At 39.1% G+C, this 66,228-nt stretch overlaps 2 protein-coding genes across 2 annotated transcripts; both read left to right on the forward strand.

Annotated features, from left to right (window-relative positions):
• Window positions 1-22,132: 22,132 nt before the first annotated feature.
• Window positions 22,133-43,787, forward strand: septin4b (septin 4b; the record flags this gene model as incomplete). The annotated part of the gene is given in 14 exon segments (XM_079824059.1): window positions 22,133-22,177; window positions 22,179-22,196; window positions 23,668-23,790; window positions 26,461-26,766; window positions 27,473-27,569; window positions 28,019-28,105; window positions 28,176-28,299; window positions 28,767-28,901; window positions 29,613-29,730; window positions 29,823-29,924; window positions 30,657-30,753; window positions 30,877-31,039; window positions 38,767-38,863; window positions 42,609-43,787. Coding segments are annotated over 14 exon segments (1,581 nt in total). The 3' UTR covers window positions 42,678-43,787.
• Window positions 43,788-58,113: 14,326 nt separating this feature from the next.
• apoa1b (apolipoprotein A-Ib) lies at window positions 58,114-60,572 on the forward strand. The gene is made up of 4 exons (XM_079824045.1): window positions 58,114-58,142; window positions 58,795-58,841; window positions 59,114-59,258; window positions 59,517-60,572. Exons 2-4 carry the CDS (start codon window positions 58,799-58,801, stop codon window positions 60,091-60,093), a joined length of 765 nt encoding a protein of 254 aa, XP_079680171.1. The 5' UTR covers window positions 58,114-58,142; window positions 58,795-58,798; the 3' UTR covers window positions 60,094-60,572.
• The last annotated feature ends 5,656 nt before the right edge of the window (window positions 60,573-66,228 follow it).

A 66,228-nucleotide genomic window follows, 5' to 3' on the forward strand; every position in this document is an offset into this window, starting at 1 on the left:
CTGATCCAGAAATAATCCAGTATGTTCCTCTAAGATCAGCTGTTATACTGGTCAGAGACACTGCAAGGTCTATGAACTGCAGTAGGCTCATTTAATCTAATGGCTTTAACTTGGCACATACAAAAAGTTGAATAAACTTGAGGGATTTATGGAAATTGATCGGTTGACTGTGATTGGTTTAGAGCACAGAGTTGTCAGATTTAATTAAAGGGACACTTGAGACTCTGTTGTCTATATTCTCTAATGTTGAGTCTCTGTTTGAGTATTTACTCTGTAAAAGGTCTTGAGAAAGCAGTACATGTCTGCTAGTAGTGGACAGAGATCAGCGGTTCGTCCAGGGGCTCTTTGGCCTAAAACACTGTGGCCAAAGAGGATGATGGACAGCTGATGCATTAGAGAAGATGAATGTACATTATCTCTTATGTTGACGGACTGATTTGTGAGACAAATCCACCTTTAAAGGTGACTTTTGCCTCAATAAACTCCTCATTTAATTCTTATTAATATCTAGTAAGGTAGTTGTGTAACGTGTAAGTTTAAATATTAAAGCATGCATAGACAAGAAAGTGCCCAAGCCTCTCGCGCGGTGCAGCAACACCAACTTAAGCGCACACACATGCGTCTCACTGCACGAAAATTCATACAAAATTATGTCAAAATGCCTGTCTTGTCGAGTATCATCATAAACATAGTCAGTTATGTCTTTTAAATGAACGTAAACATGAAATATGCCAGTCACCACCAGCGTTTTTGCAGGTTTCATGGCCCACAGAATACCTTCTATGAAATGATCTGAACATGCAATTTATCAAAAGAAAGAACAAAGCCTCTGATTTATTCTAGCTTCATTCATTACTTTTTATCAACACCTGAATTTGGGGAAGTTTCATGAGAAAAGCAACATTTTGAGAACAAATCGCATTTTTGATCAAAGACAACATGATCCAGATCAAATTCAGAATGATGATCAAACACAGATGGAGTCCATCAACACCCCCAAAGCCTCACAGTCCTGTAGCTCATCCTGAGTCGACATTTCAGTCAGTAACATTAGGCAGTTTTGATTTAGATGCTGTTTATTGCTGATGATCGCATCATTTTTCATATGCGTCTTCTTATATGAGATCGCTCGTCTCGGTTTCTTCTTCGCCTGTGTTTTGATCTGGAGATTTTTTCTCTTGACTGATTAACTTTAATTAGGGTTAATCTATATTAATACAGTGAAGGCTACGCAGTGATATTTTATATTTGATTACTATTTCTGTACCTGAAAATCTCGTTTAGACCTACATGAAAAACCAGAAAATAACTGTTTTTCATTTTTATGTTTGTTCTGTTGTATTTATTTGTGCTGTTGCTTGTAATTCTATTATTTGTTTATTTCATTACAGACTGTCTTTATATTTAAAATGTATATGAGTTGGGCTTTTTGGAGTCAACCTTATTTATCAAGGTTACATAGGAATCAAAAACAATAACTGGGCCTATATTATTTTATGTATTACTTTTTTGTGGTGGGGCAAGTACAATTTGAACCAATGGGCCGACTAGGCCAGTAGAAAAAGCTCTAGCATTAGTTCACTTCAAAATGAACCCCCATGTCATCCAAGATCATATCTTTCTTTCTACAGTCTAAAAGAATTTCAGGATTTTTCTCCATGGATTTCAATGGCAACCAAATTGTTGAAGGTCCAAATCAATGCAGTTTCGAAGGGCTTCAGAAGGTCTGCACGATCCTAGACGAGGAATAGGGTCTTATCTCGCCCCCAAAAAATAGATAAATAAATTGTATATACTTTTTAACCACAATTGTTCGTCTTGTGCTGGTCTGTGATGTGCCAGGCATTACGTAATCACGTTGGAAAGGTCACGCTAGACGTAGGCGGAAGTACCGCCCCATAGTCTTTGCACCATAGATGTGTATATATATCTATGCTTTGCACGTTCGCTTTGTAAACAATGTCCAGCGTGACCTTTCCAACGTGATTACGGAAAGCCTGGCGCGCCGCAGACTTTTTATACTTAAAAAGTATATATATATGTATATGTTTTATTTTTTTTAAATAAAATGACCAATCGTTGAAGTGAACTAATCCTTTAATAGCAAGAATTGAACCCTAAAATTAATTGTTACCAAATAAAACATGAATTACAAAAAATTCAGCATATTTTGCAAAAGCCCTTTTCGCACAGCGCGGCTCCCTCAACTCAAATATCACAAATACAGCTCTTACTGGTGCTTGTGAAGACATTTCTCAACAGTTAAAAGCAGTGTTAATTTCGTTGACGAATAATTTTCGTCATCATTTTCGTCAACAACCTTTTTTCACTGACGAAAACGAGACGATAACTAAATAAAAACTAGTGTTGGATGACAAAAACTATGACGAAAATCAACTGTCATTTTCGTCAACAAATAAAAATGAGACAAATGTTAGGGAGGGTCGATTAAGGAAGAGATCCAGTCAGAACTGATGTCCTGTGTAACAGATGCACACATTTGATTTGAGCTGATCTAACCGCTGGAAAACACGGCGCTGTTGCGCTTCTACAGGCTCATCCCCAATCCAGCGCTCCAGAGCGGCTCAATCAATCAATAACACACATTTATGCCATACCAGTGTTTATGAACTAATGCTGATGAATAATGACAATGTTTACTTTACGATGTTTATATAGTAATATGTTTTAGACGGTTGTAACAATGCATATTTTATCTCCCTCATCTGAACTTGGAGCATCCTACAACTGCAATAGTAAGGCGCATTTCAAAATAAGAGTCCAGGTGTATTTCGAGCTGTTTTATAATTAAAAGTCACGCATTATATATTTGTTTTTGGTTACACAATAAACTGTGTTTAATTGAATTCCCATTTAATTCATATTCAGGAGGAAAGACCAGTATTTTACACATATTCAGTAAAGTATCAGGGCTATAATAAAACCATTTAAAAAAATCTTCATTACTTGAAATTAAATAAATGTTAACTGAAATTAAAAAAATAAATAAACAAACTAATTTGAAGCTTTAGCTTAACCTGATATGGCCTACTGACTAAAACAGAAATAGAAAGTTACAAAAACTATATAGATGTTTTTAAAAAATAAACAAAAAAGTGAATTGAGCTTTTGTTTATTTTTAATGTGAAAAACAAAATGATGTCAAAATGTCAGTTCAAGTGACAGTCGGTTATGTGATGCTTAAATGCTTGATGTATTACAATTGAACTAAACTCATTAGATTTTAGTCGACTAAATCTACAGTAGATTTAGTCGACTAAAACTAGACTAAAACTAAAAACAATTCAGGTGACTAAAATATGACTAAAACTTTTTAGTCAAAAGACGATGACTAAAACTAAAATGTGTCAAAATTAACACTGGTTAAAAGTAGACTCCTTTCAATAAAAGGCCCAACATATCAGAAATACTTTTAGCTGTGTTGCTATGTATCACGAGTAAGTAAATGCGTAGCCAACACAATGTCTAGAGTGAACGTGAGCGTTTCGCTTATCCGATGTTCTGCACCAGGCGCAACTAGCCTACTTAAAGGGTTAGTTCACCCAAAAATGAAAATTCTGTCATTAATTACTTACCCTCATGTCGTTGGACACCCGTCAGACCTCCGTTCATCTTCAGACACAAATGAAGATATTTTAGTGTAAATCTGATGCTGAGAAAGGCCTCCATTGGCTCAATGCACGGTTCACTCTCAAGACCCTTAAAAGGTACTAAAGACGTCGATACAAAGTCCATCTCACTACAGTGGTTCTAAAATAACTTTATGAATCGGCGAGAATAGTTTTTGTGCGCAAAAAAACCCTAAATAACGACTTATATAGTGATGACGATTTCAAAACACGGCCTCATGAAGCTTCGAATCGTTATGAATCAGTGAGTCGATTCAGCGGTTTGAATCGGCAAATTTCAGCAGTTTGGCGGTTTGGCACGCGATCCGAATCATGATTCGACTCACTGATTCATAACGCTTCGAAGCTTCATGAGGCCGTGTTTTGAAATCGTCATCACTATATAAGTCGTTATTTAGGGGTTTTTTGCGCACAAAAACTATTCTCGTCACTCCATAAAGTTATTGTAGAACCACTGTAGTGAGATGGACTTTGTAACGTAATAACTTTGTTTTGTAATCTTTAGTGTCTTTTAAGGGTCTTAAGAGTGTAAAGTGCATTGAGCCAATGGAGGCCTTTCAGAGCCATCAGATTTCAACTAAAATATCTTCATTTGTGTCTGAAGATGAACGGAGGTCTGACGGGTGTCGAACGACATGAGGGTAAGTAATTAATGACAGAATTTTCATTTTTGGGTGAACTAACCCTTTAAGGTGGTCTACACTGGACACGTCAAAGTGAACATTACAAACTGGTACACTTGTCTTTCTGAAAGGGTGCATGATGATGCTGTATTGAAGCGCCCATTGTAGTGCGTTGTTTGCTTTGACATGTTCATGACCTGTTTAATCATTAAAGGTCTTGAAGGTTTGAACTTCTCTAACCGAAACTAAATGTCGTTCCCATGTAACGCTGCAGTCATGGTCCCACACTGGCTAAACTCAACTCTGGCTCCGCCTGCTACAGTAGCCACGCCCCAAACTCTGGCTATTGTTTGAGAGATTGACGAATCTGAGCTGAAGCGCTCAATGTTTAGATAGTGCCTGAGTGGATCAATGTTTACTCATCTGAGGGGGATAAACCCATGAATGGCATACTAATTGTAGTCAATGAACAATAAACTGAATTAATAGAATGTATTTTGACATAAAACATCATATACTCTTCCTTTAAAGCCCGTACATGAGCTAAAGCCACGGCCTGTCCGTGCCCAGGTCTCACGTGATATAATATGATGCTGAGATACGGAATAAGCACAATGTTTGGATTTGATCTCGGCATGTCATAATAGAGATTGTGCATGGCACATTTCCCAGAATTACATTTTTATGGATGTTATGTTTACAGTAAAGCAAAGTCAGTCCAAAACCTACATACTTTTGTCTGTTCAGAAGAACGTTGTGTGCTTATATAGTGGGTGGTTGAACATTTTGACTCCTAATAAAACATGAAAACCACATACAAAAATGCATATTTTAAAAGTGAACATACAACTGCTGTTTCCAGTCATTAGTCGTTTCGAATCTAGCTTTTTCATGTCTGATAACGATACGAGAATCATCAGCATCATCCCATTCTTCTATCATTTCAATTCATAATTAATCAGACTGATACTGACATAATTTCTTACTGTCCTTAATGAACAACTGTCAGTACAAACAAATGACTAGTTGCTGGATATTTTTCTTCTTTCTCTGGTCTGGACACGGTGTTACATGAGATAATAACCCTTTCAAAGTTAAAATCATAATAATAATAAATAGCCAAGCACACTTTGATGCCAATAAAAACTGCAGAACGTTTGAAGTTAAAAACACATATGTATTCATTTTTAGAGTTGCATTGCATATAAACAATTTAATGTATTTTCAAATGTCTTGGTATTATTCAAGTAATAACATAATATGTCCTAGACAGTCAGAAATCCCAGTACAGTCTATTAGTGCTCTGCTTGATGAATAATAAAAACATACATTGTAAGACATTTAATTATAGTCATATAAGGCAATGCATCCACCAAAGTTAGTGACACGAGTATTTCAACACTTAAGTCACACTTAAAAATTTTATGTTTTGTAATATGACAAGTGTCATCTGTTTTAAAGAGAGCTCGCACAAACATACTTTTTAAACAAACCATTACCCGAATGAAGTGAACAATACCGTTTTTGAGCACATACATATCCCCAAAATAGCTACTTTATTCTTCAGTGGCGTAGTCAGTAAAGCATGCGGCTTAAGGCTCTAGGTTTTGACGCTATCGACCCGGGTTCGAATCCGCCTTTTGCAGAGCTCACTCTTCTCTCTTTTCCCATCACATATCACATTGGAAAGGCATTTACTTTCAATAAAAGTGAAGAAAATGTTCTACAAATGGAAATAAAGTGCCTAAAGAAATGTTTAATAATAATAAAAACATTTATTGGGTAGGGTTAGGGGTAGGTGTAGGTGTAGGGGGGCTTTTATTGTCCCATTATTTTAATAAATATAAGCATTTACACTCTGTTATTATTGCATCCTGTTAATGTACAACAATACTGAGGTGCAAATAGTATGTATCTGTCAAAATAAAGTATAAATTACATGTAATTATTTACACATATTGCAAATAACTACTTTTAAATGGTGTAAATAGAATATATCAATATTTTCACTTCGTAAAAAGCATCTACAGCTATTTGCCCTTAGTGTGAATATCATCTATCGCTAAGAAAATATGCTATATTCACTGAGTGTAAATAGCCGCTGCCTATAATCAGATCCCTCCAGAGAAACAGATCTCAACATGTGCTATCAGTTTGATCTGAACGCTCAGAGCTCCAGCCGCACCCAGAAGCTGTTACCATATTGCTCATGTCTTCCCTCATGTTGAGCTGCTTTTTTAAATTATGTTGTATTTACATTCATACATTTGCACCATTTATATTATGTGATCAGATGTTGAGTTGTTAAATGAATAGTTAACAACACAAAAATAACAATTCTCCCACATAATTTACTGGCCTTGATGTTGTGTCACTCCTGTTGCACTTTCTTTCTTCCGTGGAACACAGAAGGAGATGTTTAGCAGAATGCCATTGCTGCTCTTTTCCATGCAATGAAAGCGTGCAGTGACCAGGGGCTGTTCAAAAGCACCATAAACCCATAACACATAAAATGATGATTTCATTTCTGCATAATCAAACCTAATCAGTAATCATGTGTTGATGTAAAACCTGATTCAACCATTCATATGACAGATGAGATTAGAGAGCTTCAGTAACATTTGAAAGTGAAGTTTAGATGTTTAAAAAAAGTCTGTTCTTCACACAAGAAGATGTGGAATGCAATGCACGCTTCATACAGTTCTCTCTTTTTGTTCTTTTGACAGCCAGTGCAACTTTTGTCTCCAAAAAGAAAATTGTCTCCAATGGAACAAGGAACATTTTTACTGACATGAGGGTGAATACATTTTCTCTCTTAGGCAAACTATTCTTTTAAGAACGGTGGTTTCTGTGATTGGATATGTCACATCAGAAGAGGACAGGCGGTTGTCTTGGTCTCTCTGTCTCTGCTTGTTAAATCACATCCTCAGGGACAGTCTAATGCTCTTATTAAAGCAGCCCATGTCTTCCTGCAACAGGAAATTACCATCATATCTTCTGTTGGCGGGCGTGGCCATCATGCTCATGTATATATATTTGTATACATACGTGTGTGTGTGTGTGTGTGTGTGTGTGTGTGTGTGTGTGTGTGTGTGTGTGTGTGTGTGTGTGTGTGTGTGTGTGTGTGTGTGTGTGTGTGTGTGTGTGTGTGTGTGTGTGTGTGTGTGTGTGTGTGTGTGTGTGTGTGTGTGTGTGCGCGTGTGTGCGTGTGTGTGTGTGTGTGTGTGTGTACCAACTTAACCATATTTTGGGAACAAATCTGTACCCAGAAGTGAGCAAAACCTAACAAAATCTCCAAAAGCCTCCCTTTGGGGACATCCTCACTTGTAAAACTTGTAATTACATTTTTTGTTTATTTATTATGTAAAAATGCAGAAAGTTTTCTATGATGGGTAGGTTTAGGGTTAGGTTATACAATATACCATTATCTGTATATAAAAACAATAGAAATCTATGCAATGTTCCCATTTAGATACAGTAGCTGAGTAAACTTGGGGACCAAATGTCCCCACAAAGATAGTAAAACCTGAAATCACATTATGGGGATCACACGAGGCACATATATATATATATTTTTAAATTAATAAAAAATTGCAGAAAGCTTTCTGTGATGAGTAGGGTAAGTGTAAGGGGAGAGAATATACAGTTTGTACAGTATAAAAACCATTACGTCTATGGAGAGTCCCCACACAAAGATAGCGTGTAGCGAGTATTTTTATAGAAAGAAGCATGTGAAGTATTATCTGGTAGATTCTGTTGTAATACCACTGTTTCCCCATCTGTTCTCCCAGTAGTCTTGTCCTGGTTTCATAGTAAAAATGGAAATAAGACGGAGAATGTTGGCATACTTTCACAGCAGCACATGCAGCACAACTGCCAGTGAAGAAAGAATCTCAAGTAACTGTTGTGTCTGGAGTTCACAGTCATCATGGCCTTCGTCTTCATTTCTACAGCCAATGCTAGAGGACACATCAGTCCGGTGAACAGGATTTCACCAAGTGCAACATGTTTATTGATCCTGGAACAACATTCCAATCAACCAATCAGATTTGAGGGACAAGTTTATGTCAAGTTTAGGCTTACAAGCCAGGGTTAGGTGCTTCTACATCAGTGTTATTCACCTATCATTTCCATCTGATTTTAGCGATAACTAATGGGTAGGGTTAGATTTAGGGGTAGGGAATATTGTTCCAGGATCAACAAAATATATTGAACCAGGAACATGTCTTACTTGGCAAAATCACGGTGACCGGCACCATCCCACTAAAGTAATCTGGGGTCTTGCTCAATGGCCACAACATACCGTCCAGTTATCAATGCTGAGCTTACAGATGATCTTCACTCTGTTTGAGCCGAGTGTGTGACGTGTCAACTGACTCAACCACTGGTGTGAGTTTGAGCTGGACTGTCTGTTTGTTGTGGTGGGAATGTTTGAGGAAAAAAAATATTAATTTTGCAATTCCATTTGGCACAACTAATGGTGCAACGATTGTACATCAGCCACTAAAACACGGGGCCCTATTTTAATGATCTGAACACATGGTCTGAAGCTCATGGCGCAGGTGCATTTAGGGCGTGTCAGAATCGACTTTTGCAAGTTTAACGACAGGAAAAACGGTCGGTGTGCCAGGCTTATGGTCCAAAAGGGTTGTACCTCATCTCTTAATGAGCCATGGGTGTGTTTTGGGCGTAACGGGCAATAAACCAATCAGAGTCTCATCTCCCATTCCCTTTAAAAGCCAGTTGTGCTCGCACCATGGAGGATTCGCTCTTTACATGGAGGAATTTGCGAGGGGAAAGACTGAATGCTTCTCCAGAGAGAAATTCTTTTATTTTTAATATTTAAAAATGTGTGTATGCTGCATGTGTGTGTAATAATCAGAGTGGATGTGCGTTGTACACCCGCTTATAGGCTCATATTACTTACACGCCCTATAAATAACACAAAAAAAACCTGCCTATTGATTTTAGAGCAGGTTTGTGTTGGTCAATGGCGCAGTCGTTTTCAGTTCCTCACAATAGCAACACACCAACAATGCTCCTAAACACACCTGGTTTTCAGACCAGCACACCCATGGGTGAACAGATGCGCCAGTGCATTTAACAACAGGGAGCTGATAACATGATGAACTGCATCAGGCTGAAACTAGCAAAAAACACTTGCGTCGTGCCTGGCGTCACATTGCACCGGGTGTATGATAGTGCCCGATATCGATATATAACTAATGGTAGTAATTCTTGAACAGTACACTCTCAAAAAATATCAGATTTTTTAAAGATACTTGTGTGAAGTCTCTTGAGATGCAAACCAATCCTGATTCAACAAACCTATCTGAAGTTTTGAGTCATCCTGAAAAGCGTGATCTCCTTCTTCAGGTATGTTTATTTGGGTTGAAGCTGAACACTGCTGGAAGGCAGTCCTCCAGGAGCGGGACTGGAGACCCCTGATTTTGCGTAGGTCATTTATGCTCCCGCTTGAGACGAGCTTAACTCCTGGCCTTTCTAGAGACACTGGTCTGTCACACACTGAGATGTTTTATGGGGAATATTTGACTTGCAAACTCAGTGACCTTGTTGGCTGACGCACAGTTTGTGTTGCCCAGTCTGCATGTCATTTGGCAGAGGGTTGCCAGCAGTCAGCGCGCTCTAATGGCATAATGGGATAATTGTTCAGAGGATACGCTGTAGGGAGGGGTGTTGCAATAGAGGGCACAATGTCAACTACTGGAAAAAAAAACAAAAGGCCCAGACTTCCTCTGGACATTCCAGTGCAACATATCCCCCCCCCCCCAAGATGATTTACCTGCTAAAGTGATATGCACATTGTAAGTGTTTTCTTTAGATATTTTTGTTAGGGAAGTGTATGTGATACATAATCCAGTGACTATGGCTATCCCAGGCCCTGTTTACACTTTCTCAGCGTGATTGGACCACGAGCGGACAGTTGAGGCATGTGCTCTAGAGGTCTGCTACATGAGCCAAGTCCAATGGGACCCCAGGCAAGTTTCAGGTGGGTTCGAATGCAAGTCTAGACAGAGATGCATCAGAGTTTACACTGCAACTAACTGTATCACAACTTCAATCTACCAAACCACTAAGAAGGTCTTTCTCAGAATAGACTCCAAAGGATGTAATAAACAAGACCGACATCAGATTTCCATTGTTTTGATCCATCATGGTTTGTCAATCCCTTCTGTTGCTAATAAACCTCATGCCCTGGAATTAGGCCACCTTGATAGCGACTAAAGCTCTTTCACAATGCATTAAGCAAATCCAAGACCGGGGCACGACCTTCCACATTCCTCTGTTGTTATGTCTACGTCTATTGTTTGCATCTCAGGTGAAGTCGCTCTCCACCCCTAGCCGTTTTGGCACAGAGAACTTTACATAAGAACCATTCAAGACTATGACTCTTTATTCTTTATGGGAGAAGTAATTGTGCCATTCACCATTTCTTTCACTCGAGGTCCACTGAAAATCTATAGACAGTGTAATCCTGCCTTTCCTCTGGAGAGTCATGGCTGTTGACAGTGAGAATGCAGCTGTATACACTGTGTATCGGTCTGAATATGGCTCATTAGCATGTCCAAAAATGCTTGATCGCTCACCGTACGAGTGATTTTGGTGCAGTATGTCTGAAGGTACACTGCTGGTTTATTGTGGTGGACCTTCCCAGCTGACTGTTCTTTTGCCAATTGTTGAAAGTTTTGTTAAATGGCTGGTTTCATAGCTTCAGCAGGCATAATTGTACAACTACCTGAAGTTTCTTTTGAGGAAATTAAAGCGGCAGAAGTCAGCGCTGCCTTTCTGAGCCATAAATCAGCAGCACTCCAGCGTGTGCTAGCACCTATAATTTTCCCGTCTTTTAGCCACTAGCAGAGGACCCGCCTGCACATGAATGGGAATGGTGGGGTCAAAGCTGCAGGTGCTTGAGACTCTGTGAGCGCGGCCCATGATAACAGCATCTCTCCGCACGTCTAATGGCCTCCGGCCGCCCTCGTCTGGCCCTTCTCCTGCTGTGGGAAGTGCTTCATCAGCAGAATACGATTGCTCGCACGACTCTGACCGAAGGGAGGGGATATCGCTCGAGACGCATCGAGTTTGAACAGGAACTTAGAAGACTTGTAGATAAAGACTCTAATTGAATGCGACAGGAAGTCTGGGAAAGGTACTTTGCCAGCGCCAGTCAGTCCTTGAGAGGCCGTAGTCTACAGTAAAGAACTAACCAGGTATGTGGGAAACAGCGAGACAATGATTTTCAGACCTAGAACCCATAACATCTACTCTCTCTGGGAACTATTGAACATGCTTTGATACGTTTGCTTTGCAAGAAAACAGATGATATAATATATTGCTGCTTATTCAGCTCTTGAGGAGATTCTGCTGTGTAAGACATTTGCTAAGTCAAGCAGTATTACTGGTGTGTTACCCATCCTTCACCATTTAAGTTTCAGGAATGACTCATTGAGGAGAGCTGAGCTCTTCTCTTACTTTAATTGAATCTGGGTTACAGTTTTCACTTAATGGACACTAAAAGGACACTAAAATGGTAAAATACCACAGAGTGGAGGATCCTTCCTATACAGAGACCAGGATATCCAAGAGAAATGGGCTGCTAGGCTACATCCACTAAGAGCTGTCTCTGCCGCTCTCAAAACATGTCACAATTATAGTGTAATTGTATGTTTGACCGGCACTTTGCAACAACACAACCTAGTTTCTGCAGTGACTTTCAACATGTTTCATGTTTACTTTTTACGTGGTGTGAGAAAGTGACATAAACCCAGCAAAGTGGGAGTGTGAAACTGGTTTCCGGAAATGTGATTTGAATAGGATTTCAAACCACTTATGAAAGAAGCTCAAATTGGAATTTTTTTTTTTTTCAGATTCAGATTTGCTAAATATGATTGGATTCCAATCAGATATGCACAATAATCACATTTGGACTGACATAATTAGACTTTATATACCATGTTAAAACAAATATCCATTTAATTTTATAGTTTCATTATGTTCTTTGTATTACGAGTCAAAATAATAACTGTAATTAATACTCTTTATAATAGGATGTACATATTTCCATCTAAGTCCAGCCTAGGTGAGCCACAAACTGCCTCAGCTGAAATATAAATAAATAAATATGTATTAGTTTGGTACTAAAAATGTCTAAAAATGCTAAATGTTTCGGTGAGGGTTAGGTTTAGGGGTAGAGGTAATGTATAGGAAATACAATACCTTGTTGTAAAAAAAGTGATAGATTAAAAGTGATAATTTTCCAGAGCCCTTAAAGTCGATGATATGACCAAATTTAGATGGTGTGTTTGAGATGGTAATCGGCAGCAGAGGGCGCTGCTCCGTCCGGCCATCAGCACTGCAGTGACGTCTTCAGCCAGTGAGGAAAACACTCTCATGTGAACAGAGCAAAGCCTGACACAAACAGTATATGATACTTCAAAGTTCATGTTTTTGACAGCAGCTGTCTAGACAGTTATAGTGTGTGTGTGTGTGTGTGTGTGTGTGTGTGTGTGTGTTATCTGAGACAGCTCTTAGGACCGCTTACGGATCACTTCACTATATAAACACTAATAAGAGCAGCTTTTGATATTTGGGGATATGATCCAGGAACACTGGATGAGGGGAAGCTTTCCTTCAGAATATTCAAGTTAAATGAATATTTAGTCTTTTTTTTCTACAAATAAGGTTACACTTTATTTTAAGGTGTCCATGTTACAGTGTAATTATACATTTAAGTACAACTATGTGTACTTACTATAGGGTTATGTTTAGGTTTGTTGTAGGGGTAGTTACATGTAATTATGCATAATTTATAGCTATTACTACAGAAACTATATGTAACATATAACAAGGACACTGTAAGATAAAGTGTTACCTACAGTAGATGGTAATGTCATTATACTTTGATACTTGCCATGGTACTAAATAGCTTTTCACACTGCGCTTAATCCCAGGCTATCTTTGTTCGAAACCCTGCTTTTAACCCTGGGTATAGAAATGTTTCACAGTTGTAATTTAGAAGCAGGTTTAGCACCGTCTCAAATCCACCAGAGCAGGATTAGAGACGCTTTTGCACCGTTAATCCCGCATTGCAGTGCCAAATGTATACAGTGTGAATTGATGCGGTGCTAGGATGTTATGACTAAATGCTTGACAACCGACAGCCTTTTATTCACAAGCTTTGGACAGTCATGGAAACACAGCGTGTGAAACAGTAGTTTCAGCGTTTAAGGGGAAAAATGTCAAATGTTGAAAGAAAACACAATGTTAGTGAAGAAGAGACCATTTTGGTCAGTTCAGTATAAACTTGATGGCACAGTTGGCGTTATAAAATATGAGAATGCGCAGTGCACTGCGAATAAGATAAAGTCCCAAAAAGTCGGCGTGTTCCTTTTAAAGGTGCTGGATGTAAGAATGACAGCTAATGGTTGAAATGGGTACTGCAGTCCAAACAATATGTGTGGTGTTTGTCCAATCAGTGACACTGCAAACATGCAAATAAGGATGTTAACCCGGGGTTTGGCAATGTACTGTGTGAAAAGTCATTTTATGAATACCTAGGATTAAATGTTAACCCCGGGTAAATTATGAGCTGTGTGAAATGTGACGCAAGATAACCCAGGATTCTGTTTTCAAGTAAGAACAGAAAACGCTTTATGCGTTTTGGACGTTAATTTGCACAACAAAAGGGGTCCTGAAAACGCAAGCTTTGCAAGATTTTGAAAACTATAGTATTATCATCTCACTGAAAACAGTGATGTCATTACGTGTTGAGTCAAAGTGACATTGCCAACTACTGGCCTGACAGCAGAATACAGTGTTTTTAGTCGTTTTCGTGGATCCGTGTGATCAGGGATTGTTGTTATCTGTACGCAAAAAAACATTTTCATTTTTAGGAACATGCTGACATTTTTGGGACTTCAGCTTATTCACCATATCCCCCAGAGTTAGATAAGTCCATACATACCATTCTCATCTCCTTGCGTGCAATAACACTGTCTGACTCACCCATAGCTAGCCTAGCTTAGCACAAAGACTGGAGGTAAATGGCTCCAGCTAGCCTACTGCTCAATAAGTGACAAAATAACGCCAACATGTACAAGACTCTGATTCCTGCATAATAATCAAGGAACTTTGCTGCCGTCCCATGGGTGCAGTGGCGCAATGATATTACACAGCGCCTGAAAATAGTCCCCAGCATGCTCTCTGTGTAAGCAGGTTGTCACGTTGGTAATGTTAACGGAAGTTAGCCTATTTTCAGGCGCTGTGTAATATCATTGCACCGCTGCACCCATGGGACGGCAGCAAAGTTCCTTGATTATTATGCAGGAATCAGAGTCTTGTACATGTTGGCGTTATTTTGTCACTTATTGAGCAGTAGGCTAGCTGGAGCCATTTACCTCCAGTCTTTGTGCTAAGCTAGGCTAGCGGTGGGTGCGTCAGACAGAGTTATGGCTCGCACGGAGATGAGAATGGTGTGTATGGACTTATCTAACTCTGGGGGATACGGCGAATAAGATAAAGTCCCAAAAAGTCGGCGTGTTCCTTTTAAAGGTGCTGTATGTAAGAATGACAGCTAGTGGTTGAAATGGGTACTGCAGTCCAAATTCAAAATATTGTTTGCTCCGCCCCCTCCTCCTCAGACTCGGCGCTCAAGCGGGTTGCCAGTTTAAAGACGCAACAGGAACGAGCGCAATTGACAATGGAAGGCGAGGAGACTTTGATGAGTTGATGTATCCGTTCTTTTTAGATTTTTAAATGGATGCCGAGGCTTTTTAGGTCGGCTAGAATCTGTTTTGGGTAAACTGGCGGCATGCGTTATCGCACAGACCAAAACAAACACAAGACAGAGAACTCACATTTCAAAGTAGAATAACTGGCTGTAGCACTGCTTTTCAGAGAAACAAGTATGTGAACATGTTTCCTAAATATCTGCTAACATATTATGGTATTTTTATGCTTCAGTACAGTCAAAAACACACAGCACCTTTAGCTAGTTCAGGTGTAAAAATCCTAATAACTCATACAAATATGTAAAATAAAGACTCTCCCTGTCCTCTATACCTCACTGACATACTTAAGACAAAAATAGAGGATAAACAATGCATCTTGTTCCCATAATGACAACACTAATCCTTTGAGATGATCATGTTGAGATTATCAGTGCTTTGCTGTGTCCTCCTCAGTTTCCAGCATCTGGTCCTGTCATCAGCATTAATAAAGGCATCTCTGCGATGTGAGAGGACGTGTTTGAGGGGTTTGAGGGGTTGTCATGTCTGTGTTTGGGTCCTTTGTGCTGCGACCGGCTCAGATGTGGCAGGCTGACGTGTTCAGTGGCGGCACCAGGCTTCGCTCGGCACTGAGACGCCTCCAGCCACAAACCCACGGACGGCTCGAGAAACAGCTAAATATGATCGATCTTTCACAAAATATTAAATCAGTGGAAGGGACTTTCCTCACAAAGATGGCAATATCTGAGATCCTTGTCCTTGTGGGGGCATTTTTGTCCCCATGAGAAAAACAGACTAAGTGATTTTTTTTAATGTAAAAATGCATAAGGTTTTCTGTGATGGGTAGGTTTTGTGTGTTTGTGTGTGTGTGTGTGTGTGTGTGTGTGTGTGTGTGTGTGTGTGTGTGTGTGTGTGTGTGTGTGTGTGTGTGTGTGTGTGTGTGTGTGTGTGTGTGTGTGTGTGTGTGTGTGTGTGTGTGTGTGTACGTGTACGTGAGTGTGTGTGTGTGTGTATGTGACTGTGTGATGAGTAGGGTTAGTGTAAAGGGAATAAAATATATAATATATGTGTGGTATAAAAACCATTACACCTATAGAGAGTCCCCTTATAACAGGGAAACCCCACATATATGTGTCTATGTGTATAAATGCAAATGTGTACGATAGCTTAAGTGTGTGTGTGCGTGAATATGTGAGTGTGTGTGTCCAGGCTTTGCAGATTGGGGACACATGGCTTTTTAAAGTCACTGGACAGATGTTGTTTAAAGCCTCTAGCAAGACAACATCACTCTTGAAGAAAGACGAGAGAGTGAGAGTGAGAGAGACATACTATATACAATAGAGAAATACAATACTTATAAAGGAAAAGAGACAAATGGAAAGAAAAACAACCCTTCTCTGCATTTCTCCTCTTCTCTAGCTTGCTTCTAAATCTAGTTAATAAACCTGGCATTGTATATTACGAATATTTTTGCCTCTTTGCTTTTGTTTCTCTTTTGTAATTCACTTTGGATAAAAGCGTCTGCTGTAATGAATGGAGGAAACAAACGGCTAAACATTTATACATATTTATAGTTGCTAATTTGATCAGATATTCTGTGATGTCTTGAATGAATCTATGATGGTCTTATGACTGACAGCTGGGGGTGTGGCTATGTAAATGAGAAGCAGTGGAGAAAGAAGATATGCACTTGTTGGAGGTGTGGCTATGCAAATGAGCTTTCACAGTGGTATGAAATGCATGTGCCGGAGGTGTGGCTATGCAAATGAGCTTTCACAGTGGCATGAGATGCATGTGCCGGAGGTGTGGCTATGTAAATTAGCTTCATGGCGATGCAGACAGACAGTGGGTCATGTGCCTTCATGTCTCTCTCTCTCTCTCTCTCTCTCTCTCTCTCTCTCTCTCTAAACACTGACCGTTTGCTCTCCATCAGTAATAATGGCAACAAACTCTGAAGTCATCTGCGATTCTGAGGTATGTCTGCAGTCTGCACACTTACTTGAATTTGTGGATGTTGACTTTGCATTTGCACAATGCATTTACAGTGACGGAGGATCTTAGAAATGAGTCTGAAATGGGGAATAACAAGAGCTGACCACAGCAACAGAAGCCGCCAGACGTTTCAGTCAAGCTGTTGAGGATGTTTGGGTTTGATTTTATTAGACGTGGATGCGATAAAGTGGATTCTAGTCCAATCTGGCAACCAATCAGCGTTTGTGTGGACTAAACTGCTTTTGTTGAAAATGCATGATTATCGGAATGGTTTTATTAATGATTAGCTGATATGGGTTTTTTGACTGATGCAATATTTTGGCCAATGTGAACTGAGGCCTGATGGCCAATATAATCATGATATTTCAAGTTAAATTGCCTACATTAGTTTAAATTGGTTAAATGTACAAAAATATATTTACCAAAAATGAATGCACATTCATGTTGATATTTTTGCTCAGATTTATGTTGTGTATAATTTTGATATTGTGCACCTGTTTGAGACTTTAACTGGAGTCACATACACTCTCTCTCTCTATCACACACACGCACACACACAAAGAGCTCCGCTGTGCTGATTCACACAACAGCTCCATTGACATACACTCAGCTTCTGTCACACACACTCGCACCTACAGCTCACTGCAAATATATCAGTCAGCACTCCTGCTGGAGTACAGGTTATGTGAAGCACATGTCAAACCGAACAGGTCGATGCAAACGGAGAGGGTCTTCAGTAGTTTTCTTGGGCTGTCCGTGGGCTGAGGTCCGACTCACACCCCTTTCCGCCCGACTCTGACCTCCCAATATTCAACAGGATCTCATCCCAGATAGCAAGCCACTATCGAAACAATGTTAAATGAATGTTATTGTGTCAATGTTAACTGCATTGAATCAGCATCATATTTGAACCCGCAATTAATGTTGAGAAAATGTTGAAATTTCATCCTAAAATCAATGGTAATGGCATTGAATCAATGTTACAATGTGATGTTGGTTCAACATCATGCTCGCACTCTCAGAAAATGAAACACATCAACTAAAGTCACACAGCCTGAAAAAGATAAAAGCAGACAATAAATCTCTCAATAATTCAGCAGAAGTGCTTTTTGAGAATGAACAGAGGTTTAGATGTTGATATTTTATTGAAAATTAATGGTGAATCAGTGTTCCCTTTAGTTGGGCAATTTTGTTCTTGTCTTTTATAACTATTTGAGTTTATGTTCTTTGTAACAGTGTTTATCAAAGCACATAATTTGTTGCAAAGAAAGCCAGAAACAAAGATGAACAGGTTATATAGTTTTCAGCATCATAAAGTAGAACAATTGTCTATTTTTTATCAATGACCAAAATGTATTTGTTAATAATAGATGATATTCACCAACAATACTTTTTTGCCACAGATCAGACATTCTGAATTTTGATTCTTAAAATACATTACAGGAAATGACACACACACACAGAGAGACATCAAGAATCAGCATATGAATCCCAATAATGGTGATATGCTTCATACCACAAATTGTGCGAGCATGATGTTGAACCAACATCACATTGTAACATTGATTCAATGTCATTACCATTGATTTTTGGATGAAATTTCAACGTTTTCTCAATATTAATTGCGGGTGCAAACGTGCTGTTGATTCAATGCAGTTAACATTGACACATTAACATTGATTTAACATTGTTTCGATGATTGCTTGCTATCTGGGATGCTTTTGGTTGAGTCATCGACTGACATGAGGAAAAAGTCACAGTGTTGCATTCTCCAGGAGGTCAACTTCATTAAACTACCAGAAAATATTTGAACCGCAAAAATGTGTAAACAGCAGCTTGGACGTGGTGTGTAAGCGCAAGCTTGATTGTGCAGTGTAGAGCGCTTGATTGTTTGAGATGTGAGAGCAGGACTGTGTGCAGCGCCTCCAGTGAGCTCGTGCTGAACAACAGCTCTCAAACAATCACAGCAAACTGTGTGAACTCGCTTAGCATTGTTGCGTTGCTCACTGTCTATCATTTATAAAAAAGTTTAGAAGTTAACCTAACAATTTCAGCCTTTAACCTCTGCAGTTGTCGTTTGTGGTGTTGTGGTGGTTTGTGTGTGATATCTGTGTGGGCCGTTCAGCCGGATTCACACACTGTGAGATGAGTGGAGATGTTCATGCGTGGCTGAGCGGATCTGACCACAGTGACCTGACAAGCGCTGGGATGACCTGTTTTCCTCTTCACCGACTGAAAGGTGGCTGTTTTCTGCACCTCTAATGAAATGTAGCACTATAGTCTTTGTCAGATTACACTTCACTTTATTTGCCTTTGAAACGGAAGCAAAAGAAAGGTTTTAAATCCTTGCTTGCCTGCATGTTTGTAATTGAGATCTCTTTAAACTTTAATGAGAGAAAGACTGAAGTTATTGGTTTTGGGCCATATACTGTATAGTTGCCATAGAGGCGTTAGTAATCTTAACCTTGCTAATTAGTCTATTAGGCTAATTAATAAGTCTTTAAACCAATAAGTACAGATATTTACTTACCAAATTTGGTTTTCTCAAGTTGTCTTAAAGTTGTCAACTTAAAAAAGTGTTGACAAAATACTTTTAGCATTAATATTGCGGCACGCTATGGATTTCTAGAAAAAAAAAGAAAAGGAAAAAAAACTCTTAATAGCAGAATGCACAGACTTCTACAATCTTATATCTGAATCTTTTGTTCCTTAGACCCAGAAATCGACTTCTGGAGGGGGTAGTGCGATCTGGGACATGCTCTGAAATTCCTTAATCTTGCTCTTTAAATCGTTCTCAGCTGCGACTGAGATCTGTTAAGACTTTAATACCGATTATAATCACACACTTGACTTTACCTCATGCCAGCGGCTGGCCTCTTACCACAGCCCTTTTCCACCATGAGTGAGAAGCTGGAGTGAGTAGTAATCAAAGGAATAGTTTACAATCATTCTAGAAACTAACTCATTTACTTCACATCAGTTGGTGTGTCAGGTTCATCAATGTAAATGAAACCAAAGGCCATTGCTTATCACTTGTCTCATAACTGAACTCACTGCATGTGAATGACATTTGGATTGTTTTGTGAACTATTCCTTTAAAATAAGACAGCTGAGCCAGATTTACTAAACAGGGCAAATTAGTGTGTGCGCGCAATCCCATAAAAGTGCTGCACATGATCTTCTGACAGTGAGCAAGTTAAAGCAGCCGGATCAATTCCATAATGACCAACACAATCTACCAAGAGCAGCACAAATTAGCATCTGGTTTAAGAAGTGCTTTTTTTGGGCGGTAAATAATGGAGCAAACACCAGTAAATTGACGAGCACAAACCTTAGTGAATGAGTGAGTGAATGGTCATTTCATTTAAAGGGGTAATGAATTAAGAAATCAACTTTTGATATATAAGGTAATATAAGAATATCCTTTAAGTTTCAGAGCTAAAAACGTCCTTGTTAGTCAAAGAAAAGCTTTTATTGACACCAGGCCCAGAAAACACTCGATCTCAGAAATATGTCGACCCTTGACGTCATTGTGTAGTGAAACGCCGCCTCAACAGATAAATATGTACGCCTGCTTCTGTAGCCCCGCCCACCGACTCGTGCCTGAGATGATATAGGCCTACATAGAGCTAAACTCCATCACACTTCTAATCAATAAACATAACACATAAGCTTCATTCAGATTCCAGTATTATGAATGCATGGATGAACTTTATTTTTAATGACTATCCAGGTCACGTGGGGAAGACATTGCACGTCTGTTCCTTCATTTCACCATGGATTCGTTTGTAAACAAGAGACTGGATTTGCAGACAGGATGAGATTACATGAATGAATGAAGCAACACACTAATGGAAGTAAAAAATGCCTTTATATATGATAGTACTGCATTGTTACAGATCGTTTGAGATCTATTGATTATGTGTACTGTACATGTCTTACAGAACATACTTTAGCACGCTGTCGCTGGCTGGAGAATCCTTTATTTGAAGGGCGCGCGCGTGTGTGTGTGTGTGTATGTACGGTTTGCGGTTATATCCACCGATCGGGCGGGCCAAGTAATAAAAAAACAACATTCCAATCAATCGCGGGTGGATGAGAGATAAATCATTGTGTTTGTTTGATAAAGATATTTTGCGAGCCCTGTGGGAGATTCATTCCGGTTGCCGTTTCTCCACACGCTTTCAAAACAATTCCCACATGTACTGACAGGGGAGCTGAAGCTCATTATAATATGCAAATCTTATCCAATCATAGCCAAAGTCTTCAGTGCGGCACTCCCATAAAAACCAAGCGTTTCTTGAGAGAGGCTCAAAACCAGTGCAGAAAATAGCCTCTTAGTTATTCATTTATGATGTTTTTGAATGTTAAAACCATGCAAACGTTATAAGTAGACCTCAGACAACAGTATAAAAAATTTTAAAAAGCCAGTTCATGACCACTTTAAATACTCTCTTCCCATAAATGTTGCCTCTGATCGGGAAACTCCTACAAATGCATATGCAATAAGGTCAGCTCCAAAAATAACCCTGTCCACGCCTTTTCAGCACTAATTTAGATAGACACTGCGTGTCTTTAGTAAATCCTGGCAGTAGTATTTAACGGCAAAAGAGGGTTTGCGCTGGTGTAAGCTGTTAGGAAATCTGGCCCATGGTGGTAAACAATAACAGCATTTTTAGAGTGTGTATGTACCTGGCTTGAGGAATTTGAAGCTCATTCTTGATGTTCTTAAAAATGAGCACCTTGCGCACACACAAAATCCCATCATGCACCCACCATAAAGCTAAAAAGCATGTCATTGATCTGTGGAGTCCGACTAAATGAGCAGTTCTCTCAACATCATAACAGTCATTAATTCCCCATAAAGCCCTGTGAAACTCGTGGAGATGATAGCAGTGTGCTGTAGCAGCCGTGTGGATCTGGTGAATGTAGCGGTGTCCTGGGTCAGGTTTAGTGTAGTGCGATGGCCTGTGTGTCGATAGTGCTGTGGTGGAGGCTGCTGCTGATTGGTGCCCTGGGGCAGCGGGGCAGCTCGATGCAGTGAAGGGCACTGTGTCCCTGGCTGTCAGGGTATAAAAGCCTGAGCTAATGAGTGGACCACCGATCCTGAGTGGGAAGGGGAATGAGGAGCTGGCTCCGACAAGGCAAGAAGTTCAGATTGTTTCATCCTCCCAGAGGCGTTTCAGGTGAGATTCTGTGTGCATGCTGGGATGATTGTGGAATATAGGCGTCAGAGTTATATTTTGGGCTCACTGTCCTTCATTTATTTTACTTAATTTTATTTTAGTTTTACTGGATATCTTATTCTGCTTAGTCTTTTCCACAAGACCAAACTGAGAACATATTTAATGTGTAAGAGGATGTTGCTATCCTACTGTACATGCAACGCAAGTGTTTTTTTGCTAGTTTCAGCTGACGCAGTTATCATTTTCACGTCCAGCTCCACGTTGTTTAAATATCAAATGCACTTGTGCATCTGTTCACCCATGGGCGTCTGGTCTGAAAACCAGGTGTGTTCAGGAGCATTGCTGGCGTGTTGCTATTTTGCGGAACTTAAAACGACAATTGACCAACACAAACCTGCTCTAAAGTCAATAGCGCAGTATTTTTGCACAACGCGTGTACACTCAGCACACACATTTTAAAATATTAAAAATAAAAGGATTCCTCTCTGGAGAAGCGTTCAGTCTTTCCGCTCGCAAATTCCTCCATGTAAAAAGTGAATCCTCCATGGTGCGAGCACAACTGGCTTTTAAAGGGAATGGGAGATGAGACTCTGATTGGTTTATTGCCCGTTACGCCCAAAACACACCCATGACTCATTAAGACTCATTACAACCCTTTTGGACCATGAGCCTGGCGCGCAGACCGCTTTTTCCGTCGTTAAACTAGCAAAAGTGGATTTGTTACAGCACATCTCTAACGTCTCAATAATATGACCTGTATGTCCAAGTAGGCTGAGCTGAAATCTTGATGTTAGACTTGAGACAGACTTGAGGAATAATGCTTTACCATGAAGACATTTCAACATTTTCATTACCTCACATCGCATCACAGGAAGCCAGCCTTTTGGCATTATACTGTCCAGTCTGTTTCTGGAAGCCGTGCCTTCAGTATCGAGCAGTGATTTGAAATAGGCCAGTGAAGCCTGTGGTGATGGAGATTGAACATTGATCTCTGCAGCTCGCGTGTGGTGTAAAGCAGGTCACCGTCACCTAATCTGTGAAGCTCTTCATTAGTGCTGTTAGTCAAGTCAAGCGTCAATATTGCTATTGTTTTAGCAGTATAGCATAATTATGAATCATATTGTGTTTATAATCTCTAGTCCATCAGACTGTGATGATCAGCATAATAACGTTTTACCAATACTCATTTTCATGCTACATCTATACCCGATGATCCTGAGAGTAGCTCCAGTGGCCAGCTATGTTGCGCACCAGCATCTTCTGCTTTTATGTCCATTGGCTGCATCAAGACCTGTTGCATTAATGTAATCATTTCATCTTTTTCTTTTTCTCTCATCCCCTCGCCATTCTTTCCACAAAACATTACTCCCATGTAACATCCCTCCACCTCTCACTTGAACTCTTGCTGCCCTTGCTCTCGGTCTGTACCCACCGTTGCCCTCCTCTCCTCCCCTGTCTCTTGTGGTTGGAGATGGCAGAGTGCTCAGTAGCTCCAGTAGCAATGGAGGACAGTGACCGTGAGACAGACTCGGCCTCAGATGAGCAGGACTCTGTGCCAGCGTCACCTGAGCCCAGGACGCATGAAGTGGAAAAGGTACTGGTTCACCTCCCTACCCCCCTCCCACTTTGTTGGGTCTGTTTGACCTCTGACCTCTTAGGATGACCCTAGATGACTGCCCTTAGAGGTAGACATTATATGAGGAGACATTATAAAGGCAGTCGTGATGTTGCCACATTCCTCCATGTCTGTTGTCCACTGGACACGTACAGCTGCTTGTTGTTTCACAGTCTCCATTCCAAAAGCTCTGTCACTTCCGTCTCTCATTGGCTATTGTGGAAGTACTGATGTAATCATAGTCGTAATCATCCAGATTTAAAGTCCTAAATATCAAACATGTTTTATATTGTCTGGGCTAGCCCTGATGTGTCCGCGAGCAGATCAGGAGATTTAAAGGGTCCATAACACACACAGTCTGATGTTAATCTTGAGTACCTATAGAGTAGTGTTGATCCTTCATATCTCTGAAGAGTCTTTAGATTTATCATATTTATAAAAGAGAGATAACTTTTAATTCACTATATGTTGGTGTTGTTCACATTATATGGACTTACGCACCGAATGCCAACAAAACACACACATTTGATGCAGTTTCACTCACCGCCTGCGGTTTCCACTCATGACCGGGAACAAACAAACACACTTGCAGAACTCCGGAAAACAAACTGCATCCCCTGTTCCCTTAACGCTGGGATATTTGGGAAGCTGAACAAGGTTATCATTCCCTCACACCCAGAAACACACTTCTTTAGTGACATTGTTGATTTTGTGGTCTAAAATCAAAATGACAGCGCTCGTTGATGGATGCGCTCTTGCTACCGCTCTGGTTGACGTGCACACGAGCATAACCGGGAGACGTGCCCATACAAGGATTTCCGCCCTTTATGACATCATTCAGGGCCATACTCAGAAAAAAAAAATCTAAAACTTATACAAATCCTGAAGGAGTGTATTTGGCACAGAAACATTTCTTTGAATCTTTGGCCACGTTTAGCATGAGAATCAACTCTTTAACAGTGTAAATAAGTCAGAATGCATGAAATAGGATTAGACAACACCCCCCCTGTAAATGCCTCACATTACCAGATAATCTGGGGGCGAACATTGGAACCGACTGATGTCCTGGATGTGTTTTTTTTTTCTTATCTGAATGTCAGGAGGGACAAATCGGGCATAAATCGGCCTGAAGCTACTGTAGTCTGAGCTTGGTTTAAGACGAAAGTTATGTTAAACGATCAGTCAAATAGCTATTTAGGCCTATCGCAAATGCAGTTCTGTAGAGCCAGTTCAAAATCATGTAATAAAGGTTATGCTGTAATAGCATGATGGCAAATAACACTGTATTTATCCAAAGGAGACCAGTGGGATACATGGAGATGCTTTGAATCTTCACCCTACTGGTCAAAAAGTCTCCTAAAGTGTGTAATGGAGGAGAGGAGAAAATCCGATCAATCCACTGCAAACTCACACTAAGCTCTGAAATCACATCAAGTCTTCAAGGACAAATCTCACTGTTTTTTTGCTTCTTGTTGCAATCAGGGAAAAACACATTTTATTACAGAAGTCAAATGAGTTGCAAAAGCCCTTTCATGTTGTCTTCAAAATGTTTTTCATATCAGATGTGGCTTTGAACTCTTCAATGGCACCAATCACTTTGACAGAAGAGAAAACATGGAGATGAATTCAATGAGGACTGGCTGTCTGTCTAGTGTTTCCCTGCCTTCGGCTCGAGACACTGGGAGCACCAGCATCCCTGAGACCCTACGTAGGACAAGCGGTTTGGAGAATGGATTCAGTAATGAATGTAATAGACGAACAGCAGGCAGGACTCATATAGGACATCTGTTCAGTTCAGTGTTTGTGTCTTCCAGGTTGTAGCAACAGATTGACCCTATGACCATCAGAATCACTTTTCCAGTGTACAAGATCATGCCTGCACCTCAAACACGGATTCACTGCGCCACAATGCATTATTTATCTGGACAGGTCTTGGGAAACCTGAGAGGGTCACATGCAATCTTTGGTTTTGCGTCATGGCTTTCTCTGAACAGGTTTCCCAAGACAACTAGGCCATTGTTAGAGTTCAATGACAGTAATGTAGTTAAATATCTCATTAAGTTCATTAAAGAGCATAAACCAAGCATTGCCCTTTGCTGGTGTGTTGAACAGAACTTCTTTACGTTCGGATGTCTGCTCGCGTGTCTCGTCAATCCGCTGTGGAGCGACTCTAATCTGGAGTGAGTCTGCGCTCCTCTAAAGGGCTGTGTGGAGCAGGAATCTGTACTCTTTACCTTCACAACAGCATCGATTCTGTCATTATCAATGCAGCAGCTCGTGTGCAGAGAGTATCAATGGCATCTGTGTTGTGTCTTGATGTCTTACGTCTTGTGTGGACACTAACAAAAGTGGTGTAGACGTGTGCGCTCCAGTTTTACTACTCCTTTACTACTAATGTGCTTTTCTTGTATACATAATACCTTGTCAATCTTTTACCATGGTAACCTTTGACTACTCTGGTAAACGAGTGTTTACCATGGTGATATGTTGTAAGGGCATGCACAGTGTTTTGTATCTAACCACTAAATGGCTTATTCTCTTTTTGCTTCTCTTCTCCTTGACCTTAACTTTCCCTATTAAACCGCTTCTGCACCTTCCCATATGTGCTGGCCCGACCCCTAATTTGCCCCGATCCCCTCCTGACCTCAGCACTTCCCTAAGGAAGACTCGGAGGACTCGGAGCTGGAGCACATCATGGGACATCACCCGCCCAGAGAGGGCCACCCTTTCGCCCACCCCGCGCCCCATAAGGCCGATAGTGAGGGTGAGGCTCACAGCAGGCCTCACACCCCGGGAACACCCACCTTCCTGAGGCCCGCAGCGGCACCCAGGGGCCCCGGAGATTTAGAGCACGGGGCTCAGCGGGGCCATGTGGACTTTAGCCTGCCGTCTCCCATCAGCCCGTCCAGGCCTAAAAGTCCCTGGGGTCGCTATGACCCCTATGACTCTACTGAGGTAAAGAACGCCGGGGTAGAGAAGGTCTGATTTCCGTCATGAGCGTGCACAAACACCATGAAATATCACTCCCGCAGCAACCGTGAGAATCACATGTTGGAATGTACCATGGTATTCTTGAAGTTTCTTGAATGGTAATCCTTCAGTACCGTGGTACATATCAAAGTACGTTTTGTGAGGGATCTCAGTAGCTCTCGCAGTTTTAGTTCTGAATTGGACACGTATTTTCGTTCTTGAGATTGTGTTTCATCTGTCACTTCCTTTTTGGAGGATGGATTTACATTTTAATGGCATGTTTTTGAGTTGATTCCTGTTGGTGGACTAGAGCATGTTTGTAAAAGATGATAATTAAAGGCGTAAAGCCCTTTTTGGGTTTATGACGCTCCACCCCACATCTTTCTTAATTTACTTCAAGCCAAAGCCTGGCATGTGTGGTTTGCCTCCCAGAGAGAAACTCTCGAAATGTCTGTCAGCTCCTGCTGGCTGTTATGATAATAAGAGATATCGCCTACAAACGTGAGGGCTGACGTTTCACTACGCTGAATTCTGCTTTACTTGCTTCTTGGGTTATCTCTCAATGAGTTTTTTATTTTATTTTAGTATTATATCCATTATATATTTGTGTTTTATTAGTGTTTTTTTATAATTTATTTAATCATATTAATATCCTTTGTTATTTCTCTCTCTCTCTGTTATTTCTTGGTAGGACCAGGACAAGGAGTATGTGGGATTTGCTACTTTGCCAAATCAGGTTCACCGCAAATCTGTGAAGAAGGGCTTTGACTTCACTTTAATGGTAGCAGGTAATTTCAACTTCACATCTGTGGAAATTAGCTTCAAAGCAAACTGTGTGAAAAGTGTGTGTTCTCCTTTTTCTGCATGTTAAAGGTATAGCTCATGCCAAAATATTTTCGTGAACCATCATGCTGTTCAAAAACTGTTCACACTGCTCTTTTCCGTTTAATGAAATTGAATGAGAACTGAGGCTGTTGTGCTCAAAATGGCAAAAAAGCACCATAAAAGTGTCAAAACAGTAGTCCGTATGACTCAAGCACTCTTATGGAGACTGAAATATAAGCCGTTATTCACTGAAAATCTCCCCCTCCACACTGAAGGACAGTGACGAGACAAATCTGTGTTATTGACTTCAAACTTGGTGTGGCTCACGTTTGTGAGAAATGAAGACAAGATTTACGTTTTATATGAATAATATGAATTGTGTCACTGATGATGGAGTTTTTGTTCCTCACAGGAGAGTCAGGTTTAGGAAAGTCCACCCTGGTCAACAGTCTGTTCCTTACAGATCTCTACAAAGACCGAAAGCTGCTCAATGCTGAAGGTGAGTTCATCTCTCGCCGGTTGTTTGCTGTGAGTGTTGCTGTATGTTCTGATGGCTGTTTTGTTGGTAGAGAGGATCACTCAGACGGTGGAGATCACAAAACACACAGTGGACATCGAGGAGAAGGGCGTCAAACTGAAGCTCACGATCGTGGACACACCAGGATTCGGGGATGCTGTCAATAACACTGAATGGTACATAGATGGCGTCTCTGATTCTGCATACACTAATCTCATGAGATTCACTTGACTTTTATACCAGATTACACCAGATACTACAATGATATATAAATACTTGATGCTGACATAATCCCAGCAAGCAATAGCCGTCATCTCACCGTCTCGGTTAACTATAGACCCGATACAGTCCGGCTATGACTAACCCACTTTTAGCCAAAATAACTTGTGATATGTATGATATTCCATCATGTAAGCAAAGTCAGCAGAGATCACAAGGTGTTTGGTGTCATTTCTTTGACATGTTCATGTTCTAGATGACTTGTCTATTTTTGGGCTATGGTTAGACATCTATCAAATTTTGCCTAGACGTCAGGGCTGAGTTTGGACGGCTATTAGACGTCTTTTAAACGCAAAATTGCTTGCTGGGATATTTAATTCACTAGTCACAGAAATTTCACAATGTGTAAACGGTGTGTTTTCAGCTGGAAGTCAGTGGCAGACTATATAGACCAACAGTTTGAGCAGTACTTCAGAGACGAGAGCGGACTGAACCGCAAGAACATTCAGGATAACCGAGTGCACTGCTGTCTCTACTTCATTTCACCCTTCGGTCACGGGTATGTGCCTCATCAGATCTGATCAGCCCTTTGACTTCTTTATGGTGGTGTGGTGTAGCGGCTGAAGCTCAAGGCTGGTGGTAGCTGGTATTCAAAAGTCCATAAGGACAGCTAAAGCTCGTCTTACTCATATCTATAGTATGTGTGCTGTAAAGAACATGCAAGACATTATCCATCTGATAATGCATATTTCACTCACTTTAATGTGACATACACACATTTCCATCTTGTCCAGATGCCCTTCTTACATCACTTATTCATCCTTCACGTGTTTGTTACCATAATGGCTTTTATATGTATTTTCTATTTGGAAAATACATATAAAATTATTTCCTTTTGTATTTGGAGAGCAACAAGATCAACTGCTTGATGTCGATCTGAAATACTAGTTCCAGACTCATGACTATTAGAGTCATACAGTATATAGGAACAGTCCTACTTTAATGTCAGTCATGTGACTGTCTCAGTGAGAGATATGCCAGTTAAAAAGTAACCACAATGCATCTGTGCCCTCTGCTGGTCATTTCTGATCTGTGACAGGAAGGCAAGCCAAGTCAACAAGTTTTGTTGTTATTTCACCTATTACCAACATAAACACACAGTTACTCCAGCAGCAATGACAGAGAAATTAAACTGCTAACAATAAATTGCTGATATACGTCTAGTGTGTGCTGTTGTGTGGTGGTTATCGTCACTGTGTGTTTGCATCAGTTTAAGGCCTCTGGACGTGGAGTTCATGAAGGCTCTTCACGAGAAGGTCAACATTGTTCCTGTACTAGCAAAAGCTGACACACTCACGCCAATGGAGGTCAAGAAAAAGAAAATCAAGGCAAGTGCTCAAGCTGTCAAAAGCTGTCCTGTGTGTTGTTTGTGTATGTGCCGTGGGCTTATTTCAGTTTCAAACCCTTTGTGCTCCTGCAGATTCGAGAGGAGATCGAACAATACGGAATAAAGATCTACCAGTTTCCAGATTGTGATTCAGATGAAGATGAGGACTTTAAACAGCAAGACCAAGAGCTCAAGGTTCGTGTCCTGAGCCAGTGAAAGGGAGAGAGAAAATGTGTGTGTGTGTGTGTGTGTGTGTGTGTGTGTGTGTGTGTGTGTGTGTGTGTGTGTGTGTGTGTGTGTGTGTGTGTGTGTGTGTGTGTGTGTGTGTGTGTGTGTGTGTGTGTGTGTGTGTGTGTGTGTGTGTGTGTGTTTCGCGAGTTATTCAGCAGCCTAGTTAGTCCATTCAATTTAAAATAACTGAATTTGTAGTTTTGCTGCTGAGCTAAGTTTTCAGCTGTCAAGTCTGAAGGTGTTGGCCATGATGGGGTGACAGAATCTCAGTCTCTGAGATATTGACCAGTGGTTATCTTACTATCCTTTTTCCCCTTCATAACAGTTTGAAAAAAATTTAAATAATAAGGATGTTAACCGAAAAATAGAGAGAGAAAGAGAGAAAAAAATAAGCCATATGTCTCCAAGAATACCAGTAGTCCAGCATAAGATGGTCAAGTACAAACCAACACATGCGTTTCATTGCTAGCTAAACCTGAATTATTGCTACTGAATTGTGTCTAAGTCTTCAACCCTGTTACATTTATCCATTCCAAACCTCAAATAAAATGAATAGGTAATAACAAATCTCTTATGATGACTAAAAGGCTTCTTTTATAAGAGGTTTAAGGCCCATTTTGTGCCATTTGTGGAACGTGCCACCCCTAAAGCATGATTTCTGTTGAGATGATTGGTTTGCTTGTTCTCCTCCTGTAGGACAGCATTCCCTTCGCTGTGATCGGCAGTAACACAGTAGTGGAAGCGAAAGGCAAGAGGGTTCGAGGACGTCTGTACCCCTGGGGAATCGTTGAAGGTATGATCCTGATCCAAGAACAAACACGCCTCAAAAAAGTTTCCCACTATGTCAGTAAAACATACAGGAGTTACAAAATTATTTTAGGATCATTTAATGTGTTTGTGTGTGTTTGTTGGACAGTGGAGAACCCAGCACACTGTGACTTTGTGAAGTTGAGGAACATGTTGGTACGATCGCACATGCAAGATCTGAAGGATGTGACCCGGGAAACCCACTATGAGAACTACAGAGCCCACTGCATCCAGAGTATGACCCGCATGGTGGTGAAAGAACGCAACCGCAAGTATGCAGTCGTGATTCAGGCAGAACAAGCTGTGTTTACATGCTTTATCAGCTTGTGTTTTGAACAACAGTGGCCCCAAAAAGTATTTGAAGTCACATGATATTCACATTAGGAAAAGAAGAAGAATTGTATATACTGTATATAGCACCTTTCCACAGCTCAATGTAGCCTTACAGGGAAAACAAATCATTACAAAATACAACACTCACAGTACAAATGATCGAAAATACATTTCAGATAGATATGTTTTTAACTGGTCTTGAAAGTAGACAGAGAAGAGGTTACAAAGCTTACAATAACTAGAGACTTATCATGATTTTCAATTCTGAATACTGAGCCAAATAACTAGTAATTCCTTCTGAATGATGTAGTAACACTTGAGTCAATACTAGTGGGTTATTATGACCTTTACTTCAGAATTAATTATATATTGTGTTCACTCTCATTAATTGTTCCTAGTAGTCCACTGGGAGGTATGAAAAATAGTAGTTATTGATTAGCTATTTAGTGAATTACCTCATTTAACTGAGTGCTATTACTTACTAATTTATTAATCAGAGTTTCTTGTTAGTTAGTAGCAGTTAATAGGATGTTAATATTGTGTTACTCATTTGTTCCTGTGTACTGAGAACTCTTAACAAAAGGACAGTGGAGGAGGATTAGACATGAACCCCATCAATATCAAAGCACAGGTCTATCCTTTTGACTGGTGTAGTAGAGCCAATAAACAATATTTCAGTTTAAGACATTTCAGGGACATTCAGTGTTTGATATCCCCAATACATGCAGTAAGTGAATAAGGAAGAGGTCAGAGCTGGTGGTAAATTGGCATAACGGTGAAAAACTTTCAAACTTATATGGATATGTATGATGCCACAAAGAGGATGCATGCCGATGATAAAAAGTAATGGACCAAAAACCCTGAGGAACACCATGTGTTAGAGGAGCAGAGGCGGATTTGTACTCTTATATAGTGAGGATATCATAGTACCATAGTACAATACCTTCTGTTATTGAGGTACGAGGTGAGCAGGGAAGATCTAAACCAATGATGCCAATTTCAGAAAGGCGAGGGAGTGGAATATCACAACATGGTCTCAACGGAAAAACATACCTGTGGCAACATTTTTGCAAAACGCAAAATATGTACCAATACATACATAACACTGCAGTTTCCAAAAGAAATTTCTTACACACTTATGACTACAGGGGCAGATTATGGATCAATGACTTGTTTTCACACAGCTCTTTGCACAATATTATGCTATGACCTAAAACATTTTTCTTACCATAGTGCATGTGTAAAGGAATACGTCACAGAACCAGCTCTATATGTTTGGCTTTTCTGACATGCCAAGCTTGCTTGATAGCTCAGCTGGTACAGAAGTTCTCAGATACAAAAAAGCTACTGTGAAAGACGAGTCATGATAAAAGAGCTCAAAGACAAGAGTTCAAAACACAAGTAAAAATGGCATGGTTACGATCGCATTTTTGTCACATTCGCTTTTGTTAACACTATCGGGTAGGTTTAGGGTTTAGTGTAGGTGTTACCTTTTTAGCTCCACTCACCGGACATTTCAATTCGTAACCATCGTAACAAAACCGTGCCAGATTCACATTCAGCTGTTCCAGAAAAAACTAAACACGCTTTTAGTGCCACTCACTGGGCGTGAAACCTGCACGACGCAATGCGTTTGGCAAAAATGTTGCCACAGGCACGTTTTTCCAATGAGCCTGGGCTGGAATATCATCACAGACCGTGTCAAACTCAAAGCTTAGTTCAAGGAAAATTAGGATGTTTATAAACCTAGAATCCACAGACAGGAAGATGTCATTGACCACCGAATAAGAGCTGTTTCTGTGCTGTGTGATGGCCAGAATCCAGACCGGAACGGTTCAAAAACCGTTAAAATTTGCAGTTAGGTAAGATTGTACTTTCTCTAAAATGTTGGCTAAAAATGGTAAATTGGAGATTGGCCTGTAATTGTTAATATTTAGATGATCTAAGCCAGATTTCTTAAGGATGGCAGTCATTTTCAATTCTACCACAGATACAACAATACAGTTTATTAGATGTTATTGTAGGTTAGATATGGAGAACGCATTTTAAGTAAAACAGTGGGTGCTGGGTCAAGTAAAATTGAACTTTATAATTAGTTAAGGTGAAAGCAGAGAGAGAATATTTTGAGTGAGCTGCCAATGACTCAATCTTTGGCAATAGATTCAGTGATTGCCTACAGTTTGTCTGTGTAAAACAGCAGGAAGCCATTCACAAGTTCATCAGAGCCAGAGCATGTTGTGGAGGGTTAGTGAGCTTGTTATCATAGCAAAAAGTGCTTTGGGTCTGCATGTAGAGTTCTTAATAGTGGAAGAGGTGCGGTTTATACCAGAGAATGCTCAGCAAGTCCAGTTTTCATGTACAATCTTTCCAGGCAATGACTTTTAAAGTTCATAGCTCAGAGTTCGAAAGTGGATGAAACTAGCCTAGTTTTAACAGCAGCACGCTTCTCAGGTCTTTGGGAAATAACATTATTATAGATGCAACACATGTCTAATGGACAGTGAGATTATAAAGAGCCTGACAAAGTAGAGGCCCTTATGGAAACAGAGAAAGACGATGGGTTCACAGAACTGATTTTACAGTAGTAGGGTATTTTTTCATACCTGATATAGAAATTGGAAAACTGCAGCTTATAAACCAGTAACACAGACATTATGTAATACAGATACATAGATAATATCAAGTATATGACCCCTGGAGTGAGTTGCAAAATGAACATGTTGAATTAGTTTGAAGCTTTCCAACACAGACATTAATTTAATACATTGCGCAGTATTTTTATGTATTTAAATCCCCAAGTACAATAACAGGTAAAAATCTAGCGCAGACAAGAGTAAAGGCCCCGATAAACTCACAGCGAAGTTCTTTTTCGTTCTTCATTGAGGGGTAAAAAGAAGTTTGAAAATCCTTTGCTGCGTTATACTGTTAGTGAATATCCCAACGCCGTCCACGCTGCTGAGAGTGCCGTATAGGTGAATATGTAAATATGTGCTGCACACTTTCCTCTCAATAACACAATAAACACAACAAAAATAAAAAAACCAGCAGTTCAGAAAGCATCTGATCATAGTGAGCTTGAAGGTGTTTACCAGCCGGAGTGAACTTTTCCGGAAAGTTTGCTTTTGTAAACTGTTTCAAACTAACTTCCGAAAAACAAACTCCAAATGAACTTCAATTTGGCCTGATTTTGTTCGAAATGACACCTCACCAATTAGCTCTTTGATTTCGCTTGTAGTATATCAGGGCCTTAAGTAGCTCTCTAATCTCAGAGAAAATATCAGTATGGGATTTTGGAGGTCTGTAGATTAAGATCACAGCTAGTGATGTTTGACCAGCCATTTTCAAAGCTAGGTATTCAATGGAGGAAGCATCATGGAACTCAGTTGCTGATGTTTAAGGGTGTTTTCACACTTGAGTCCTCTTTAAGTGTGTATTTAAGTGAACCAAGTCGAAAAGGACCCAGTTCTCTTCACGTTCACACTGTCCCTGAAACAGGACCCCTTTTTTGGCCAACTTAAGTAGGAATGTGTTCATACTGTTGCTTTTTGGATTTAGTCCAGTTCATTGTTGGCTTAACCAATGGCCTTCAAAATTGAATCCCATTCACTTACACTGTACCTGCCTCAGTAGCCAATATATTTGTTTGTAGAGATTATTATTATTCATTATTATTATTTTGTAAAATGACATGGCTACAAATGCTGTCAAATGAGCTCTAATCTTTTACACAGAAATATACATTTTATTGCAATACTACATCCATATTCTTGCACCATATCACACATCCAGCTTTTTAAATTACATTTATTTTGAATTGTTTCCCTTGAATCATGTTTTTATTGCAGATGGCAATGCTAACATCAGCATAGGAAAAAAAAAACAATAGGACAAATACAATGTGCTCATAAAACCATTTAAAACAGGCAAGGCACGCAGCCGTGTCTCTCTTACAAAACTTGGAAGCTTTTGAAATTGCAATAAACGAGTGTAAGTTGTGAGTGAATAATTGGTAGAGATCTGCCAGAAGAAGCAGCCATGATGAACAGCCGATTTGTACGGAGGCATCTGATGACCAAACTACATTGAAATTCACAAAAGGAAAAATCAAGTGAGCCGGTTTGTGTTCAGATTTCGGGTTTTTATCGAACCGTACCCAGACCACCTCTCAGTTCGCTTCTCTTTTAAGGGGTCTGAGATCGTTTGGAGGGTTCACATATGGGCCAAAAATCACTCGAACTGCGCTCAGATCCCTGAAAAGGACCAAGTGTGAAAACACCCTAATATGACCACAGCCAGCCCTCCTCCCCTGTGACGTAGATGTGGTTTATTAAAATGCATGAATCCAGGTGGTGTAAGTCATTGGGCACCTGCCAGGTTTCTGTCAAAAAATGCATGTCCAGGTTTGTGTCAGTGATTGTCATTTAGCACTGATGCTTTATTGGTCAAAGAGTGAATGTTGACCAGAGCACACTGTAAATCTGAAGATGTCAGTCTCTGGTTGCCAAAGTCGGGGTCAATGAATAGTGACCTTTCTATTGCTGATTGCAGGATTTTTCTGTCGAGATTTACGGGGGCCACGGTGAAAACCCTAAAGTGTCTTCCACGAATGGTGTTTGTAACATGGCTGGCGTAAAATTCCCGGCTGTTTACACCATTCGTAAATGTTTGGAGGCAAACAGAAAAATCCTGAGCAGTACTGAAGAGCCATATCAGAAGGAACCAAAAACAAGCCAAAAAGACAAATGAGCAAAGCAGTTACTCAGAGAGACATGACCAATGACCGCTCGGAACCCAAACAAACAACTTATCAATATATCTGCATGAGCTAGAACAGTAAATCACATCTACAGTCCGCAGAAAGGAAGGCTTCCCAACCACACCAAGGAATAATGATGCCAGGACAAATGATAAAGAGAGCGGAGACTCACTGTATCAGATGACTCAGATCAGTGTGATGGGATCAGTAAAAACACCAGGTCAGTTATCAGGAGTTTTGAGGAGAAAACAAAGAAAAGAAAGTAGTCCAGGCCTATCGACTCCCAGTAAAACAGAATCCAAAAAACAATCAAACAGGACACAAGCACACCTAGCGTTCTCACACCGTTAGGTTACACTAAATGATGGTCCAAATAATGTCCATTCCTTTCCACCTTACAGGGTTGCCTGCAAACTGTAGGACACAGCTGAATATTAAGTCATTAACACACATGAGGAATTTTCATTCTACACTGCCTGGCCAAAAAAAGTCTCTGTTTGGATCTAAATAGGCAAATGCTTAAGAGTCTATGACTGGATCAGTATTGCCTTGATTATTATGTTTCTAGTATGTTACATTTTGGACAACAGTTCTTCTAACCCTAATTGATGGAGTGTGTGGCTTTTCATTTCTTAAACAACCATGTAGGAAGACGCATGGAAATACATGTTGTGATGTATTCCCATCAATAGGCGCATCAAGATCTTGTATTGCCAATGCAAGAGTCCAGCACTCTGTAAAGTCTCCTCCAGCACATCCCAAAGACTTTCAATGAATTTAAAGGGTTAGCTCACACAAAAATGAAAAATCTGTCATTAATTACTTACCCTCATGTTCATGTCCGGAACACAAATGAAGATATTTTAGTTGAAATCCGATGGCTCAGAAAGGCCTCCATTGGCACAATGCACGGTTCACTCTCAAGACCCTTAAAAGGTACTAAAGACGTCGTTACAAAGTCCATCTCACTACAGTGGTTCTACGACGAGAATAGTTTTTGTGCGCAAAAAAACCCTAAATAACGACTTATATAGTGATGACCGATTTCAAAACACCGCATCATGAAGCTTCGAAGCGTTGTGAATCAGTGAGTCGATTCAGCGGTTTGAAGCGTTATGAATCAGCGAGTCGATTCAGCGGTTTGAAGCGTTATGAATCAGCGAGTCGATTCAGCGGTTTGGATCACCAAACTCGCGTGATTTCAGCGGTTTGACACGCGATCCGAATCATGATTCGACTCGCTGATTCATAACGCTTCGAAGCTTCATGATGCCGTGTTTTGAAATCGTCATCACTATATAAGTCGTTATTTAGGGTTTTTTTGCGCAAAAAAATTTTTCTCGTCGCCTCATAAAGTTATTGTAGAACCACTGTAGTGAGATGGACTTTGTAACGATGTCTTTAGTACCTTTTATGGGTCTTGACAGTGTAAAGTACATTGTAACTTTCTGAGCCAACGGATTTCAGCTAAAATATCTTCATTTGTGTTCTGAAGATGAATAGAGGTCTTACGGGTGTCCAACGACATGAGGGGAAGTCATTAATGACAGAATTTACATTTTTGGGTGAACTAACTCTTTAAGCTCTGCATTGTAAAAAAAAATCCCTGTAAAATGTATTGCTGTTTATACTAGTAGCTGTGGTTGCCAGAACTTTACTGTAAAAAATACGGTAGCAACATTTTAGGTTTTACAGATTTAAAGTTAAATTTACAGTAAATAACCGTTTTTCATTAATAGAAATAATGTTAAATTACCAACCTATTGAAATACCAACGCTAACTCATGACCAATTCGTAAGTATTTTACGAGGTGGCTAATTCGTACGAATTTGTACGTTTTGTCTAAACCCCAGTGACGGGTCGGCTTAGGGGTGGGGTTTGAGGTAGGTCATTTGTACAAATCCGGCAACTCGTCAAAGATTGTACGAGTGCGTACGAATTAGCCACCTCGTAAAATATGTACGAATTGCAGTGAGATCGGGTTGGAAATATTAAAATCTGTTACGTACCTTTGATATATATTGACAACCACCAATCACAGTGGTGCTGAGAGTCACATGATGAATCAAAGCTCATCACAAGTAGCTTTTAAGAGGACAATACTTATATTTAGAAGGTGCTCAGTGTTATTCACACAAACACTAAATCATGGTAACACAATGAAATTTAAAAAATGCAATAAACATTAATTTAACAATATTAAATGTAACAAAACCCTAATGTACATAACTAATTATAAAAAAACTAAGAAGAAACCGTATTTCAACGAAAATACATCAAATGTGAAGTGTTATGCAGGGAATTCTGGGAATGTTAATTTACGTTTTTTCACTGTAAATTACACAACGACTTGTTCTTTTTCCCTTCCGAAAAATGTAAATGTAACGGTATTTTACTGTACATTAAATGTATTAATCTATTACAGTTATTCACCGTATATTTTACGTAAACGTTCTGTTTACCAGTTATACTGTTTTTAACCGTAGCATTTTTACAGTCTTTTACCGTTGAAATCACAATCATTTTTTACAGTATGGACTTAGAGATGAAAATGATTCTTCATGCTCCCTCCCAATCGTTCTTTCACAATCTGAGCCTGATGAATCTTGACATTGACATGATATGTCTTCCTACATGGTTGTTTACGATTAATAATCGCTGCAATAATGATCCAGTTATAGACTCTTAAGCATTTCAATCCAAACAGCGACTTTGTTTTGGCTTGGCGGTGTATGTTCCTTTCACGTCAGATAACAGTTGAACATGGGATGTGGGCTGTGTTGCACACGAAGCACCAGATTGTACCATGTTCTTGTACAATGCTTTTTGGGGCTACAGTAAACGATGGCATGTCTTTTGCTGCTGAAACTGACCGTACGTGCATGCATGTGATGTTTTGCTCCGAGCAGCAAACTGACCAGGGAGAGCGGCACCGACTTCCCCATTCCCATGGTGCCCGGTGTCACCGACGAGACGGAGAAGCTCATCCGAGAGAAAGATGAGGAGGTACGGCATTCTCCCTGCCAAGATCAACACGAGCAAACGCCACATCACGAGCAGCGTTTGGAGCCCGAGCCGCGTGTGGATCCTCAATCAGAGCCCGAACCCAGCGCTGACCCCACAGGGCCCTGACAGCTTCTGATAGGGCTTCATATAGTTCAGCACACTAAACCTCGTGACCCTCTAGAGCAGTGGTTATACGGGCCACTGGCGCCCCCTGTAGGTGATCCGGAGCGCTGTCAGGCAGTTACACTAGAGCACATGCTGTGTGAGGCTCATGATCTGTGTGTGTGTAATGCGTTTATAAAGCCTGCACGTCTCAGGCATGATGCACTTTAATCCTGCATCGCATAATGGGTGAATGTCTAGAGTATGATTATCGAACCCAGAAATGATGAAGATGATGATTATTAGTATTTGCAAATTAGGCCAGTTGTTAGGTTTATTTGTATTATTTGCAATTAAGAACATTTTCCCTAACTTCACACTGCCACAATGCAACACATGTTCTTATTACTGGAATATAGTATTAAGTCGAACTGTCTATTTTAATTAAATAAATTCAATACAATTTATGCTACAATTATATAATGAACTATAATACTATAACCCACTTTATATTGAGTGTCTTTAACTACTGTGTATTAAGCACATATTGTGTACATACATGGCTTGACATTTTGTTTATATATAAAATACCTGCATGTAAATACAGCTGTCAGTATTCACATCTATAATTACACTGTTGACTCCCATACCTACCCATAGCACCAAACCTGTCCTAATCTTACCCGTATCCCACCTTAATAGCAGCACAAGTGTTTTTGGGTAACTTTATTTTACAGTGTCCTTGTTACATGTTACATGTTCTTACTGTTGTAATAACAGTAAAAATGTGCATAATTGCATGCAACTAACCCTAAACCAAACCCTATTTCTAATCCTAACCTTATTTTTCAGTATTTAAAGGGGTCATGAACAACTTATGACGTTCACGTGGTTTTACATTCAAAAACATCATAATGAATAAGTAATAGGCTACTTTCTGCACTGGTTTTGAGGCTCTCTGAAGAAACGCTCGGTTTTTATGGGCGTGCCGCACTGAAGACTTGGAAGTAAACGCCCACGGCTATGATTGGATAAGATTTGCATATTTAATGAGCTTCAGCTCCCCTCAGTACATGTGGGAATTGTTTTGAAAGTATCTGGGGAATCGCTCACAGGACTCGCAAAATCTTTGCCAAACAAACACAATGATTTATCTCTCATTCACCCGCGATTGATTGGAATGTTATTTTTGTATTACTTGGCCCGCCCGATCGGTGAATATAACCGCGTATATAAGGTATGTAATCAATAGATATCAAACGATCTGTAACAATGCAATGCTAACACATATAAAAACGTGTTTTACTCACATTAGTGTGTTGCACCGTTCCTGTCGGATCCAATGTAGAAGGCACAGCATTGTGTTTTAATCTCAATATGTCTGCAAATCCAGTCTCAACCTGTAACTTGTTTACAATCGATTCCGCGGTGAAATGAAGCGAACAAACCCGCAATGTTTTACCACGTGAGCTGGAACCGGCGTGTTTATTGCTCGCGACCCGTTTAGATCCACATGTCGGTGGGCGGGGCTTGAGGTGGTGCTTCTGCATTCTATGACGTCAATGGTCGACATATTTCTGAGATCAAGTGTTTTCCGGGCCTGGTGTCAATAAAAGCTTTTCTTTGACTAACAAGGAAGATTTCAGCTCTGAAACTTATAGGATATTCTTATATCACGATTAACTTTTATATATCAAACGCTCAAGGGAAAGTTGATTTCTCAATTCATCACCCCTTTAAATGTATAATTACACTGTAACATAGACACCTTTAAATAATGGATTACACTTGGTAACACTTCATTTTACAGTGTTCTTGTTACATGTAGTTACTGTAGTAAAAACTATAAATTATGCATAATTACATGCAACTAACCCTAAACCACACCCTAACCCTATAGTAAGTACATGTAGTTAATTATTATTATTACACATACCTTAAATGCATAATTACTCACTCAGACACTGTCATTGTTACAGTGTAATTATAAGTACGATAATTTCAGTACAAATTAATAATAATTAACTACATACTATAGGGTTATGGTAGGATTAGGGTGTGGTTTAGGGTTAGTTGCATATAATTAAGCACAATTTAAAGAAATGTAACGTGTAACAAAGACTATAAAATGAATTGGGTAACACTTCATTTACAGTGTGTTTGTTACATATGTTACATGTACTTACCATACTACCCACATGAAAAAAATATTATAGTATATTATAGTAAAATTACTCTAGTAACTACTATAGTGTTTTTGAACCGTACTAGTATATACTAATATACTACAGTAAATTAACAGTAAATTACAGTAAATACTATAATATACTACAATATACTATAGTATCTTTACTATAGTATGGTTCAAAAACACTATAGTATTTACTAGAGTAATTTTACTATAATATACTATAGTATTTTTTCATGTGGGTAATAACAGTAAATGATGCATATTTACATGCAACTAACCCTAAACCAAACCCTAACCCTATAGTAAGTACATGTAGTTAATTAATATTACTCAGTACGTAAATATATACGCTTATTACACTGTAAAATAAAGTGTAACCAAGCAATGTATTTAACACAACATCAACACATTAAGAACATTGTATCTAACATTTTGTACGAGTATATAGTAGTTAAATACACCTCAAATAAAGTGGACAATACTACAACTGTATTACAGTAATAAGAATTATATAGTGATACAAAGCTTTTATAGAATTTTCCTGTAGGACATTTTATCCGAGTATAGGCTAAATATATATTTTGTACTTATTTCAGAAATAGAGTATAGGTATTTTTGTGTATATTTTGGAAGATTCGCAGATTAACGTTGTCCTTCTGAAGTATCATAAGAGTTGGAATAGAATGATGATGAACATATATGAAGGCTTTGCTTTGAAGTGTTATGGATTTATTGCACTGGAACCAGTCTGTGATTAAAGTCTTGTAAACACTGCTGATATGATTTGACATGGCACATCTGTATTCATACGCACTCTTTGTTGACATCTGGGCGTTATTTAAAGGTTTAGCTTATACCACGGCTATTATTATTGTTCACGGTCGTCGATTCATTTCCGTTTCTGCACAGCTTTGAATAGCTCCAGGTTTGCTGACCTCATTCCAGCGGCTCGGCTTTACATAAATGCCGTATCAGCCCATGGAAGTCGTTCCACACTTAACATAGCATTAAAGGGATACATGTCTAGAGATGAAAACACGGACATATGATATGCAATGCATGGAAGAATTGACCTGGGGGGTTTCCAATTGCTGACAGTACCTGAGGTGGGAATTCAGTCACCACAAAAGAGATGATTTAACGTTTTATGAATATTTAACACATGATTTGTTGAATGTAGCACGTGCAGTATTGATTTTAGCTGATGTGTTGTGCATTCTTTAACAATGCCATCGATCTCCTGCACACCCTGATCATGTAGACGTGCCAACATCCCAGAGGTCACGTACTGAAGGCATGCGCGTTATTGATTATCCGCTCACGTGACCTTTGCCTGGCTAATGTGATTGGTTAGGCTGGAGATAGCTGACCGACGTGACTCACTGCAGCCTCACAGACTCGTTGATTGATCAGTTTTGGAGATCTGATTGTTTGGTGTTTTCTTCTTTGCAGTTGAGACGAATGCAGGAAATGCTGCAGAAGATCCAGGAGCAGATGCACACGCAGAAAGAGGCGTATTAACATCAGGAGCATTACTGCGGTCTTCACATCTCACTAACACGTCTGGGTCACATTTCATCATCATAATAATAATAATAATAAATTCTTTCATTTTGAGGTGAAATTTCACCCAGACATGTTGATATGAATAAAGGTTCACTATTGGCATTGATGGTTCCATGAAGGTTCTTTGGGAAGCCAAAAAGGGTTCTTCTATGGCAAAAGCCCTGTACTAGGATATTGTTGTTTCCATTCCGACTGACACTATACTTTATTGAGTTTAACTATGTTCTTGTTTGAATATAAAAGTACAGGCGCTCAGGTGAAGGCGTCTGGGAAAGACAACAGCCCTTTAACCACTTTGCTTGTTGTCCAGTATGTGTCTCTACCCCAAGATTGTTTTATAATTGCTTGATATCATAGGATAAGACACGATGGAATTATTTATAACTTTATTTTGTACAATGTTCATTAATTGCATCGGTTGTAATGTGTGTCTTTGGTTTCTTTTTTGTATTTCTATACAAAAACTGCAAAATGGCTTCTTTTAGAAAATGTCTAAATGAAAAAAAAAATATGATTTTATTTTCTTATTGGAGAAATCAAGTACTCTAGAGAGATATTTTTGTTAACACGGCTAACACATGTATCATTTCTCCTCTGGATAAGATGTTTCCTGGCCTTGAACTCATTCCCCAAGTGCATGTTTAAAGAAGAAACGTCTGATTCTGTGCTTTGGGTGCGTTCACGTCCTGTCAGAATCACAGTTTGGTCTTCATTACTCATTAAAACCGTCAGAAGTTGAAGAGCTTTGACGTCTGGCTGTGAGCTGCTGCTGCTGCTGCTGCTGCTGGTGATCATGTGATCAGCTCAGAGAACTCAAAACTGACATTCTGACAAAACATGAACGAACCCATATACTTCTGCTGTTTCCAATGTGGTAAGGGTGCTCATTGTGACCATATCTGTGTTACAGTCCATAGAAATAAATGATATTTCTCCTGCATCATATATATTTTCTTGGGTAGTGTTGGTGAAGCAAAGAACACTTAGTAAACAAACCTTGAAATAACTAGAGTTCTGAGAAATGTTGGGTCAGAGGTGAATGAATAAACCTGTTTGCTATGACTTATGTTCTTTTGTTGCCGGTTATTTCTGTCATTTTTAAAAGGATATTTCACAAGACTGTAGGCTCAAGTCATAAGGAGAATATTTATATGTATATTCATTTTAATGGCCTTTTGAAACCGTAACAGAAATATACACACTGCTTTGTTTCTGCAAAAAACAACTGATCAAGGTTGAGCAAGCTTACTGCTGTTTTTAAAAATCACTAATACATTACGTTTTCAAAGATAAAATAACTAAAAATATTTGTATACTGTACATATGGTCTGGCCACGTAATGCTCTGTCTATTACTTTTTAATATGTTACTTTATGCATACACCGATCAGGCATAACATTATGACAGTGAATAACACTGATGATCTCTTCATCTCCTGTTAGTGGGTGGGATATATTAGGCAGCAAGTGAACATTTTGTCCTCAGAGTTAATGTGTTAGAAGCAGGAAAAATGGGCAAGCGTGAGGATTTGAGCGAGTTTGTTGAGTATGGGGCGGCAAAGCTGCTGACCAGTCAGGGTCACCGCCAAAAGTGTCAAAAGTTTTGCACGTGAGCATCAGAACTGGACCACGGAGCAATGGAAGAATGTGGCCTGGTCTGAGGATCACATTTTCTTTACATCACGTGGATGGCCGGGTGTGTGTGTGTGTGTGTGTGTGTGCGTGGCTTACCTGGGGAACACATGGCACCAGGTGCATTATGTGAAGAAGGCAAGCCAGCGGAGGCAGTGATGCTTTGGGCAATGTTCTGCTGGGAAACCTTGGGTCCTCCATCCATGTGGATGTGACTTTGACACGTCCCGCCTACCTAAGCATTGTTGAGCCCATGTCCAGCCTCATGAAAACGGTATTCCCTGCTGTCTGTGGCTCTTTCAGCAGATAATGCGCCGCCACAAAGCACAAATGCTTCAGGAATGAGTTTGAGGAGCACAACGAGTTTGAGTCCAAATTCCCCAGATCTCAATCCAATTGAGCATCTGTGGGATGTGCTGAACAAACAAGTCCGATCCATGGAGGCCCCACCTCGCAACCTACAGGACTTAAAGGATCTGCTGCTAACATCTTCTGCACCAGACCTGTAGAGGGCAGTATAGTCTAGGGCTACAGGACATCTGCTCTGAAGGACAAACAAGAAGAAAAGGTTTGTGTTTGGCTGCTCCTTGCTGATCGCCGAATTTTGCTTCAATGACAAATTGTGATTTGAGGTAATTAAACATTATACCTTCGTCTGTGTAAATACTCGATTCTGATTGGCTGGAAGGTGTGCAGTAAAACCGTTTAATGCACAGGTAGTTCCAGTCAGTTTGATTACAGTTCGAAATTAATTCACCACTATAAACATTGGTAACCATAGTAATACAGTTAAGCTTGCAAACAGAGTGAGACATATTTATTTAGGGAGGCTAAATGGATGATTTTTACGGTGAATATGGTAATTTTGAGAATTGGGCCCAGGCACAAGATGAAATAGAAGACTTGGAGAAGACGTCGAATGACAAAAAGTGGCACAAAGAATGGACACCGGCAGAGCTAGATAAGATAGAAGACGACAAAGATGAGGTCAATACGAAAAAAACAACTAAATGGGCAGTTAACACTTTCAGTGACTTTTTGCGCCAAAGACAGAACAACTGTGATGTCGAGACCTACTCTACTTCTCTTTTAAATGAGACATTGCGGGAGTTTTATGCCTCTGTTCAGTCTACCGCACAGTGTTGCAAGTTTGATGCGTCTCAGAGCAGGTATTAACCGTCACATTACAAAATACAACATCATAAGTGATAAAGACTTCAAGTCAAGCAATGCCGTCTTTAAATCAGTTTTAAAGCGCTACAGGAAATATGGAAAAGACACCAGCCTTGTCACTGTCACTGTCACTGTCAGTGTTGCCTGTCATTCATAAATATTTTGAATAAATCCATTAAAGAATCATTAAGTTAGCCGATGTTAGCTATGCTTAAGCAACGAGGGGACTTCAGACTGTAAGAAGAGATGCACAGAGTGTCTCTCTCTCTCTGATCTTTCTCTTTCAGTTCTCTGTCTCTCTCTTTTAAAAATGAATTTAAATAAATGTGATAATTCGTTCAAGTAAAAACAATCCGATGGCTCTACTTTATTTAAAGCGGACAGAGTGCTAGAACTAACGAGCCGTGACTTAAGAAAATAACCGTCCTTTTAATCCGTCTGTTAAAAACATCAGTTACAGCTTTAACTTTAGCTTTAACAGTTTTTAACTTGGCAAATAACCTCCGCTTCGCATCAGGTGGTTCTTCGCCTCTATGTCGTGCTTTAAAATCCTTTAATGAATGGCTAGCCGTGGATTATCCCTTACTTATTTTGTATCAAAGTGAAAATCACAATTGACATTATAAAACAAACATGCATTAAAAAAAAAGTTTTGCCTCTTGTTCAATTTCAATTTTAAATAAATTATTTAATTTAATGAGCTAAAGTAACACAATTTAACATTAATTGTAACATTGCGTCAGAAGTCAAGGCCCTGATATAGGCCTACTCACATTGACGTTTTTTTTCTTTTTTCGTTTAGGGATAAAATGAAGTTCAAAACACATGACATGAGCAGTGAAATACTGTTAGCGAACATCCGCCCACTCTGCTGAGAGGCTAGATGAATATGTAAATATGTGCTGCAAAATAACAAAATAATCACAGCAAAATTGAGAAAACAGCAAGCATTTATTAATTAAGCATCTGATCATAGCAAAGTGGATATGTTTGCACGAGCTCTGCAATTCGGCACTCTAGTAAAGTCGTGTAAAGCTTATTTATATAGCACTTTATACAATAGATTGCTTAAAATTAAGCAGATTTACTGTATTAAACATGAAAAAACAGTGTCATTGTCAACTTCATTTTCTTCTATAAAGCATTTTCTGTTATGAGGCACACAGTGTGCAGAAGTGGCCAACTTTCTGCAGAATCAATAGCTACAGTCCTTCAGATGAGCTCAAGAACAGTGTGTGGAGCTTCATGGAATGGGTTTCCATGGCCAAGCAGCTCATCCAAGCCTTACATCACCAAGTGCTATGCAAAGCCTCGGATAAAGCGCGCCGCCACTGGACTCTAGAGCAGTGGAGACGTGTTCTCTGGAGTGACCAATCTCGCTTCTCTGTCTGGCAATCCCATGGACGAGTCTGGGTTTGGCGGTTGTCAGGAGAACGGGACTTGCCTGACTGCATTGTGCCAAGTGTAAAGTTTGGTGAAGGGGGGATTATGGGGTGGGGTTGTTTTACAGGGGTTGGGTTTGGCCCCTTAGTTCCAGTGAAAGGAACTCTTAATGCTTCAGCATACCAAGACATTTTGGACAATTTCATGCTCCCAACTTGGTGGGAACAGTTTGAGAATGGCCCCTTCCTGTTCCAACATGACTGCGAACCAGTGCACAAAGCGTCGGCCCATAAAGTAGAAGTGTCCAAATCATGGGCATCGGAAGCAAAACAAATGTGGGTGGGTCCTTTCAGAAAAATTTGACTTAATAATAATAAATAATAATAATTTATTACATTTATATAGCGCTTTTCTAGGCACTCACTCAAAGCGCTTTTTACATAGAAGGGGGGGAATCTCCTCAACCACCACCAATGTGAAGCAACACCTGGATGATGTGACGGCAGCTATATTGCGCCAGAACGCCCACCACACACCAGCTGATTGGTGGAGAGGAGACTGAGGAATGATACCAATCGTATATATATATGGGGATGATTAGGAGGCCATGATGGAGAGGGGCCAATGGGCAAATTTGGCCAGGATGCCGGGGTTACACCCCTACTCTTTATCAAAGGACATCCTGGGATTTTTAATGACCACAGAGAAACCAGTCTTGGGCTACAGGGTGATATGGCTGCTAGCTAAACATTAACATTATAACATTATTTACATTAAGTACAAATATACCGTCTTGTTTGCTAAACGTCTGATTAGGAAAGACAAAATTAGGGAAATCACCATATCATTGAGAATGGCAGTAGTGTAGGGGTAAGACGCATGACATCAAGTTTTGACGCAAATCGAACCGAGGTTTATCTGCCATAAACATTATAGGTGCAGCTACACATGTACAAAAGCATGGACCAGTGGCATACAGCAGATCTTCACAAAGCACATCTGTCAGGTGTTATGGGTATAAGTAGCAGCGTCTGCGAGGCTAAAATTATTTTATGATGCTGTTAACTTTATTTAAGCAATTCATCTTGATTTAACACAATTATATCAGGTTTCTGGTTCAAATGTAATTGATTCATGTTAAACTGACTTAAAACCGTTGCTCTTTGACATAACTTGATGTTTTCATTTTGAAATAACATGTTTCAATCAAGTAACCCAATCAAACAAGACTTTCACTTCCCATCATGCTTTGCAAAGGGGCTGAATTCGGACAGTAAATGTTTAAATAAAGTGCCAGTTGATGCATTTTTAACAAGATGAGAATGGAGAGACTTTTTAATGCTTAATGTTTTGTTAAGTCGGTATTTAAAAGTTTTTGTTATGTTAGTGTTTTTGGAGGTTACCATTGTGGTGAAGTGTAGAGCATGTGCTTGGGGTGAGGACCTGCTAATAACAATTAAAGCTGTTTTAATAATAAAAAATAACTACTTTGGGCATGCCACGGATGTAACAAAACCATCTTCTGGCTATAGCCAATAAGACCTTGTAAAAGGTTTTGTAAATGTTGTAAAAATAGTACTTCACTAAATAAAATAATCAATTTGTTTTTAATATTCATTTTACAATAATACAATTGAATAGTTTTGGACAAAATTAAGAATGTTAACCTGATTTATCTAAACGGCATTTAATTAACCATATGAAAAAAAAAAAAACTTAAGTTCACTGAAATAAACAACTTTAATTAAATTCAACATAACCCAATTACGTGGAACCTGTTGACATAAAAAAATTAAGTAAATCCAACGTATAATTTTTTTGAGCAGACGGGGCACAGTACTTCGCTAGCCGTTTAGCCCTCTTTTTGGGCATCCCAAGTTGTTGAAGCCCTCTTACCACCAGCCTATGTGTGTGTCCTAAGCTGCCGAATATGAACAAGAGTAGTCGGCCCGATAACCGATCTCTGAGATCTCACACACACATGTCTGGTTCACTATCTTTGTGGGGACTCTCCATAGATGTAATGGTTTTTATACTCTACAAACTGTATATTCTCTCTATATTCTGTATATTCTCTACACCAGGGATCCTCAAATCTGGCCCACGAGATCCACTTTCCTGCAGAGTTTAGCTCTAACCCTAATCAAACACACCTGAACATGCTAATCAATGTCTTCAGGTTCATTAGAAAAAAGTCTTCAGGTAGTTTGATCAGGGTTGCAGCTAAACTCTGCAGCGCATTGGCCCTCCAGGGCAAGATTTAAGGAACCCTGCTCTACAAAACGTTCTGCATTTTTACATTTTCAAAAAACTCCTTCTGTACGATTTATAAGCTCGTTTTCACATGGGGACTTCAATTTGTCCCCATGAGTCTGTGTGCATTCAGGTTGAAGTCCCCACCGGGATAGACACACACACACACACACACATATAAGAATGAAAAAATCGAAGAATAAATGAAGACATGTATTGTATTTTATTGATATAAAACTCAGTCGCAGAACTTTGAGATTTGCTGGACGTGAGGCCAAATCTTGACAAACAGCAAACCTTCTTTATCAGTGTCTGTTTGTGAGAGCAAATGTAACCCCAATGATCCTTGGACACATGATCCAGCCAATCAATGCATCAGTTTGGACACAGGAGAACAGTTGAAGCGTCTATTTTGCTTTTATTTAAATGGTTCCAAACATTTCGATGCAACCAGGCAGCAGAGCGTGTTAATGAGGGCTTGGATGCCTGCAGAAAGTCAACCACATGTTTAATGTTACGATTTAGCGTCTACACAGAGTACCTTAACAACACCAAACTGCCAAGAGCACACTCTGCATTCACTTTTAATAGTGGCCTTTTCCCTCAAGTCCTTCAGTTTAGCCATGAGGACAGGACTTCAGTCTTTCTGTGACGGCGGGGAATGAGGTAAAAGATCAGTGTTTTGTAACGGTTGTAATTTGACCCTATCAGCCAGCAAACGCCACTATTTCAAGTCTTGGAGTTTCCATCGAATGCAACTATACAAGAATCGTGCAATAATGAATGTTTCAGATGAGAACATGACTGTTTTTTTGCTTTAAATGCTGGAAATGTTTTTGACAAATTAATTGAATTCCTTTATTTAAAAAAAACAGCAACCCATTTTTCCATAGTGCTGTGTTTATAATGTAACCCATATTAGCAAAATTGCTTAATGCACGTAGATATAAATTGAATCCCCAAGTCATATCATGGCTGACTGCTTTGGATCAAATTTAGCTTTGAAATATTTACTTCTAGAAAAATGACAAACCCCTTATTAAAATAAATATTCAGCACAGCTTCATGAACCTATAGATATGCAGACCATATCTCATCTCAACATTTTTAAGGAACGGTTATGCTATTTTTAATTTTGTAATTTTATTTTAATATGACCACTTGTTAGATTTAGATCTAATTTTCTATGGTCTATGACATGAATGCTGAATAACAAACAAGGGATTTTTGGACACATTCGTGTTTTTAGATTTGTCGAGTACAAATTTGAGTTTTTATTTTGAATTAAAATGATACAATTAGACCCTTGAGGTAAGATGGGCCACCTAGAATTGGCAAAGAGGGACTAAATTGGCATATTGTTACTGTTATTATTTTTTTTAAATGTAATACTTATTGTAATTCATGAGGTTATTATTCAACATTTCCATGAATTGGCCTCTACATTTGAGGCATCTTTGCTATTCATGAAAACCTATAGTGAAATCATTCAATTTGAATTCGTAGTGTTGATATTAGGCCTTGAATTAAAATATGGGCTATTAAATATGTAAATATCCATATGCCTGTGTATACAAGTCATAGAATAAATGTTCCTTTCAGATGAATGTATTTTACTGGGATTCTGCTTTGTGTGTTGTCAGTTTTTTGGTTCGGGTCTTTTCTTTGCCCATGTAGAAGTCCATCTTACCCCTTTAAATAATTTTATATTTTGTTTCTATTAATTTCATATAAGAACACATGGCTGATGCATCATAATCCTGCACATGCTAAATGTAAATGTAAAAACACCCCATCTTACTCCAACTTGGGTACTTTATTACAACTCCGGTGAAAAGTTTGTTCCAAAATACACTCCAAAACAAAATAATTAGCTTCTTACTCTGAGATTATTGCAATATTGCTATCTGTGATACAGCTCTAAATTGATCCAGTCATACACAAAAAAAACCCCATCATGCCGCAGCTTTAGCTAGAAGACTAACAGTCCAGACGTCTCCACTCACACCAGGAGAGAGGTGAGAACTAACGGCCGCTCAATGGACCCTGAAAGCAGAAGAGGGCTATTCATACACACTAGCAGCAGGAGAGAAGCGAGGGATACATGAGAAAGAGAAGTGTTCGAGCACTCATAAAGATGAATGAGAGAGGAGGAAAAGAAGGCAGGAAATAAAGATCACAGAAACACGTTTGCCACTTCTCTTACAATTCTGGAGCGTTTAATGGCTGCTCTCCACACACAGCAACAAAAGAATAAAGCAACTTTACTACGTCTGTATTACCTTCATTTATACAGCGCTTTTTACTATATAGATTGTTTCAAAGCAGCTTAATAGGAAATGAATGAAAGAGAGATTGTTTTGGCTGTACATCAGGTCGAGAAAGAAGTTATTGTCCAGCTAAATTAAAGTACACACAACGATACATAATGCACATAAGTTAAAGGGAAGAACTAAATAGCAAACAGAAATGAGACAATTAACAGGACGCAGCTGAACATAACTAACCGGGTAACCATGGGGACAGACGAGTGGCGGGAAACTGAACAAAGAAACATGTGACAAATGAAAACACACTGAAGGTCCATGAACAAAACAGAACATAACTGTGACTTTCTTGTGGTCGTGTCTAGCGTAGGTCCAGCATCTGATCTGGATCCGGCTGACTGCAGTAAACCTTGAGATAAACAGAGAGACTAACATTAGCGTAGATGCCATTCTTCTGATGATGGAACGAGTACATCAGGTGTTATGGGAAGTGTTCCCGGTTCTTATATAAATTGAAAAAGTGTTTTAAGTGCATGCCATAGTAAAGAGATGTGTTTTTAGTCTAGATTTAAACTGACAGAGTGTGTCTGCTTCCCGAACAATGTTAGGAAGACTGTTCCAGAGTTTAGGTGCTAAATAGGAAAAGGATCGACCGCCTGCAGTTGATTTGGATATTCTCGGTTTTATCAACTGGCCAGAGTTTAGAGAGCGCAGTAGATGTGATGGAGTAGGGGAGAGCGGGACATAACCTAACGCTTTCTGACTTTCTCAGTTTGTGTTAATCCACTTGGGGTTCAGAGTATTTATTGTTTCCCACATTAATTGCACACATGTCTAGTACAATCATGTGGTTTTGTTTCATTAATACAGTGTATACTTTTTTCTTGATTTACCCCGAAAGAATGGAAGTGAAATGTGACAACATGCCACATAGTACATTGTAACATGACCAAATGACATTTACATGTATGCATTTGGCAGACGCTTTTATCCAAAGTGACTTACATTGCATTCAAGGTACACATTTGACATTTTGTCAGTTCTTACTTTCCCTGGGAATCGAACCCATGACCTTGGCGTTGCTAGCGTCATGCTCTACTGTTTGAGCTACAGGAAAGCTAATGACAGCTTAAAATGTTACCTGGTGATATAAACAAAAAAATATACAAGACTAACTAAAATATTTTGTCAATAAAATACAATTATTCACTTATATAAAATATAAAATAAAATAATTGCATTTTTTAATCATTAAAAATAAAAATTGAGTTTGACAACAAACACCTCAAAACACAGCTACAGCGGCATAGTTCAAAACATAATAATAATGAATCATTTCTGAACATTGACTCTCAGTCTTTATTCACCTTTTTCTCATGGTTTCTCAATAGAATTCATAAAAGTACAGTATAGAATATAATATCATATTTCTAATAGGGGCTCATTGTAACGCAGTGTTACAACACAGCCCATCTGCTCAACTGGGATTTAAACCGTGGCTCGTGTCTTTTGCTGGTAAGATCTGGTAAGATTTAACCATCTCAACTGTTAAATCAAAGATATAAGATTAACATAATATCTGATTTGTATAATTTTAAATAAACACAAAAAACAGAGATGAAAAATAAACTTGAGTAAGAAATTTACTTTTGCTATTGTTAAATACATGTTCAATGGTATCTTCCAAAGCTTTTTTAATTTTGGTGGAATTTTTTCTCGAAATAATGTTGATATGGCAACTAGTAAATACACTAAGTTTCGCCATCCTGGCATGTGTGGAAAGTGTTAAACCATGTGTGTTACAACTAACCCCCTGTGCTCCCCTGTAATGTGTTAAGAGCTTGCTTAAGTACTGGAGCAAAACCAGTTAGTGCTTTGTAAGTAAAAAGCAAGATTTTAAAATGTATGCGATGTTTAATAAGCAGCCAGTGCAGTGTTGACAGAACCAGCTAATATGGTCATACTTCCTGGTTCTAGTAAGAACTCGAGCTGCTGCGTTTTGGACCAGCTGGAGTTTATTTATTAAGCGAGCAGGGCAACCACCCAGTAGAGTATTACAATAATCTACAGCTCATGAACATTACAATAATCTACAGCTCATGAACATTACAATAATCTACAGCTCATGAACATTACAATAATCTACAGCTCATGAACATTACAATAATCTACAGCTCATGAACATTACAATAATCTACAGCTCATGAACATTACAATAATCTACAGCTCATGAACATTACAATAATCTACAGCTCATGAACATTACAATAATCTACAGCTCATGAACATTACAATAATCTACAGCTCATGAACATTACAATAATCTAGCCTTGAGGTCATGAACGCATGAACTAACTGTTCAGCATTTTGCATTGAGAGCATGTGCCGTAATTTAGATATATTTTTAAGATGGTAGAATGCAGTTTTACAGATGCTAGAAACGTGGCTTTCAAATGAAAGATTGGTATGAAAGAGCAAACCCAGGTTCCTCACTGATGACGAGGACTTGACAGAACAGCCATCAAGTGTTAGACTGTACTCTAGGTTAATTGGTCCAATAATTCGAATCTCTGTTTGTTTTTTTCAGAATTAAATTGCAGGAAATTACTTTTTATAATCAAATTATAATCGGTATAAGTGTTTATGAGGTTTTTCTGCATGAAAAAAAAGGTTAATTTTGTATTTTCTGATGTTTCAGTTTGAATGAGACAATTTTGGAAAATGCTTGAAAACACTAAAATGTGGACGGAGAGCATTTTGAAACGAAATGCACGTTTTCAAATGTATCCGGGTTAATGTAGCCTTAACAGCTCATTTCTAAAGCTTTGAAGGCATATATAACATTTAAACATTTAATTGATTCACCAGTTGGTGCCCTAATAATAATGACAGTGTTGTCAATACCATAGATATGTATACGTAGATGCCTCATTCGACCGCTCCAGGCACGTCGACGCGCCGCCATTTTAGATTGGTGTGCTCAACACACGTCAACACTTCAGATACTGTCATAACTGTAAAACCCCACGCGATTTAAATTCCTGAAGACATGGGATAATCTTTCACATGTGAGAAATGTTGGTTTGTGTTTATATAGCCTATATGTTTTAACTCAATATTACAGGTTTTTAACTATGGTTAGGCTACTTTTTAATGTGGTGTTAGCTATGCATGTTGTTCATGTATTGTGTTAGTTTAGCAATTATAAGGTTTGCATCTACACAAAAACACGTAACATTTGTTAGTTAATAACAGGCTTCACAGTTCTTGAATTTCAGACACAGTATGTGAAAGTGCTTAAATTAAATTAAACTAAATGTAAGAGTAGTTAAAGACGAGTAACCGACATATTTCTGCTGTTCCATAAGCGCCTGACTGTCAGAGAGTGAAAGTGCATTTCATCCAGCGAGTCTGCTGCCGTTGTTGTTCAGACAAATGCAAAAGATCAACCCTGACGACCTCTATTTTTACACACGCTGTGTTGTAAATCTATGTGCATTCAAATAATGTAGAATAATATCGAGAATCATATTTTAAATAAATAATATTATCATTTATAATTTTGACTCCTAATTTATAATTTCCCTGTTCTTAAAAATGGTTTAAATTCAGTAATGTGATGTTCATAATTTTATAAACTTTTTTTAATAAAACGATTCCAAAACAGGATGATTTTTGAGAATTTAAGCTTTCAGATAATACCTAGTTTATGATGATTAAACATGGTTTGAAATTAATAAATAGGCTATATTGATTTTTATTAAACACATTACTAAATTATAACTATTTTTATTATTTATTTATTTTGATGGCTGATTGGTTGATGGTTTATGATTTCGTTCCAACACTGTAAAAAAAATTCAGGTCTCCGATTGAAAATTTTCTAGTGACCGATCACATCTACATTTTTCAGTTGGCCAAACTGAATTTCTGTGAATTGATGCAATTTAATTAAATTAAAATTCAAGAAATTCAATTTGGCCACAATCGGTCACTAGAAAATTTTCAATTGGAGACCTGATTTTTTTTTTTTTTTTTACAGTGAATGAACTTGTTTACAACGAGTTCACTGCTTTCATTAAACGCTGAGCAATGAGTCTGTAGGGTTCTCTGATGATCAATAATATTACAGATGTTAAGATAATGTTAAGATCTATAACCAATATTTTTAGCATGCAGAATTATCTACCATTTATGATAAACTAAATCCTATAAAATCATCTGCTTCAGTCTATTGCATCATATATATATATATATATATATATATATACTCATACATGCATGCGTTAAACTACAGTTGCAGATGCACAGGCAACTTTTGAATGTCCACAATGCACGTTCACGACCAGCTTTGACCGTTCGAAAATGGAGGACGGCGAACGTATAGAGGCCCATAGAAACAGTCGCTAATGAGGCATCTTCTTATATATATATATATATATATATATAACAGCACACTGAGTAAATACAAAGCTGTAAATGCGAATGGTTGTAAATACACTGTTGCATTTCTGTGGTTTGGTTAGAATTCAACGAGAACTGATTTAATCTGTCTATTGTGAGTACAGTTTCTTCAAGCAACAGCTAAACTCATTCCACTTAACAGCTGATTAACTCAGTATATGTTGACAGCATACATGAACAGATAAGAAAAAGGCATGACTACTGCCCTTTTAGACTTCTGCTCGAGCACTCAAACTCAAAACTGTGTGTGAAAGCACCGCTGGGGTCAGGGTTTTCACAGCAGTAACTGTCACTTTGAATGAATGCTTCTGCTAAATGAATAAATGTATATGTATGAGTGTATCAATGGGATGAAACTGGCTCATTATTGACTCTTTTACAGCCACTATTTTGAAGCAGCTGAATGTGAGAAAGAAGGCTTCTGACTCAATTCTATTAAAAAGAGCATGGGCATTAATTAACATTGTTGCCATCCGAATCCCTCCATTTTACAAAGAGTGCTTAACGGTTTTTCGTAGGTCCTCCACACACACCAGAGCCTCAAAGTACACATGCAGCCAACGGCTCGAATGGCTCTTTGACCCATTTGCTCTCAAACAGCGGCTGGCAGTGTTCTGCTGTGTGCTCATATAGACAGCGTGTACTAGGAACGATTACGACATTCTCCTGACATAGCAGAGACTGGACCGAATGCCCCAGCAGGCCTTGTCACAGAGGACATTCACTCATATCCAGGCCCTTACAGAGAAAACCAGAGACACACACGAGGGACGAAACACTCTGCTGACATTGATTTTCAACCTTGCTCTGTGTTTGCTTGAGTAGTTTACTTAAACTCCTACTCAGATGAGCTGATATGCACAAATCATGACCCAAGATTTTAAGTTGTACAGGGTTCAAGTTTCTCTGAAAAAAAAAATAACATGACAAAAGGCAAACCGACGGCATATGATTAAAGAAACGCACCTTTTGAAGCTCATGTTAAGTCACACATCTCCACACGAGGTGCGATTGTCTGTTACACACGGACACTAAAGAATCTGCAGTCCTAAAGATGCATCGTTTTACATTCGTTAAAACACTCTGGATTCAACTTTTTTTTTTGTCATTTTACAGCAGGGTGATTCTCAGGAAACTCTGTTTTATTTATTTTATTACACATTTATAAACTTTCAAGAACTCATATTTGTCCACCTCAGACTAAATAACAATATGTGCTTCAAACATTCAGATTCAGAGTAGTAACAAAAATCATGCTTATGAATTAATTCATATTCCAAACCATAAATATCATTTGAAGAGAGATAGTTAGGAATAATAACTCGCACATTATAATTGGAAACAAAAAACTTGACAATGATTTACAAAAAAAAACAAGTTTATGCCAACCCTGTTACATTCAATGTGTTGTGTTTGAATGTTATGGGGTCACAGGTCAAGGGAAAAAAGCTGATCATTAAGCTACGCTAAATATCATTATTTACATTCTCGTGCCCTGCTCCAAGAATAATATGATTAAATCATGTATCAAAGTTTAGCATCCAGTTTATCACATCGACACATCATGCAGAGCACACAGATGTTTTTGCAAGCAACATTTTGAGAAAGTGTAAGCTAAAGAAAGAAAATATAACATAAATAAAAGTGCTCTGAATGGTTAAAGTCTTTATTTGTCAAATGTGCAATAACAGCAAACAACGGTACGTGTTGATGACGAAATGTGTTTTTGTGTCACTATTGAAACCGAATATTTGTAGAAAAAAAAGAAGAGAAAGAATAAGAAGTCCTATATGTAAAGGAACAGATGTTAAGACCACACTGAAAAAAAAAGTGCCTCATGGGACACTTATAAATTAACTGGATTACAATAAATAAATAATAATAATAATTTAATACGACTGAATTAACCAGTCTATATTAAGTCCTAGGGACAGATCTGGAGGAAATAACTCCTCAAGGTGCCAACTGTAGAGTTCTCACTTGTGTCTTAAGATAAGTAATGGATAGGCATAATGCAACATTTTGATGTCAAAACTCAAAGAGCCTGAAAACAATCTATCGTGTGCATTGGTGTGTTTGTGTGGGCCTCCCCCGTCCAGTCAGAAGGTAACCTTTGAATCCTGTGGTGAGGGGGCGAGGGGTTGAGGTTCAGCTCCAGATACCTGCCCCCTCCCTCCCACTGAGCCTTATAAAAGACATATCTCTGGCCACGATTCTTCAGTCTCTTCCCAGACCAGCTACATCAACAGGTAAGCAGCCCGACCTCGGACTCTATAGAGTAACTCAGGAGAGGCTTTTGTCAGGAAACAGCTGGACCGTATGAACTGTTAGCAAATTTGATTGAATTATACTTTTAAATACAACTCTTATTGAGAGAACATTGGCCGAACATGTTTTGTAGTTGATTTTAAATGTTATAAAAGTAACAAAAGTAATTGTTTTGGTTTGAAATATTACTGTAGACATGTAATCCCTTGAAGCCATCTGGGCACCTTTCTGCTCCTCGGCTGCCTGAAAGTAACAATAGGCTTGACTGAAGTCTGCTAAATTTTTCAGGTCCACCATCAATGTGTCCAAGTTAATCCAAGGATTTCAGATTATGCAGTGGTTGAGAGCTAATCTGGTTGTGAAGCCTTTGTAACTCTGTCTAATCTGGGATCAGTTAGAGTCTAGTCTAATAGGCTGACATATGTCGTAGTGTACACCTTTCCAGAGTGGTCTGGGTAGGTTGCACGCTCTGCAATAGTTGTAGTATCAATCTCGAACAATCACAGTTCTAAAAGGTTTAATAAAATTAGAATGGATCGTGTGCCTTTGGTTACAAATCTCAGACCTATACATTCATTGTGAGCTGCTTCAACTATATTAACAATATCTGATATTTGTTTGTTTTTGACCCAGATCCATGATGAGGTTCATAGCCCTTGCCCTCGCCGTTTTGCTGGCAGGTATATAAACCCATTGCTTCTCTCAACACATCATTTTGTTTTTTTAGACAAGATACATTTTGTTAAGAAAAATACTTTTATATATACCTTTAGTTTTTGTTCTTGCTTGACGAGGTTTTTACTAGTTGATGCCTGTGGGGTAAGAAATAAACTTCAACTAAGAAACCTAAAGTCTTAAAATCTCGCACAATTTTGCTTTTCAGTTAAAATGATCAGAATGCTACCCCTTTGTTCCAAACACAAGTTTATGCAGTGCCATTTCCTTTGTCCAGGTTGCCAGGCCCGTTTCCTGCAGGATGAAGCACCATCACAGCTGGATCACGTGAAGTCTGTGCTCCAGCTTTACGCAGATCAGCTGAAGCAGTCCTCACACAAGGCCCTCACTCACCTCGATGACACAGAGTTCAAAGACTACAAGTAAGAAAGCACAAAAACTCTTTATTTCCTCTAGAGCAACAGAGCATTTGTTTGCAGAGTAGCATGGTATTAATCTCAAAGTCAAATTGAAACAACCCATTTAACTCTGTGATATGACAAAGAATGTTCTCAAACTAGTTTCAAAGAGCGTACATAGTCCTGACGTAATATATGCCATTGATTGTACCAATCTTGCAATGTCTAAGGCCCACCTTACATTTTTACAGAACGCCATATAATAATCCTCGTTCTGTTTAGGGAATTCCTGGGCCAGTCCGTGGACAACCTTCATGGCTACTTTCTGGCTGGCTTTCAAGGCATCTCCCCAGTTAGTACTCTGCTGGAAGCCACCTCTCCCCTGCGCGAGAAGTGGGTCAAGGCGTCCGAGGACCTCCTCAAGCAGATTGAGCCCAAGCGTGTGGAGCTCAGGCAGGTTCTGGAGAAGCACTTCGAGGAGTACAGAGGCGAGCTGAAGCCGTTCCTCGAGGCATACTTGGTCAAGCAGCGTGAGCACTATGAGGATGTCAGAACCAAGCTGGAGCCGGTGGTCAAGAGCTTGCAGGAGAAGATCGGACCCAACTGGGAGGAGACCAAATCCAAGCTGGTGCCCATTGTGGAGATTGTGCGTGAAAAGTTGACGGAGCAGCTGCAGGAGCTGAAGACCCAGTTGGAGCCCTACATCCAGGAATATAAGGATCAGGTGGAGAAGGGAGCCCTGGGGTTCCGCGAGAGAGTGCGATCTGGAGAACTGAGGAAAAAGATAGCCGAATTGGGCGAGCAGGTGAAGCCTCACTTCGAAGCTATTTTTGCGGCTGTCCAAAAGTCTCTTGCCTAATAATCCAACCGTTTTTTTACACCACCCACCCACCCACCCACCCTCCCTCCCTCCCTCCCTCCCTGCCTCCTGCACCAAGTACCAACACCTCGACCAATCATCTGGAAGGCTTCTCTCAGAGCATAGCTAACCTTTCCTCAAATCACACAATACACGAAAACATTCATATGCACTTTTTACACATTTCCCACAACTACAGGACTCACAGTCTCTCTAATGGGCAAACATAGCTATGAATAAAAGAACAATGAAACCTGTTCATTCAAAAAATGCCTAGCAATAATTCTTTGTTAAGCTGCTTTTTGTTAAAAACTGATTTTCAATGTTCAATGAAATAATAAAAAAATATCATACTATTCCATTCTATTTCATGCTATTTCTTCAATGTCTAAATGTGTCTTGGATGTTTTGCTGAAATTATATGGAAGCAACTAAATTCATTAGTGCCATATCACACATAACAAAATAAACATATTTTAAAGGGGTCATGATATTGCTTTATACTGTTAACTTGGGTGTACTTATTGGGTTGTTAAGTCTGGCATCACGCGGCAGCGCTTCCGGGTCCATCTCATACCACAAGAAAAACAACAAACGGTGCTAATATACACACACAATGTGGTGTAATACTACAAAAAAAAATTATAATCATAACCTTTATCTCCATACCAAAATTCCAGATAGCCAGACAGTGATTCATCTTTTATAAATTGGTAAAATATTAATGTCTGTGGCGCTGTGAGCACAGAGACTGTTGTGTAGACTGTAAGTATTTAAAATGTTTAACTTTTTTAAATGTTGATGTTTAATATGAATAAATGGCGCTCATAAACGGCCGTCGATGGCATTCTCAAGTGAAACGAGTTGAGGCTTGGACCCAGAAACGGCGTTCCTTACGTCACGACTTAACAAGCGGATAATGTTAGTATGATTTTTACATAAAAAAAAATTATAATTTAGACATAAAAGGCCTTTTTCTACCCTGATTTTAGCCTCTGATTTGAAAGCTCTGTTTGAAGGGGCGTGTCTGCTGTGAGACTTCAGTGTAAACGACCCCTGCTGTGATTGGCTAACATCTTTGCATAAGAAATAGCTAAGTATTACATATGATCGTGGCATGAGAGGTTGCAATGATGAGCATGTAGCAATCCCGGACATGAATGAGTGTATACATGCAGTGATCTCATGGTACATGCCATAAAGCCAATGCCTCCAACAATCGATTTTGCTGTACTTTTGCTAAATAACCGTACTCACTAAAGTGCACACTATTGTAGATTTGGCACATTCCTCAGAAGAAAACCCTTTTAGAGTCTAGAAACCATAGACTGTAAAAAAGATGGACCATTCTCCTTCTCTACCTTCAATTGAAGAAAAGTGAAGCCCCCAATCAGGGGTGGACTAGGGCAAAAAAGTGGCCCATATCAACCGGTCCGCAACACATGTCAAGTCAAGTCACCTTCATTTCTATAGTGCTTTTTACAACACAGATTGCTTCAAAGCAGCTTTACAGTGATAGGAAATTAATTTTGCTTTTGAAGAAAAGTTTTTCATCTCACCATAAACTCACCAGCTCATTATGCACAGAGCAATTTTAAACACCACACTCAAAAAAATATTTTGGTCTAAATATAAGTTTTATGTATTTGAATTACATTACAATTTTCCATCCATTTGGACTACATAGTTTTAACATAAACAAACAAATAAACTTAATGTGATTCATATTTGTCAGTCAAACGTAAATTAAATAGGTAAGTTTTATGTAATGGTACACAGAAAAATGCCCATGATAAATTAACACAGCCTAGTGCACACTACTGAGATAAAGTACCATTGAAGCAGTGTTCAAGTTAATGAGATAATTGAGTGATGATTGAGAATTAATGATGAACACCTGATAATAATGAGCAGAATCACTGACAGAAAGAGAAACACAAGAACTACAACTGACTTCAGCCACAGCCTTAGATGAAATCAAATGAAGATAAAAGAAGACATTAAATCTGAAGATCTTGGCAGAAGAGGATTAAACAACTCCACAAACAGCATTACCAGCTTCACGCATTATTAACCAGACTGACTTTATTTCTGTAATTTTCTGTTTATAGTTTTGTTTGAAGTCACCATGCTGGAGATCAGTGTCTGCTTTAGTTGGGCTCTTAACTCTTTAACTTTTTTCTCTAGCTCCTTTAACTGTGTGTTTATAAAGCACATTTGTTATGGAAAGGGAATCCAAGAGAATATCTGGTGATGTTGGCTATTTATATATTGTTAATGACATCGTGTGGCTAAATCACTGATCTCATTCGGAGTCTAATACTCTGGTTATTGTGGTACTGTGTTAATAGTTTTGTTTTATTCATAATAGTTGCCATGTGATTCTACAGCACGAGTTACAGCACCGTTGTGGTATATGAATAATATGCAGGATTTAAATCTATGGCATTGCTTAGATATACACAGACATCAAGAATCAATGTATGAATCTCAACAATGGTGACAATCAATTAAAATCTTCAAGCTGCAGTGCATGTTGGGTACCACCAATCAACCCCCCCCCCCCCCCCCATGAGTCCCAGCATGCATTGCGGCATGAATAAATTATGCATCTGAATTGACACATTTTCTTTGATACTTACTAATTGCTTTTACTTTTGCTGTTTTTGTCGTGACATTTAAGTTGCTTGTTTTATGTTCAAAGTTGATCTGTTTATCTTAATTTTTTTTGATTGTCACCATTGTAGAGATTCAAATGCTGATTCATGATGTCTGTGTGTCTAAGTAATGCCGTAGATTAAAACCTTTTGTGCACTTTTTTTTTTTTTTTATCTGGATATTATTCAATTAACACAACCGTCCTGTGTCTTGTGCTGCATAATCACATGGCTAATACTATGAATACAACACAATTATTAACACATTACCTCTATAACCAGCAAATTAGCCTCTAAATTAGAGCAGTGATTCAGGCCAAAACAAATAGCCAACATCACCTGATAATATTTTCTCTTGGATTCCCTTGAAATAACAAATGTGCTTTATAAACACACAGTTAAAGGAGCCAGAGAAAAACTAAAGCTAAAAAAATTAAGGGTCAAGAGCCCAACTAAAGCAGACACTGATCTCCAGTATGGTGACTTCCATACTATGAAACTATTATTTTCATTAAAACAGAAATTACAGAAATAAAGTCAGTCTGGTTAGTAATGCGTGAAGCTGATAATGCTGTTTGTGAAGTTGTTTAATCCTCATCTACTGATATCTTCAGAGATTTAATGTCTTATTTTATCTTCAGTTGATTTCATCTAAGGCTGTGGCTGAAGTCAGTTGTAGTTCTTGTGTTTCTCTTTCCGTCAGTGAGTCTGCTCATTATCATCAGATGTTCATCATTAATTCTCAATCATCACTCAATTATCTCATTAACTTGAACACTGCTTCAATGGTACTTTATCTCAGTAGTGTGCACTAGGCTGTGTTAATTTATCATGGGCATTTTTCTGTGTACCATTACATAAAACGTACCTATTTCATTTACGTTTGACTGACAAATATGAATCACATTAAGTTTATTTGTTTGTTTATGTTAAAACTATGTAGTCCAAATGGATGGAAAATTGTAATGTAATTCAAATACATAAAACTTATATTTAGACCAAAATATTTTTTTGAGTGCACTTACTAACAAATATAGATGCTATTTATAAAGAAACATAAATGCTAGGTTTTTTTTATTGAAATGCTTATCATTAACATTAATGAATGACTGGCATACGTCTTTAGGTTATAATTGGTCTTTCCTGGTGCACATGGTAATTAATCATTTAGATTTGTTTGAACCATTTTGAAATCTTTTCCATACAATGAAGTCTAATATCACTAAAGTCCAATACCTACCATAAAATCAGTCCATATAAAGCAATGCTATGGTCTAAGACTTAGTATGTAGTGCATAATGTGGACGGTGCCTTTCTAGTGGTTATAGTATTTGTCCTTTCAGGAGCTCGACATCTGTCATTTTATGGAATAGAGCTCCAATTGTTTAAAAATTAGATTGGTCCTGAAGTTTTTTTTAATGAAACATACAGCACATTTGATTGATTTTTGCAAGATCGTGTGACACTGAAGACTGGAGTAGGCTAATGATGATACATTCAGCTTTGATCACAAGATTAAAATACATTTTACAATATATTCACAACAGCTATTACAAATTGTATTAATATTTCTTAATATTGTTTTTACTGTATTTTTAATCCAATAAATTCAGCCTTTTCCTTTCAAAAACATTAAACAAGTCTTAATTATTTCAAACTGTCGATTGCTATAATGCATGTGAAATAGCTAGCATATTATAGCCTATATGTATTTTAGTATATGAAACGTTCCTTCAAGGGACATAGGCTACTTGAATATGAAAGTTAACAGTTTTACCACATTTTAGTGAAAATAATATTTTGAGTTTTATAAATCACTTTTAAATGACTGTGATATTACTGAAGAAAGCCTGGAAACAGATACACCTTCACTCTGATATGCTGAAAACTGTGTGTTGAATAACATAAATGGCATTACAATCTGAGGAATTCAAAAAGGTCAGCATTTTCCATCCCTGCAAATGAATGTCCATTGTTTAATTTTTTTTTAGTCGTAAACAGTGGGGAAATATTGCTGTATTGACTCCTCAAGTTCAGCTGTTTATCTTACCTTGGCTCGCATTCAAGTGCCGCGCTGCTCGGCTAGCTCGGTTTCTGTGGACAATAAATCCCGCCTCCTTCGATTTGATTGGATATCTCAAATATTTTGACATTGACGAGCACTTTTACACCACTGAGGCTAATCAGGCAAAATAGATTCGAGTTTTTCCCCTCAAGTGAGCCACTTGAGCGAGCCATTCGTCGTCTGGGCTGACGGTAAGATATAGACTAGGCTACGTGAATTTAATATTATTTATTCTTCATATATATTTACGTAGCAATGGGCCGGCCAACTTTGTCCAGCGGCCCACCAGGAAAACTCCCAGTGCTCCCGATGGCCAGCCTCCAATGTCCGAATATGGCACTGACATCTTGTGCTGATTTGGGACCTGTGTCTGTGTCACGGGGTGACAAAACAAACCTAACGGGACTAAGATCCTGGTGAATGCAGTTGTTCAGGATTTTCCAGTGAACCTCCGGTCTATGCCCTGTGAATCTGTTGCCATGGCAGCGGGGCTGATTGCCTGAGTGACAGCAGGTGTGGGGCAATTATAGAGAACGCTGTGAGAGGGACACCTATTGAGATGAGGCTTTAAAAACAGAGAGAAAACAGACTGTTGTGTGGTTCTCCTCCTGTATGATGCTGTGTTTGTCAGCGGGTTGCTCTTTTTATTGAGGCTGGGCTGTGGAGTGGGGAAGATTGGAGTTGTGGAAGAGGAAAGGAAGGAGTGAAGTATTTGGCAGCGAAGACTTGAGGAATATCGTCCGTAGTGAGAAAGACGCAAGTGATGAGTATTTGATCCGTTGTTTATATGCACGAACACTGAAGTGGTGTGGAGAGTTTGGAAAACGTTTGGCACGAGTGAACTATTACACCGAGTGAATTAATGATCTGTCTCCAACTTCTGTCCTCTCCTTGCCGAATGTGGTGATCGCTGCATCATTCTTCTGCTTTCCCGGAGCAAAGTCAAGCCCTGATCGAGGACGAGATCCGATCTGGTGGGAGAAAAGACCGGTGGGTGAGTGCTGGCCCGAATGCACGGTGTGCGAGTGGAATTGCAGTGCCTGAAGTGAAGATTTACACGGTTTGTGCTGTGAAGTGAAATTTGTGTGTGGAGAAGTAATAGAAGTCTGCCGTGCACTCCTCTCCTACAGTCTTCCACCCGCTGTCTCTAACGAAGGGTCTTGATAAAGCAACTGCCCAACTTCCGGCTTGAAAAGACCCGGCCCCGCTAGTGCTGAGTGCTTCATATATCATGTACTGTTGAAACTGTGCTGTGTCTGTTCTAGTGCTCAGCCGAAGTGAGCGTCCCGCTCAAAGTGCCCTCCCCGCCTGGTGGTCTCCACACGCCCCTATTGGAAGCCTTGACCCTGTTCAGAAGAAGAAAAGGTATATCAGTTGCAAGCTTCATGTACTGTTGAACCGTTGAAACTGTGC

The sequence above is a fragment of the Gobio gobio genome, assembly GCF_949357685.1.
Source record: "Gobio gobio genome assembly, chromosome: 8".
Taxonomy (NCBI): Eukaryota; Metazoa; Chordata; class Actinopteri; order Cypriniformes; family Gobionidae; genus Gobio; species Gobio gobio.

Coding starts and splice junctions, on each gene's coding strand:
- apoa1b (XM_079824045.1), top strand. CDS start 58,799: ATGATGAGGTTCATAGCCCTTGCCCTCGCCGTTTTGCTGGCAG. Junction 58,842..59,113: donor CCTCGCCGTTTTGCTGGCAG/GTATATAAACCC, acceptor TCCTTTGTCCAG/GTTGCCAGGCCCGTTTCCTG. Junction 59,259..59,516: donor ACAGAGTTCAAAGACTACAA/GTAAGAAAGCAC, acceptor CGTTCTGTTTAG/GGAATTCCTGGGCCAGTCCG.